We start from the raw sequence: 60,948 nt of genomic DNA on the forward strand, positions 1-60,948 counted from the left end.
TACCTTCAAGCAGTTGGCACACAGTTTGGGCACTCATCGGTACAACACAAGACAACCAGAGGTCTATTCACAGTCCCCAGGTCCAGAACAGAGGCTGGGAAACGCACAGTATTAAATAGAGCCATGACTACATGGTTCTCTCTGCCACCCCAGGTAACCCAAGCTAATAATAAAACCAGTTTTAAAAAACTGATAAAAGAACACCTTACTGCACAAAGGGGACTGAAGAGACACAGCCATTTTATATATATTGTATTGTAATTTGCACTGTACTATGTATTAGACCTAGATATTGTGTGTATGTATGGTATGTGTGACATTTTAAAATGTATGTATTTCAGTCCTTGACTAATAACGTTCGGTATTATGTCATGTTTCATGTGGACCCCAGGAAGAGTAGCTAATGCTTTGGTATTTATTAGGATCCCCGTTAGCCACTGCAAAAGCATCAAGTGTTATCGTGATGGAGAAAGTCTGCATGTTGTTTGATGTTTAAGTTACCATAGTAGGTAGTAAAAATGTGAATAACAGGCTATGAAAAAATGTATTGTTTTTGTAACATAAAAAAATGAAGATGAGTAGTTTATACAAACTTTATTTTTTTTGTGCTGCTCTAGAGTTCCATGGTCCAGCAGACTCACTTAGGGATAGGGGAATGGACACATATTAGTTTGTCTGGGAGACTTTTAGAGGGAGGAAATTAGTTTAAGTGAGTACAGTAAATCAAATCCAACCAGTAGCCCTGTATAATATGCGATATGTCATCACACAGACTGCCATAGTGAAAGAGGTTACATCGTGCATAAAGTATATTACCACCAGTGGAGCTTACTGTACTCCTCTGCTCCGAAAGGTCCTTGGAATATTCTCTCCGTGGCACCTGTAGAGAGATGATAGAGGTACTGAATGCAATTGAAAGAGAGAGCAAGAGAGTTAACATTTACATTGTTGATTATTGAGGACCTTCCAATCACACACAAATGGATGTGTAAAACTCAATGGCTTTCAAAGCTGCAAAGACAATCCTTCAACCAATTAATGTCTGCGACTTCACTCTCACTGAGCTCTCACCCTTGACTTCCCATTGGCCCAGGGCCTCCTTCCAAACCCTCTGAGTCTCATTGACAAGGAGTTACTCAAGGAGTAGACGGCTTCTCCACTCCTCATATGAGTGAAGTATTTTTATATATATACACTGCTCAAAAAAATAAAGGGAACACTTAAACAACTCAATGTAACTCCAAGTCAATCACACTTCTGTGAAATCAAACTGTCCACTTAGGAAGCAACACTGATTGACAATACATTTCACATGCTGTTGTGCAAATGGAATAGACAACAGGTGGAAATTATAGGCAATTAGTAAGACATCCCTAATAAAGGAGTGGTTCTGCAGGTGGTGACCACAGACCACTTCTCAGTTCCTATGCTTCCTGGCTGATGTTTTGGTCACTTTTGAATGTTGGCGGTGCTTTCACTCTAGTGGTAGCATGAGACGGAGTCTACAACCCACACAAGTGGCTCATGTAGTGCAGCTCATCCAGGATGGCACATCAATGCGAGCTGTGGCAAGAAGGTTTGCTGTGTCTGTCAGCGTAGTGTCCAGAGCATGGAGGAGCTACCAGGAGACAGGCCAGTACATCAGGAGATGTGGAGGAGGCTGTAGGAGGGCAACAACCCAGCAGCAGGACCGCTACCTCTGCCTTTGTGGAAGGAGGAGCAGGAGGAGCACTGCCAGAGCCCTGCAAAATGACCTCCAGCAGGCCACAAATGTGCATGTGTCTGCTCAAACGGTCAGAAACAGACTCCATGTGGGTGGTATGAGGGCCCGATGTCCACAGGTGGGGGTTGTGCTTACAGCCCAACACCGTGCAGAACGTTTGGCATTTGCCAGAGAACACCAAGATTTGCAAATTCGCCACTGGCGCCCTGTGCTCTTCACAGATGAAAGCAGGTTCACACTGAGCACATGTAACAGACGTGACAGAGTCTGGAGACGCCGTGGAGAACGTTCTGCTGCCTGCAACATCCTCCAGCATGACCGGTTTGGCGGTGGGTCAGTCATGGTGTGGGGTGGCATTTCTTTGGGGGGCCGCACAGCCCTCCATGTGCTCGCCAGAGGTAGCCTGACTGCCATTAGGTACCGAGATGAGATCCTCAGACCCCTTGTGAGACCATATGCTGGTGCGGTTGGCCCTGGGTTCCTCCTAATGCAAGACAATTCTAGACCTCATGTGGCTGGAGTGTGTCAGCAGTTCCTGCAAGAGGAAGGCATTGATGCTATGGACTATGCCCATTCCCCAGACTTGAATCCAATTGAGCACATATGGGACATCATGTCTCGCTCCATCCACCAACGCCATCCAACGTCCACAGACTGTCCAGGAGTTGGCGGATGCTTTAGTCCAGGTCTGGGAGGAGATCCCTCAGGAGACCATCTGCCACCTCATCAGGAGCATGCCCAGACGTTGTAGGGAGGTCATACAGGCACGTGGAGGCCACACACAATACTGAGCCTCATTTTGACTTGTTTTAAGGACATTACATCAGATTTGGATCAGCATGCAGTGTGACTTTCCACTTTAATTTTGAGTGTGACTCCAAATCCAGACCTCCATGGGTTCCATTGATAATTTTTTGTGTGATTTTGTTGTCAGCACATTCAACTATGTAAAGAAAAACGTATTTAATAAGAATATTTCATTAATTCAGATCTAGGATGTGTTATTTTAGTGTTCCCTTTATTTTTTTGAGCAGTGTATATAATGCACACACACTACCATTCAAATGTTTGGGGTCACTTAGAAATGTCCTTGTTTTTGATAGAAAAGCAAAAAATGTTGTCCATTAAAATAACATAAAATTGGTCAGAAATACAGTGTAGACATTGTTAATGTTGTAAATGACTATTGTAGCTGGAAACAGCTGATTAATAATAATAATAATAATAATTACATAGACTTACAGAGGCCCATTACCAGCAACCATCACTCCTATGTTCCAATGGCACCTTGTGCTAGCTCATCCAAATGTATAATTTTAAATGCTAATTGATCATTAGAAAACCCTTTTACAATTATGTTAGCACAGTTGAAATCTGATGTTCTGATTAAAGAAGCAATAAAACTGGCCTTCTTTAGACTAGTTGAGTATCTGGAGCATCAGCATTTGTTGGTTTGATTTCAGGCTCAAAATGGCCAGAAACAAAGAACTTTCTTCTGAAACTTGACAGTCTATTCTTGTTCTGTGAAGTTAAGGCTCTTCCATGTGATAAATTGTCAAGAAACTGAAGATCTCATATAACGCTGTGTACTACCCCTTCACAGAACAGCGCAAACTGTCTCCAACCAGAATAGAAAGATGAGTGGGAGGCCCCAGTGCACAACTGAGCAAGAGGACAAGTGCATTAGAGTGTCTAGTTTGAGAAACAGATGCCTCACAAGTCCTCAACTGGCAGCTTCATTAAATAGTACCTGCAAAACACCAGTCTAAACGTCAACAGTAAAGAGGTGACTCCGGGATGCTGGCCTTCTAGGCAGAGTTGCAAAGAAAAGCCAAATCTCAGACTGGCCAATAAAAGAACACAGACACTGGACAGAGGAATTCTGCCTAGAATGCCAGCATCCCGTAGTCGCCTCTTCACTGTTGACATTGAGACTGGTGTTTTGCGGGTTTGTTTCACTTTAAAATCATTAGTTTGTGTTTGACATACACTTTTTAAAGTGAAAAATCTGTCAGCATCACTCTGTTAATGTGGAATTGCCCTACAGTTCGGCTCCGTCCCACACTCGTGTTATCACTCATTTGGCTAAATTGTCCTTAGTTGCCTCTTTTGATACAACCACAGCAATCTTTAAATGGACTGTTACTTTAAATGCAACATTAAGATATTAAAAGATTTAAACTCCAAGTGAACTCTTGACATTTCTCGCACTGCAGTTGTTCTCAGGAGACTGGTCAGTGTGTGTAGAGAGAACATGTTTGACTAGGTGGAGTCAGGCTTCTACTCCAACGCCATGGACCACTACACCAATGAGACAGAGGGAGACAAATTTGGACCAGTGAGTCACCAACTCATTTTATGACTTACACAACTTCGCACATACATTATGCATTCCTCCACCTTCCACAAACTCTAGTGCCCTACTTTTGTTTACCTTTTTACCAATGTATATGGATTGTACAACAATTTTAAGTTGGGACTTTGACTCTTTTTTTAAAGAAGGTCTTCCCTGGTTCTGAGGAAGTTGACGTGGCCACAAACAGTTCCTGAGAGACCTCTGGAGAACAGCCAGAGGGTGGTCAAGACATCTGATGCAACTTCATCTTTAGTGTGTCAGCTCTGGCGCACCTGGGAGCTAAAGGTATGGCACTGAACTCTTAAGTCATGTGTGCTTAAACATACTTGTATGCTCATTCATGTGTTTCTTAAAGTGGCAATCAGGAGTTTAAAAAACTAAGCACACTCCCCGCCCCTGTTTCGGTAAAAACGTGAGGGATGGGGCTGGAGAAATTGAACCACTCAAATTCATAGACAGAGCTAAGGATGCAGGACTGACCAGAGCACCTACTAAAACTCCATAGGATGAGACAACCCAAGGTTCCTTGCCTCAGACCTAGTCCAATGGGTTTTGAGAAGGATGCAAGTAGAGCGGAAGCGAGGAGCTGAACAGAGATTAATTGGGATAGAGCTCATGTCATTGTTTTTCGGTGGAAACTTAAATTAAGTGATAAATGTATCACTCAATTTATCTTTGCTCTGGCTTGCTGATCATATCTGATCTGATGAGACTTCCTTTGTGATTTATAATGTAGCTTAGTGTATAGTGTATGTGGATCTGTGGAAATTCTGCATACGTTTTTGGTTTGTGCTAATTGTCTGTAAATTCTGTTTGAGACAGCACCATTTTACAGAGTCAAATTCCTGTACATGCAAATGTATTTGGTGAAGAAAGCTGATTTTGGCATGTTAACCTGAGTTTAGCTGGTTTATCATGTTAGTTTACATTATATTATTTTGTACTGGATATGTACTGTATGAACTGTAGCAGGTTCTTTCTTTCATGTCGTCACATAATAAAAATTCTCTGTGTGTGTGCGTGCGTCTGTCCGTCCTTGGGCTTAATACCCTAAATATTGGTTCCTGCCTGCAGTTATTGGACTCTTTTTAGTGTTTGCTAAAGCTGACTGTCTGCTTTTCGTTTTACAGAGAAACGTTCCTGGCTAACAACTAATTACCTAGCTAACTTTAGCAAGTAGATTCCACTCAACTCAAGGTATAGTATACCTATTCAAATTTCCCAAATGATTTGGTTATTAAGCTGCTGGGTTTCCCAAGTCGTTTGGCGCTATCTTACTCAAGCCGGCTAGCTTGCTAAACAGTAACTCTGCAATGCATCACAAACAGAAGGCTCGTAATAGCCAATCACAACACTGGACTGGGCAATGGCATGAATTTATTTAGTTGGTCCATCACTCCAGTGAAAGTGACCAATCTAAGGTTTTGATACAAGCACCCGTCTTTAAGCCCCCCATCCACCTGAAATCCTAACCACAAGGTTCCAAGACTTCCAAGAACAAACTGAGAAATTGAGAGCGAAAACTTGTCATTGACAAGTGACTTGCTGGTGGACAATTGAATGTGTTCAAATAAATGTTTTACACGTTTGTTAGTATAATTTAATTATGACAATGTGCTTTCATCAATTGAAAGCTCTTAATCTATTTTATGAGAATTTGTAAGATTTCTTGTTTGCATAAAATAGACGCAGACCAGTCTTTAAATAATAGGTAATATAATTTTTTCTCGGAGCGCGCTACCACTCAAACACATGCATCAGTTTATATACAGATCATGACTTAATTTCACTGCCTTAACCGAACACCCTCCTCTCGACCGGGACAAAGTAAGGTGAAAAGTTAATTCTAACTTACTAACACACTCCCAGATAAATTTTGACCCCTCAACATTATTGATCACCACTGAACTGACAGTTTTAATTAACAGAAACCCTAGGAATGCACTCACTGCCTTATCTAAAAACCCCAGAGCTAAGTTTCAGTTGGGTCAACCATAGGCTAACGACCTTATGTGTTTACACAGTCCACAACCCATTTGTTCCTACCTAGTTGGAATGGTGTTCAGTAACATTTTATTACTCCTTGTCCTGTCACACAATTTCTTCTTATGAACTCATATTGTCTATTACTTATACAACAGAGAATAAGTTTACCTAGATACAATTATATTTAAAATGGGGATATTGTTTATTCATTTATCCATAATAAATCCATAATAAATTCAACAACGTTTCTTTGCTTACAGTTCTATATGTACTGTTTAAGACTTAAAAAAAAAAAATTGTGACAATTATGTTCTTCTCACTCAAAATTATTCTTGCAAGCTCTCAAGTTCAATTTTCACTCTCGACTGGCCTGTGCGCTCACAGGACCCGTCCAATGCTCGCTCAACCACACTACTTCTGTCTCTACTCACGGTTTGCTCATGCAGAAGAGCCCCACATTGGAGGTGTCATAATACCCACAAAACCTAGGTCAAGCAGGGAAATGGTTCCAATCATTTTCCCACCATATATTTTTTTCACATAGGGAATTTTAGAAACACTTAAAATAAGGGTGTTTTATGTACTGTAGGCTTACCCAGGTGTGACGTTTTGATAACCATGCAAATCTCTCTCACACAATGTGGATTTTATAAATATATTTCCCTCTATTTCATCTCAAATTCGAAAATGTTAATTAGCATCACAGTTTTTTTTTAAACATGCGAGACTAGAAATCCCTGCAGGCTCCTGCACATCATCTCTCGCTGACACATTTGCTAACAGGTATTGTGTCAATTTAAAACTTGCACAAGACAGTTCCCAGAATTTTTTATTAAAAGAAATGTTGCCAATTTATTCATTACTACATTTAGCTAACATTAGATAGTTAATCCAGAGGGATTCTTAACTTTGCCTCTATTTGGCAGTCTTGTCCAGATCATCATGGCATTTGTAGTTCTCTATGATAACTACATTGTCACAGAACGGCCGTTGCCTGGAATGTATTGAATGAAACTCAGGATCATGTTGTATCATGCGAAAAGTAAAGGGAGATTTAATGTATATTCTTACATCCCTCAGGCTGAAAATAACAAACAATTCATAGTACAGATGGCAATTACAGAAGGGCTCTCCCAGGTCCAGAACTGAGTAGACTTGAAGCCCCACCCCATAGCGCCCAAATAAATACACTTCCCCTCTGTCACAGGTGCAAATCTGTGATCAGAGATAGAGGGAACATAAAGAGAACAAAATTACATCACATGCTCTCATTCACACAACTAGTTAAGATTAAGAATGATGATGACAATATCATAACTGTAAATTGATGAAATATGGATTATGATACTGACCAGTATATCAAAAGATAAATACAAACACATACACACTTCCACTCTCTCATACTTCACCCTCCCATCTAGACAGAGATACAGTAGTAGGAACCCTGTGAAGGCCTCCTTTTGAAAAATTTAGCAGCTAATTAGCATTTCATTTTGGGGGGTAAATACAGGTGAATATATTGATAAAAGTTCCCTTTTACACGGTTATCAAAACATCATGCCAGTGTAAGCGTACTCAAAACACAGCCCTTCTTTTAAGTGTTTCTAAAATCCCCCCTGGGATAAATGAATGGTGGAAAAATGATTGGAACCATTTCCCTGCCTGACCACTAGATTATTGGGTACTAAACTCAGCAAAAAAATAAACGTCCCTTTTCAGGACTCTATCTTTGAAAGATAATTCGTAAAAATCCAAATAACTTCACAGATCTTCATTATAAAGGGTTTAAACACTGTTTTCCATGCTTGTTCAATGAACCATAAACAATTAACGAACATGCACCTGTGGAACGGTCGTTAAGACACTAACAGTTTACAGACGTTAGGCACAGTTACGAAAACTTAGGACACTAAATGAGGCCTTTCTACTGACTCTGAAAAACACCAAAAGAAAGATAGATGCCCAGGGTCCCTGCTCATCTGCGTGAACGTGCCGCAAGGAGGCATGAGGACTGCAGATGTGGCCATGGCAATAAATTGCAATGTCCGTACTGTGAGACGCCTAAGATAGCGCTACAGGGAGACAGGGTGGACAGCTGATCGTCCTCGCAGTGGTAGACCACGTGTAACAGGTGTAACAACACCTGCACAGGATCGGTACATCTAAACATCACACCTGCGGGACAAGTACAGGATGGCAACAACAACTGCCCGAGTTACACCAGCAACGCACAATCCCTCCATCAGTGCTCAGACTGTCCGCAATAGGCTGAAAGAGGTTGGATTGAGGGCTTGTAGGCCTGTTGTAAGGCAGGTTCTCACCAGACATCACCGGCAACAACGTCACCTATGGGCACAAACCCACCGTTGCTGGACCAGACAGGACTGGCAAAAAGTGCTCTTCACTGACGAGTCGTGGTTTTGTCTCACCAGGCGTGAGCGTTTATTGTTGAAGGAATGACAGTTACACCGAGGCCTGTACTCTGGAGCGGGATTGATTTGGAGGTGGAGGGTCCATCATGGTCTGGGGAGGTGTGCTACAGCATCATCGGGCTGAGCTTGTTGCCATTGCAGGCAATCCCAACACTGTGCATTACAGGAAAGACATCCTCCTCCCTCATGTGGTACCCTTCCTGCAGGCTCATCCTGACATGACCCTCCAGCATGACAATGCCACCTGCCATACTGCTCGTTCTGTGTGTGATTTCCTGCAAGACAGGAATGTCAGTGTTTTGCCATGGCCAGCAAAGAGCCTGGATCTCAATCCCATTGAGCATGTCCGGGACCTGTTGAATCGGAGGGTGAGGGCTAGGGCCATTTCCCCCAGAAATGTCCGGGAACTTGCAGGTGCCTTGGTGGAAGAGTGTGGTAATGAGTCCATGAGGAGGAGATGCACTGCAGTACTTAATGCAGCTGATGGCCACACCAGATACTGACTGTTACTTTGGATTTTGACCCCCCCTTTGTTCAGGGACACATTATTCAATTTCTGTTAGTCGCATCTGTGGAACTTGTTCAGTTTATGTCTCAGTTGTTGAATCTTGTTATGTTCATACAAATATTTACACATGTTAAGTTTGCTGAAAATAAACGCAGTTGACAGTGAGATGAGTTTATGACTCATACAGTGGTCCTCTGTGATGTTTCATCTTGCTTGCAAGCAACATCATGAGAACAATGTCTGGATCTTCCTCTTCTGCCATGGTGGATGAGTCCAGATCTTCCTCTTCTGCCATGGTGGATGAGCTTCCTTTTCTGGTAAATACAGGGCCATCTCTCTTTCCCAACTGTGCAGACAAGCAGTTTCTTACGTTCTTTAGTGGCCGGGGGGCCTGGAACTTCAGCGTCTGCCATGGTAGATGAGTCTGGATCTTTCCCTTCTGCCATAGTGGATGTGTTTGGATCTTCCTGTTCTGACATGGTGGATGAGCTACCTTTTTTCTAACGGAATTTGGCAGCCGAAGGCCCTTTTTGTCACTGGGTTTCCGGTATGGCCGGCTGAAAGACAAAAACAAGTTACTTTTACTAGTTAGCTAGGTTGATTACTAAAATGTTAACATTGATATTTAAATACCATAACCCACAGACTTGACTATAGTAATGATAAAATAGACTGTGCTTTGGTCTATCTGCACTTCTAAAATCCTACTATGTGGATGGGACATTTCTGCTGGAATGGAGGAATTATCTGGAATGCTCAACTAGATGATCAGGACAGTCTAGGGTACTATTTGCCCGAAGAGGTGAAGTATTGTGATGAGCTATAAGGCTGTACTTGTGATTCTAATTCTCAAGAGGAAAGTTAAAACCCTCAGCTGTGAGGTCAAAGAAAATGAGTGACATGTAGGGATGGAACATAACGATTTTGGGCACTAGCCAGCAGACCACAAATTCTACCAGCCCAGGTAACATTCAGGTCCTAAATCTGTGGCATGCGATGTTTGCAAATGCTAAATTTCACTGCTGTCAGGCTAGTTTGGCATATTTTCTACTAGCCATGTCACTGCTGTGTCAGGCTAGTTGGGCATATTTTCTACTAGTCATTTCAAATCAAATAAAAAATCAAACTTTATTGATCACATACACATGGTTAGCAGATGTTAGTGCGAGTGTAGCGAAATGTTTGTGCTTCTAGTTCCGACCATGCAGTAATATCTAACAAGTAATCTAACAATTTCACAACATCTACCTTTTACACACAAGTGTAAAGGAATGAATAAGAATATGTACATATAAATATATGGATGAGCGATGGCCAAACGGCATAGGCAAGATGCAGTAGATGGTGTGCTGTGTCAGGCTAGTTTGGCACCTTGTCTACTAGCCCATTTTGAAAAGTACTTGCCTCAGGCTAGCTTAATTTCCATCCCAGCTGACATTTCTAACTGACTTCACAGGTCATTTGATTAGTCATGTACAACAGATGCACTCATGGAACAAAACCATTTCTGTGTTTTGTATGGGGATAACATTGAGCCCATAAGTCCTTTGTGGGCTAGCTAGTCAACTTTAGCTAATGTAGTTAACTAGCCAACCAAGGTGGCTAACTAGCTAGCCCACCAGGCAATATTTAGATAGCTAGCTAGTTAACAGTAGCTCACCGTTCGTGTAGTCAGACTTTTCTAAGTGGTGACATGTTACTTAACCAACTATCTTTGCCATGGTGCCGGCCTAATGTTAGCTGGCAAGTCTGACTGCACAAACGGTGAGTTAATGTTAACTAGCTAACGTTAGCTAAATATCCCTTCCCTGATGGGCTAATGCTAGCAAGCATGTCATCACATGAAAAAGTATGACTACACAAACCATGAGCTAACGTTAACTAGCTGGCTAGCTTAAATACGTCAATAAAAAAAGTTCACAACAGTCATTATGCTAGTCTATGCTGGTGTTCTTTTTACATGTAAGGAAGGTAACGTGTGTGGTAAACAGCTACAGTCGGTGGTTATCTAGCTAATTCTTTTTTGAAGATAAGCTTGAAATGGGCATGGTCGAATTGACTCAGCAACCAAAAACACATTGAATCTACTTTGTAGTATACCCCTCTGGCTAGTGGCCACAACCTAGGTCAGGGTTCCCCAATTTACGGCCTGCGAGTGGTTTTATTTGTCCCACTAAGTTTTCTGAGCAAAAAAAAGTATAATTGTCGGACATAAGACTATAAAAACATGAGGAAATCAGCTCCAAGTTATTTTTATTTAAGAAATCTGTTCCCAAGTAAATGGTGATGTTTTAGTCAAATATTGTATCTGTTTGGGCTTCTTGTGGTGAATTTGCAGTCTACAAATGATTTGTAATTGTGTTCTGGTACCTCAACAAAAAAACCAGCCGGTGGCTGAATCTATTTGTTGATCTCTGACCTTTTATTTATTTTACTAGGCAAGTCAGTTGAGAACAAATTCTTATTCTACAAACAATGGGTTAACTGCCTTGTTCAGGAGAAGAACAAGAGATTTTCACTTTGTTCAGCTCAGTGATTTGATCTCACAACCTTTTGGTTATAAGTCCAACACTCTAACCACTAGGCTACCTGCCATCCTAGGTTGAAGATACCAGCATATCATGAATAAACATGGAGTGGGGCCTTCTGAAAGATCTGGTGAAGGAAAAGATGATGGATAAGAAAAAAAGGAGAAACATTGAATATGTTTGAGTGAATATGGAATGGAGGATCACACAGAACTTTTGGAAAAGTTTGAGGAGGAAATGGAACATGACGAGAGTGAGAATTAATTAAATGTGGTGGCAGGTGCAGTGATGACTGCTGAGAAGAAGTTGAGTGTAGAGGGAAGCAGTGAAGTGAGGAAGGTGGGCGTCAAGTGCAAAAACAGGGATACGATCTCCAGTAGTTCAGCGATGGAACTTGTTGAGAGTGAGGATGAAGTACCTACGGCAAGGCCAAGGATGATAAGGATGATTTTGTCCCAGTGGGAGTGAGATTTGTGGAGAGAATGATTCCTTGCCTTTTGATTGATCCATATGTGGTGTAAGGTTAGGTGGAGGAGAGGTTGGGGACTGTTGAGTTGGTGAAGTAACTCAGAGTGGACTTGTGATGATTTATTGTGTTTCCTCCCAGAGGGAGTATTGTGAGATTAGGTACAAGAATTGTGATGTGAATTCTCTCAGGTGCAGGGTGATAATGGGAGTGGCATTAATTGTTGAGGAGGAGCAGTTGAAATTGAAGATTCACAGTGTTTGTAACACCTGCTGTTTGGTGAGACGTCGATCCGGTGGGGAAATGGAGAAGACATTATCTGTCATGCTGAGTCGTCACCAGATAAGGTCAAGGTAGTCAGTTATACCCTGAGAGCTTATGTTCCGAAAGATATTGCAGCAGTATTGTAGAAGGGAGATGCCTAGATGTGAGAAGTGTGCAGGAGGGCATGAGACTACGGAATGTGTGGTATCGGTGGAGAAAGTTGTGTGTGTTCGTTTTGGGGGTGATCATGGGGCTGGAGATTGGAGGTGTCCGGTGAGAGAGGCACATTGAGGTTGCCAGTGTTAGAGTAGTACAGAATTCCTGTGAGTAGGCAGAGATGAAGAGAGACTGATGGGAAGTATACATTATGTGCTTCAGTAAAGTGGGCTTTTTAACATTCATGGACATGGTTGTGAATTGTACTGCAGAAATGGATGGCTCGAACATCACAGAAAATAGAGGTTGTGGTGGCAGCAGCCGATAATTATTTTTTCTTAAACCTTTATTTAACGAGGCAAGTCAGTTTAGAACAAATTATTTTTTACAATGATGGCCTACCAAAAGGCAAAAGGCCTCCTGCGGGGATGGGGACTGGGATTTAAAATAAATAAAATATAGGACAAACAGGAATTAATTGGGATTGGAAGGATTTACTGCAGAACAGTTGTAAGGGGTGGTAGTGATATGCCCTCTCACACCGTTGGTCTGGAGTAGGACTAGTCATAGTTAAATATTGGAATGGGTGGTGTGTTTTTTTTAGAGAGGGCAATTTTAATTTTAATTATTAGTTATTATTGTATCAAATAATATAATGTAGGTAGGCTCTGAATGGCCTCACACACCAGTACAGTACGCACCGAAAAGTTGGATGCGATCCGCCAATCAAATCTCAAAGACGAAGATATCAAGTATTTTTTTCTTCCTTGGCCACAACATATCTGACCCACAGTTTTTGCCTGCCCTCTACCGGACAAAAAAAGTAATAACACCGGTAGTTGCCTTTGATGAGCGGATGCTGCGACGTCATGGTTTTGGTCAGCGCGGCAAGTCTAGTAAGAACTTTCGCTGCTAAAAAAATAAGGTAATTTTTTTCGACATGCTTTATTGTCTCAAGATGCCTCCGTACATTCTTCTCATTGCAATTGTTGGTCTTTCTGTTCACATTTTAAATAGTGAAAAGTAATTCGCTGTTGGTCTCTAAGCTAACGTTAGCTTTCGAAGTTTGCTTGCAAGCTAGCTAGCTACCAGTAACGTTAGCTTGTTAGACATTATCTGCTCATTGCTGTTGATAGTCACACATGCCCGTGTTGTCCAAATCGATACTGTGCTTTTGCAATGTTTCCAAATTAATAGCTAGCTTCTATGTTACGATATACAGTGTACAAAACATTTAAGAACACCTCCCTAGTATTGAGTTTGCCCTCACAGAAAAGCCTCAGTTTGTTGGGGCGTGGACTCTACAAGATGTCGAAAGCGTTCCACAGGGATGCTGGCCCAGGTTGACTCCGATGCTTCCCAAGGTTGTGTCAAGATGTCTGGATGTCCTTTGGGTGGTAGACCATTCTTAATACACACTGAAAACTGTTGAGCGTGAGAAACCCAGCAGCGTTGCATTTCTTGACACAAGCCGGAGTGCATGGCACAGCTACTACCATGATCCATTCTAAGGTACTAAGTAAGATATGTTGTCTTGCCCGTTCAACGTCTGAATGAAACACATACGCAATCCATGTCTCAATTGTATGAAGTTTTAACTTTTTGGCCAACCCGACCAAATTCACATAGGAAGGTGAGTTCTAGATGTGTTTTTTTTTATTGAAGGTAAGTCTACGAAAGGGTAGGTGTGTTCTGTTCGCTATTTGCGTTCTTTTTTCTCACTTTTTTTTTTTTTTACACCAACCTTGAACAGCAGAAAATACAATATTTTTGGTTATGGAAAGTATATTTCACAGCTGTTTGGATTGTACAATGATAATCTACACTATGCAAAACAAATTGTATTTGTCACATGCGCTGAATACAACCTTACAGTGAAATGCTTACTTACAAGACATTAACCAACAATGCAGTTAACACTTATTTTTCTAAAGTGAAAAATAGTGTCTTTGGAAAGTATTCAGACCCCTTGACTTTTTCCACATTGTTAGGTTACAGCCTTATTTTTAAATTGATGAAAAAAAACTATATACACACAAAGCAAAAACAGGTTTTTACAAATGTATTTAAATTATTCAGGCCCTTTACTCAGTAATTTGTCAAAGCACCTTTGGCAGTGATTACAGCCTTGTGTTCTTGGGTCGGACACTACAAGCTTGGCACACTTGTATTTGGGGAGTTTCTTGCATTCTTCTCTGCAGATCCTCTCAAGCTCTGTCAGGTTGGATGGGGAACGTGGCTGCACAGCTATTTTCAGTTCTCTCCAAAGAGATGCTCGATCAGGTTCAAGTCCGGGCTCTGACTGGGTCACTCAAGGACATTCAGAGACTTGTCCTGAAGCCACTCCTGTTGTGTCTTGGGCGTGTGCTTCGTGTCGTTGTCCTGTTGGAAGGTGAACCTTCGCTCCAGTTTGAGGTCCTGAGCAGGTTTTCATCAAGGATCTCTCTGTACTTTGCTCTGTTCATCTTTGCCTCGATACTGACTAGTCTTTCAGTCACTGCCGTGAAAAACATCCCCACAGCATGATGCTGCCACCACCATGTGTCACCATAGGGATGGTGCTTGGTTTCCTCCATACGTGACGGTTGGCATTCAGGCCAAAGATGATCACGTTTCTCATGGTCTGAGTGTCTTCAGGTGCCTTCTGGCAAACTCCAAGTGGGCTGTCATGTCCCTTTTACTGAGGAGTGTCTTCCTTTGGGCCACTACTATAAAGGCTTGATTGGTGGAGCGCTGTAGAGATGGTTGTCATTCTGGAAGGTTCTCATCTCCACAGAGGAACTCTGGAGCTCTGTCAGTGACCATCGGGTTCTTGGTCACCTCTCTGACCAAGGCCCTTCTCCCCCGATTGCTCAGTTTGGCTGGGTGGCCAGCTCTAGGAAGTGTCTTGGGGGTTCCAAACTTCTTCCATTTAAGAATGGAGGCCACTGTGTTCTTGGGGACCTTCAATGCTGCAGACATTTTTTGGTACCCTTTCCCAGATCTGTGCCTCAACACAATCCTGTCTCGAGCACTACGGACAAGTACTTCAACCTCATTGCTTGGATTTTGCTCTGACATGCACTGTAAACTGTGGGACCTTATATAGACGTGTGTGCCTTCCCAAATCATGTCCAATCTTTTGGCTTTACCATAATTGGACCCCAATGAAAGGGTACAAACATTTTCAAGGATGATCAATGGAAACAACATGCACCTGAGCTCAATTTTGTCTCATAGCAAAGTTCTGAATACTTCTGTAAATAAGGTATTTCTGTTTAAAAATAAATACATTTTCGACAATGTTTGAACCTGTTTTTACTTTGTCATTATGGGGAATATATTGTGTGTAGATTCCTGAGCTTCTTTTTTTTTACATTTAAATTTCATAAATTTTTTATATGTTATTCTTTCGTCCATTTTAAAGGAAGGCTGTAACGAAACAAAGTGGAAAAGGGCAAGGGGTCTGAATACTTTCTGAAGGCACTGTACATGCTTGTTTTGTCACATTGAAACTAGACACTAGAATTTTAGGAAATGGCGGAGCGACTTCTGCATGGTGCAGCTTTCACCTGTCTCCTCTCCATCTACACTGATTGAAGTGGACATCAATAAGGGTTTAGCTTTCTCCTGGTCAGTCTGTCATGGAAAGGGCAGGTGTTCTTAATGTTTTGTACACTGGGTGGAGCTAAACACAATACACCGCAGGATAGGTTAGATAGCGAAAGTTCAACAAAGATTTGACCCAAACTGTCAGTGGGGTCACACGAGACTAAGGGGTGTTTTCACGAGCCAATTACATGCATGTTTGCCCATTCGGTAATTAAATTACTTTTGCTATTAGAAGTTGGCATCTGCTGAGAATGCTCATTTAAGCTCTTGTTCCCCAGCTGAACCCAATAAAGGTGCAAATATGTCCAGAATTGAGAAGATGAGCATCCTCGGTGTGAGGAGCTTTGGAGTGGAAGACAAAGACAAACAAGTCATATCATTCTTTAATCCCTTGACTGTGTTAGTGGGACCCAATGGTGCTGGTAAAACGGTAGGTTGCATGAGATTTATACAACTTGTATGCTGCCCTGCAACAACAAAAAAAGTTAGTATCACATAACATTACATTCATTGACATTACCATAGAAAGGGATCATTAGCCGATAAATGCAAAACCTTATCACACTTCTTGATGGGATAGTGGGTGCGAGATGCACAGTATTGCATGATTTTGACCTAGCCTGCTTCCATTGGTTGGTGTGCATTGCAGACAGTTAGCTATGCTGGTAGATTCAAGGACTTATTTTAATCCCTTTTTTTTCCTCCTCTGGCCACAGACTATCATTGAGTGTCTGAAGTATGTAACAGCTGGTGAATTTCCCCCAGGAAGCAAAGGGAATACATTTGTTCATGATCCAAAGGTGAGGACCTCTTGTCTGTCTTGGTTGGCTTTGCAAGTGAGTTTGTTTATACATCAATGCAAAGCAGAGAAATATGAATGTTTTGTCAACATTATTCATAACAAAGGCCTGGAGGTTTTTTTCTCATCAGCGAAAACCCAGGACTCGTATTTATAGCATCCTCCGTGGCATACACAGTTCCTAGGCCCTGGTTGTCATGCATAAGAGGTACCTAATATTGCCTTTGGTGTGTTAGGATGCTCATGAGACTGACGTGCGAGCTCAGATCCGACTGCAGTTCACCGATCTAAATGGAGACAAGGTGGCAGTTCAAAGGTCCATGCAGGCAACACAGAAGGGCAAGAAGACTGAGTTCAGAAGTCTGGAGGGGGTCATCACCAGGATCAAGTGAGTTTAAGTGTTACTCTACCTTAACCACAGAATATGTTCAAGAGAAGTGGTAGGCACTATATTGTACACAGGACCGGCCCACCCATTTGGCAGGTGCCTAGGGTCGAATGTTGACGAGGGGGACATTTTCCGAGCGAAGCTGATCGACACACCAACAACACAACGCATCACATAATTCTCTCCGAAAACATATACACATTATACGGACTAGGGATATACATTTTGGTCAATTTTGCCTCCGACTAATTGAGCCTCATTAACCCGTCATCAAACGGTAAAAAAATACGTCCTTACAGTAAAATGATGTGACCAACAGAACATACTATCAGAGATCTGTATATAATGACGAGATGCTTATATTTCCTCCCAAGGCGACAAGGCAGGCGACAAGCTTAGGCCCAAAATAAGCCCATAGAAACGCATTGGGCTTATTTCGGACTCTTGCTTCCCTGCCACCTCTGATACTATGCATGCATACAAGGACCGGACATTTTTTGTTAAGAGCTTAATGGAAACAATAGCAAGCCTATCATCTTAGTCAAAAGGATATAGCCTATTATTGAACATGCAACTACTGTAATGAAGCAACTAATACAATTGGTGGAAAACACAGTTCTAAACAGCGTACCTAATATAAGCAGTTCCATATGTGACAGAGATGAACATCTGTTAGAAACTTAGTGGGGTAATCCAATAGCAACAACAATGATAGATTTCTAATATGACTAGGATTGTGCTTTTGGCTTCTGGACAACGGAATAAAGTGGATTTGAAAACCAATAGAACAGGAGAGAATTGCTGGTTAATGGCATGAGGAAGGTCTATAACATAATTTCCTCGTTTCTATGGATGGATTTGGCAATGCAAGACGCTCCTCAGTAAAACGTTCAGGTTTCAAACAATTTTACTGCCTCAAGCTCCCATTGCAAAGTGCTGATTGTCAGCGGTAGACAGGCTATTGCCTATGCACCCGATTGGGTGGCACACTTTAATTACGAGTTGAGGTATAGAAATAGCTCCTTTTTAATCGTGGTCAGCAAAGTTTTTAACACGTGATTGCATTTAGAATGATTTGTTGCGCAATATAACTGGGCTTACAAAATCAGGTTTCATTCCAGTACATGCTTTTTGAGGAGCTACTTTCACACTGTCTGACAGGTGATAGGATATTCCGCTCCTCAAACTAGGCTCTGTATGCTGTGTGATAAGATGCATGACAACAAATACACACGCCTCAAATAAATGCCACACAATTATGCCAATTAATCTATAGCCCGATATGCATGACCGGTCAAATTTACATTTACAAAAAAAAAACATTTTAGGAATTTAGTAGATGCTCTTATCCAGAGCGACTTAGAGGAGAAATTAGGGTTAAGTGCCTTTCTCAAGGGTACATCAACATATATATTTCACCTAGTCGGCTTAGGTATTCGAATCGGCAACCCTTAGATTATTGGCCCAACACTCTTAACCGCTAGGGTACCTGCCACACCTAAACTATGCTTGTTTTCTATTTTTACATTTACATTTTTGTCATTTAGCAGATGCTCTTATCCAAAGCGACTTACACTAGTGAGTTCATACATTTTCTTACTTTTTTCGTACTGGTCGCCCATAGGAATCGAGCCCACAACCCTGACATTGCAAGAGCCATGCTTTACCAACTGTGCCACACGGGACTCTATATCTAAAGTAATGTAGCCTACAGGCTACTCTTTATTATGTGTTTTTTCTGTAGCCTATAGACTGGAGACCGTATTTATGACAATGTTATGAGACAGACATTTATTTTTGTATTTTCTTTACATCACGCATATTAGGGATGTAACGATTCACCGCTACGTAACAGTCCCGGTTCAGATGTGTAAGATAGGAGTGCATTGGTCCGCGGGACCCACAAACCAATCCAAATGAGGCAATCCAAATGCAACATGCATTGGTCAGAAAATCTATTCAAATGTTACGAATCGCCCATTCACCAATTTTTAGCGGTGCTCAAATGATTTATTCCTTCCGAAAATACAGCTGTCCTCTCCATCAGTGTTGAACTTATCACATAATTATGTTGACAGTCATTGATCTACAAGTCATTTTTCATGCTGAAAAATCCCAGGCAATATTAGTAGCCTAGTCAAACAGCTGCGAAAAGCTCGCTTCGATTGGTGACCATCGAGAGCGTCACCTTCGGCATTCAAATGTTTATAAAATGGCTTACGCAAAGTTAGGCTTTATTCGTTGAGCGTGACAACCAATATACAGTTGATGTCGGAAGTTTAGATACATGGCCTTCGACTTTCGTCTCTCCCGAGCCCATACGGGAGCTGTAGCAATGAGACGAGATAGTAACTACTAACAATTGGATACCACGAAAAGGGGGTAAAATTGAAGTTTTTTTTTTAAGTGCCCAATAATTATTTCCATGATTCCAACAATTTCCCCCAAGTGTTTTGATCAATTTCGCAAGTCAAATCACAATATTTAGGTTTTTGGTTTTTGTTGCTCATATCATGCAGCCCTACATGTTGATTACATTTACATTACATTTAAGTCATTTAGCAGACGCTCTTATCCAGAGCGACTTACAAATTGGTGCATTCACCTTATGACATCCAGTGGAACAGCCACTTTACAATAGTGCATCTAAATCTTTTAAGGGGGGTGAGAAGGATTACTTTATCCTATCCTAGGTATTCCTTAAAGGGGTGGGGTTTCAGGTGTCTCCGGAAGGTGGTGATTGACTCCGCTGTCCTGGCGTCGTGAGGGAGTGTGTTCCACCATTGGGGAGCCAGAGCAGCGAACAGTTTTGACTGGGCTGAGCGGGAACTGTACTTCCTCAGTGGTAGGGAGGCGAGCAGGCCAGAGGTGGATGAACGCAGTGCCCTTGTTTGGGTGTAGGGCCTGATCAGAGCCTGGAGGTACTGAGGTTCCGTTCCCCTCACAGCTCCGTAGGCAAGCACCATGGTCTTGTAGCGGATGCGAGCTTCAACTGGAAGCCAGTGGAGAGAGCGGAGGAGCGGGGTGACGTGAGAGAACTTGGGAAGGTTGAACACCAGACGGGCTGCGGCGTTCTGGATGAGTTGTAGGGGTTTAATGGCACAGGCAGGAGCCCAGCCAACAGCGAGTTGCAGTAATCCAGACGGGAGATGACAAGTGCCTGGATTAGGACCTGCGCCGCTTCCTGTGTGAGGCAGGGTCGTACTCTGCGGATGTTGTAGAGCATGAACCTACAGGAACGGGCCACCGCCTTGATGTTAGTTGAGAACGACAGGGTGTTGTCCAGGATCACGCCAAGGTTCTTAGCGCTCTGGGAGGAGGACACAATGGAGTTGTCAACCGTGATGGCGAGATCATGGAACGGGCAGTCCTTCCCCGGGAGGAAGAGCAGCTCCGTCTTGCCGAGGTTCAGCTTGAGGTGGTGATCCGTCATCCACACTGATATGTCTGCCAGACATGCAGAGATGCGATTCGCCACCTGGTCATCAGAAGGGGGAAAGGAGAAGATTAATTGTGTGTCGTCTGCATAGCAATGATAGGAGAGACCATGTGAGGTTATGACAGAGCCAAGTGACTTGGTGTATAGCGAGAATAGGAGAGGGCCTAGAACAGAGCCCTGGGGGACACCAGTGGTGAGAGCGCGTGGTGAGGAGACAGATTCTCGCCACGCCACCTGGTAGGAGCGACCTGTCAGGTAGGACGCAGTCCAAGCGTGGGCCGCGCCGGAGATGCCCAACTCGGAGAGGGTGGAGAGGAGGATCTGATGGTTCACAGTATCGAAGGCAGCCGATAGGTCTAGAAGGATGAGAGCAGAGGAGAGAGAGTTAGCTTTAGCAGTGCGGAGCGCCTCCGTGATACAGAGAATAGCAGTCTCAGTTGAATGACTAGTCTTGAAACCTGACTGATTTGGATCAAGAAGGTAATTCTGAGAGAGATAGCGGGAGAGCTGGCCAAGGACGGCACGTTCAAGAGTTTTGGAGAGAAAAGAAAGAAGGGATACTGGTCTGTAGTTGTTGACATCGGAGGGATCGAGTGTAGGTTTTTTCAGAAGGGGTGCAACTCTCGCTCTCTTGAAGACGGAAGGGACGTATCCAGCGGTCAGGGATGAGTTGATGAGCGAGGTGAGGTAAGGGAGAAGGTCTCCGGAAATGGTCTGGAGAAGAGAGGAGGGGATAGGGTCGAGCGTGCAGGTTGTTGGGCGGCCGGCCGTCACAAGACGCAAGATTTCATCTGGAGAGAGAGGGGAGAAAGAGGTCAGAGCACAGGGTAGGGCAGTGTGAGCAGAACCAGCGGTGTCGTTTGACTTAGCAAACGAGGATCGGATGTCGTCGACCTTCTTTTCAAAATGGTTGACAAAGTCATCTGCAGAGAGGGAGGAGGGGGAGAGGGGGAGGAGGATTCAGGAGGGAGGAGAAGGTGGCAAAGAGCTTCCTAGGGTTAGAGGCAGATGCTTGGAATTTAGAGTGGTAGAAAGTGGCTTTAGCAGCAGAGACAGAGGAGGAAAATGTAGAGAGGAGGGAGCGAAAGGATGCCAGGTCCGCAGGGAGGCGAGTTTTCCTCCATTTCCGCTCGGCTGCCCGGAGCCCTGTTCTGTGAGCTCGCAATGAGTCGTCGAGCCACGGAGGCGGGAGGGGAGGACCGAGCCGGCCTGGAAGATAGGGGACATAGAGAGTCAAAGGATGCAGAAAGGGAGGAGAGGAGGGTTGAGGAGGCAGAATCAGGAGATAGGTTGGAGAAGGTTTGAGCATAGGGAAGAGATGATAGGATGGAAGAGGAGAGAGTAGCGGGGGAGAGAGAGCGAAGGTTGGGACGGCGCGATACCATCCGAGTAGGGGCAGTGTGGGAAGTGTTGGATGAGAGCGAGAGGGAAAAGGATACAAGGTAGTGGTCGGAGACTTGGAGGGGAGTTGCAATGAGGTTAGTGGAAGAACAGCATCTAGTAAAGATGAGGTCGAGCGTATTGCCTGCCTTGTGAGTAGGGGGAAGGTGAGAGGGTGAGGTCAAAAGAGGAAAGGAGTGGAAAGAAGGAGGCAGAGAGGAATGAGTCAAAGGTAGACGTGGGGAGGTTAAAGTCGCCCAGAACTGTGAGAGGTGAGCCATCCTCAGGAAAGGAGCTTATCAAGACATCAAGCTCATTGATGAACTCTCCGAGGGGACCTGGAGGGCGATAAATGATAAGGATGTTAAGCTTGAAAGGGCTGGTAACTGTGACAGCATGAAATTCAAAGGAGGCGATAGACAGATGGGTAAGGGGAGAAAGAGAGAATGACCACTTGGGAGAGATGAGGATCCCGGTGCCACCACCCCGCTGACCAGAAGCTCTCGGGGTGTGCGAGAACACGTGGGCGGACGAAGAGAGAGCAGTAGGAGTAGCAGTGTTATCTGTGGTGATCCATGTTTCCGTCAGTGCCAAGAAGTCGAGGGACTGGAGGGAGGCATAGGCTGAGATGAACTCTGCCTTGTTGGCCGCAGATCGGCAGTTCCAGAGGCTACCGGAGACCTGGAACTCCACGTGGGTCGTGCGCGCTGGGACCACCAGATTAGGGTGGCCGCGGCCACGCGGTGTGGAGCGTTTGTATGGTCTGTGCAGAGAGGAGATAACAGGGATAGACAGACACATAGTTGACAGGCTACAGAAGAGGCTACGCTAATGCAAGGAGATTGGAATGACAAGTGGACTACACGTCTCGAATGTTCAGAAAGTTAAGCTTACGTAGCAAGAATCTTATTGACTAAAATGATTAAAATGATACAGTACTGCTGAAGTAGGCTAGCTGGCAGTGGCTGCGTTGTTGACTTTGTAGGCTAGCTGGCAGTGGCTGCGTTGTTGACACTACACTAATCAAGTCGTTCCGTTGAGTGTAATAGTTTCTACAGTGCTGCTATTCGGGGCTAGCTGGCTAGCTGGCAGTGGCTGCGTTGTTGACACTACACTAATCAAGTCGTTCCGTTGAGTGTAATAGTTTCTACAGTGCTGCTATTCGGGGCTAGCTGGCTAGCTAGCAGTGTTGATTACGTTACGTTGCGTTAAAAGAACGACAATAGCTGGCTAGCTAACCTAGAAAATCGCTCTAGACTACACAATTATCTTTGATACACAGACGGCTATGTAGCTAGCTATGTAGCTAGCTACGATCAAGCAAATCAAACCGTTGTGCTGTAATGAAATGAAATGAAAATGTGATACTACCTGTGGAGCGAAGCGGAATGCGACCGGGTTGTTGAGTGCGGAAGTTCTATTCAGTAGACGTTGGCTAGCTGTTGGCTAGCTAGCAGTGTCTCCTACGTTAAGGACGACAAATAGCTGGCTAGCTAACCTCGGTAAATTAAGATAATCACTCTAAGACTACACGCTCTAAACTACACAATTATCTTGGATACGAAGACAGCAAAGACAACTATGTAGCTAGCTAACACTACACTAATCAAGTCGTTCAGTTGAGTGTAATAGTTTCTACAGTGCTGCTATTCGGTAGACGGTGGACGTTTGCTAGCTGGCTAGCTGCTGGGCAGATAGCAGTGTAGACTACGTTAGGACGACGAAATACGAAGTTGCAATAGAAGTGCTGACTGTTTCACTTTGTTGTCCTCTTTCTTTTCCTTTTTCTTCTGTCCTTCTTTTGTCCTTATTTTGTCTTCCTTTCTTCTGTTAACTAGATATTTTTGTTGTTATTCTTTGTAAGCTAGCTAGCTTCTTCCAGGAGAGTCCCTAGCAACTGCTTAGCAACAAGTAAACAATTCTGCTAGCAATTCAGCTAGCTAAGATAACTGTACAATTTTATGAAAAATAGTTAATTTTTCAAAAGCCTGTCTTTTTGGTTTGTTCCTTGTTTTGTCTTCTATTGAGTCTTGCAGTTTTCTCTTGATTTTTTCGATGTACTTCACTCTAAAAAAACATTTAAATCTCAATATATACAGGAGCTCATTGTTGATGTCAGGACTCTGTCCAGTCAAGTTCTTCCACACAGATCTCGAAAACCATTTCTGTATGAACCTCACTTTGTGCACGGGGGCATTGTCATGCTGAAACAGGAAAGGGCCTTTCCCAAACTGTTGCCACAGAGTAGGAAGCACAGAATCCTCTAGAATGTCGTTGTATGCTGTAGTGTTAAGATTTCCGTTCACTGGAACTAAGGGGCCTAGCTCGAACCATGAAAAACAGCCCCAGACCATTATTCCTCCTCCACCAAACTTTACAGTTGGCACTATGCATTCGGGCAAGTAGTGTTCTCCTGGCTTCCGGCAAATCAAGATTTGTCCGTCGGACTGCCAGATGGTGAATTGTTCATCACGCCAGAGAGCGTGTTTCCACTTCTCCAGAGTCCAATGGTGGCGAGCTTTACACCACTCCAGCCAACACTTAGCATTGTGCATGGTGATCTGCATGCTTGTTTGCAGCTGCTCGGCCATGGAAACCCATTTCATGAAGTTTCTGACGAACAGTTCTTGTGCTGACTTTTCTTCCCGAGGCAGTTTGGAACTCGGTAGTGAGTGTTGCAACCGAGGACAGACAATTTTTACACTACATGCTTCAGCATTTGGCAGTCCTGTTCTGTGAGCTTGTGTGGCCTACCACTTTGCGGCTGAGCTGTTGTTTCCATTTCATAACAGCACTTAGAGTTGACCAGGGAAGCTCTAGCAGTGCAGAAATTTGACGAACTGACTTTTTGGAAAGTTGGCATCCTATGACGGTGCATCTTGGAAAGTCAGATCTTCAATAAGGCCATGTTACTGACAAGATTAGTCTATGGAGATTGCATGGCTGTGTACACAATTCTATTCACCTGTCAGCAACAGATGTGGGTGAAATGGCCAAATCCATTCATTTGGCCATGTAGTGTATTTAAAATGTATTCTGACGCTCAACAAAGTTATAGATGGATGATGATGTAATGATGGACAGTTTTTTTTCTCTGCGCTTATTTGAGCTGTTCTTGCCATAATATGGACTTGGTATTTTACCAAATAGGGCTATATTCTGTATACCACCCCTACCTTGTCACAACACAACTGATTGGCTCAAATACATTAAGAAGGAAATAAATTCTTAACATTAACAAGGCACACCTGTCATCTGAAATGCATTCCAGGTGACTACCTCATGAAGCTGGTTGAGATAATACCAAGAGTGTGCCAAAGCTGTAACCAAGGCAAAGGGTGGCTACTTTGAAGAATCTCAAATATAAATATATTTGAGATTACTACAGTCGTGGCCAAAAGTTGAGAATGACATAAATATTCATTTTCAGTCTGCTGCCTCAGTTTGTACGATGGCAATTTGCATATACTCCAGAATGTTATGAAGCGTGATCAGATGAATTGCAATTAATTGCAATTTGCCATGCAAATGAACTGAATCCCTAAAAAAAAACATTTCCACTGCATTTCAGGCCTGCCACAAAAGGACCAGCTGACATCATGTCAGTGATTCTCTCGTTAACACAGGTGTGTGTTGACAAGACTGGAGATCACTCTGTCATACTGAGTTCGAATAACAGACTGGAAGCTTAAAAAGGAGAGTGGTGCTTGGAATCATTGGTCTTCTTCTGTCAACCACGGTTACCTGCAAGGAAACACGTGCCATCATCATTGCTTTGCACAAAAAGGGCTTCACAGGCAAGGATATTGCTGCCAGTAAGATTGCACCTAAATCAACCATTTATCGGATCATCAAGAACTTCAAGGAGAGTGGTTCAATTGTTGTGAACGAGGCTTCAGGGCGCCCAAGAAAGTCCAGCAAGCGCCAGAACTGTCTCCTAAAGTTGATTCAGCTGCGGGATCGGGGCACCACCAGTACAGAGCTTGCTCAGGAATGGCAGGAGGCAGGTGTGAGGCAAAGACTTTTGGAGGATGGCCTGGTGTCAAGAAGGGCAGCAATGAAGCCACATCTCTCCAGGAAAAACATCAGGGACAGACTGATATTCTGCGAAAGGATTGGACTGCTGAGGACTGGGGTAAAGTTATTTTCTCTGATGAATCCCCTTTCCGATTGTTTGGGGCATCCAGAAAAAAGCGTGTCCGGAGAAGACAAGATGAGCGCTTACAATCAGTCCTGCGTCATGCCAACAGTAAAGCATCCTGAGACCATTCATGTGTGGGGTTTCTTCTCAGCCAAGGGAGTGGGCTCACTCACAATTTTTCCTAAGAACACAGCCATGAATAAAGAATGGTACCAACATATCCTCCGAGAGCAACTTCTCCCAACCATCCAGGAACAGTTTGGTGACGAATGCCTTTTCCAGCATGGTGGAGCACCTTGCCATAAGGCAAAAGTGATAACTAAGTGGCTTGGCGAACAAAACATCGATATTTTGGGTCCATGGCCAGGAAACTCCCCAGATCTTATTGAACTTGTGGTCAATCCTCAAGAGGCTGGAGGACAAACAAAAACCCACAAACTCCAAGCATTGATTATGCAAGAAAGGGCTGTCATCAGTCAGGTTGTGGCCCAGAAGTTAATTGACAGCATGCCAGAGCGGATTGCAGAGGTCTTGAAAAAGAAGGGTGAACACTGTAAATATTAACTCTTTGCATCAACTTCATGTAATTGTCAAAAGTATTTGACACTTATGAAATGCTTGTAATTATACTTCAGTATTCCATAGTAACATCTGACAAAAATATCTAAAGATACTGAAGCAGCAAACTTTGGTAATTAATATTTGTCCTCAACTTTTGGCCACAACTGTACATGATTCCATATGTGTTATTTCATAGTTTTGATGTCTTGACTATTATTCTACAATGTGAAAAATAAAGAAACCCTTGAATGAGTGTGTGTCAACTTTTGACTGGTACTGTATAGTGATGCACCAATATGACATTTTTGGTAGATTCCGATATAAATAAATAAAATAAAACCAATACCGATATTTACAATGTTAGTTGCCTTTTTAAGCATTCTGGAAGAGTTAAATAGTTAAAACACACACATGGACGCAGCGGTCTAAGGCACTGCGTCTGTGCAAGAGGCGTCACTACAGTCACTGGTTCGAATCCAGGCTGTATCACATCCGGCCGGGATTGGGAGTCCCATAGTGCGGCGCACAATTGGCCCAGTGTTGTCCGGGCCGTCATTGTAAGTATGAATTTGTTCTTAACTGACTTGCCTAGTTAAATAAAGGTTACACACACCCTGGCCAAAAAGTAATTTTGTTGGCATTGACGTATGTCCCCATTAACGGAAACCTAATCAAAACCTATTTATTTCACTTACTTGCTGTGCTGTTACGTTGTTCATTTGTTCAGTCGTTTCATTCTCAACCAGGATTTCTATGGAATGCCGTTTGGGTCGTGGCGTGTGAGAAAAGATACATGACACTTGTTTCAGTAGCTAGCTAACTAATCGCTAGGTATCATCTAAAACAACCCTAATTTATAAGACAGTTTTGTGATTAATGGTGGTCGGACCATCTATGTAACGCTAGCAACAATAAGGACTAGCCACAATAGTGGAATTTGTGGTTAGCCTTCAAAATAGAGGTATGGCATAATTGTACTATTTGTATTAATTTCAATTACTGTAAATTACACACTTTTATTTTGAAGGCAAACTGCAAATTCCACTTTTGTGCCTAATCCTTATTGTGGCTAGCTTCACAACTCAACCTGGTGCGGTCGAGCCTCACGAGCCAGATGAAACTAGCTGGCTGCTTATAAAGTTAGCTTTGGGCAACAGGGTTAAGTTGCTGACTAGCTATTTATTTTCATGAACAGAAGTTCAATTTCAATAGGCGAACAACAAGTGGCAAACTAGCTAATACTTACTCACAAGGATTTGTGAATCGTTGCTAAGAATAATGAAAATGACTGCAGTTTCTACTGGTCATTGTTTTCAGGCTGTTTGTATTGGTGCTAGCTAGGTTGAACAAATTGTGCTTCATTGCCAACGCTCTATTGTAAACGCATCGTTCATGGCCGGTGTTTGCTTGTTTGCAGACTTTTCTGTACAGCTTTCTTTTTTGACATGCAAAGACCCAAATGGCATTCCCTAGTATGCATGTCGTGGCGCTAATAGCAGTGACGCTATTACTGTGAAAAAATTGCGCACTTGGTAGTGTGTACTGGGGCTCGATCAGCGAAAGCCAACATCACCCACGATAGAGAACAGTTGATTGTCAAGGGCAATGAATTCCATTATCTTGGCTTTAATGGATATCGCTGAAATTATTACTCTTTCAAATGACTGCTCGATCCACACAGCAGACATTGAGCTAGTTTCGGAATGCTATGTTGCAGATATAGCACAACATTTTACATGGCGTCATTACATCATGTACCTACGTTATATAGGTATGCACGTCAGCTTTGAAATCGGTTTTGCACATCGGGGCGTCATACTAGACATTGGCATTTTTATCTAATATCGTCCGATTCCGATATGTTCACCGATATATCGTGCATCCATAGTACTCTATATACACTACCGTTCAAAAGTTTGGGGTCACTTAGAAATGTCCTTTTAAAAAATAAAATAAAAAGCACACTGATATACTTGTCTTTTGCTCAGTTGTGCACCGGGCCTCCCACTCTTTCTATTCTGGTTAGAACCGTTTGCGCTGTTCTGTGAAGGGAGTAGTCCAGTGTTGTATGAGATCTTCAGTTTCTTGGCAATTTCTCGCATTGAATAGCCTTCATTTCTCAGAACAACAATAGACTGGTGGAGTTTCAGAAGAAAGTTCTGTTTCTGGACATTTTGAGCCTATAATCAAACCCACAAATACTGATGCTCCAGATACTCAACTAGTCTAAAGAAATCCAGTTTTATTGCTTTAAATCGCCACAACGGTTTTCAGCTAAGCTAACATAATTGCAAAAGGGTTTTCTAATGACCAATTAGCCTTTTAAAATTATAAACTTTGATTAGCTAACTTGGTTGCTGATAATGGGCCTCTGTACGCGTATGTAGATATCCCATTAAAATCAGCCATTTCCAGCTACAAAAGTAATTTACAACAAAAGCCATTTACAACATTAACAATGTCTAAACTGTATTTCTGATCATTTTGTTATTTTAATGGACAAAAAATGTGCCTTTTTTCTTTTAAAAACAAAGGACATTTCTAAGTTACCCCAAACTTTTGAATGCGTGTGTGTTTTTGAATGCACTGGACCTTTTTTTAAACGTTGATGCTTTCCCAGGCATGGAGAGAAGGTGAGCCTGAGCTCCAAATGTGCAGAGCTGGACAGAGAGATGATCTCAGCCCTGGGTGTGTCTAAAGCTGTCCTCGACCATGTCATCTTTTGTCACCAAGAGGAGTCCAACTGGCCCCTGGGAGAAGGGAAGCCCCTCAAGAACAAATTTGATGCCATCTTCTCAGCCACAAGGTACGCATGTTGTTAACTACTGCTACTCTCTGTTCATTATATATGCATAGTCACTTTAGCCATATCTACATGTACATACTACCTCAATCAACCTGACTATCCGGCGTCTGTATGTAGCCTCACTACATTTTATTGCCTCGCTACTGTATATAGCCTGTCTTTTTACTGTTGTTTTTTCTTTACTTACCACTTGTTGTATTCGGCGCACGTGACAAATAAACTTTGATTTGATTTCACCAGGGAATTTAATTTGACATTCTTATTCAATTCTTGAATTGGAATTAGACAGTTGAATTGATTTGTAAAAATATGAATATTTGGAAATTAATTGAATTGGGATTCAATATTATCAAAAATTTACTCCACGGTTTGTTTCCACTTGTACATCTATATTTCCAGTATAGCAAAGCTGTTTCAAGCGTGACATGATCAGCCTGAAAGCCTAAGGGAATTAAATTGGAATTAGTGGAATTGTTGGGGATCATATTGAATTGGAAATGTAATTTATGGAATTGAGAGGAATTTGAATTAAATGGAATTTATAGCGAGAGGTAATTTAATTACATTAGAATTTGTGGAATTAACTCTAACCCTGATGGATATAAAGGATTTAGCTGTGAACCAACCATTTTCCCTCCCTCCCCTTGTCAGGTACATCAAGGTGCTGGAGACGCTGAGGCAGCTGAGGCTCAAGCAGTCTAACGAGGTGAGAGAGTGCCAGGTGGAGCTGAAGTTCCTGAAGCTGAACAAGGATAAAGCCCTCGAGATCAGGGAGCTGCTTGCCAGCAAGGAGACCCAGCTGGCCTCCTCCAAAGATGCCGTACAGAAGATAGCGGGCCAGATCGAACCCCTGGAGGTGTGAACTCAGTCCATAGATAATTAGTTCTAGACAAGATGAATGGTTTACATCTGCTTATGTTAGTGTTTTATAGAGCGTTATTTAGAAGCCAATTTAGATGCTAAACTAATTGTTTTTGTCCTGTCTAAAAGTAGCCTACTTTGAGTAACTACATTTTAAATGTAGGCATGCAATGGATAAAGTCTAGATTAATACTGCTTTTTAAGTATTTCTACCTGTTTTATTTCAGAACCGACTGGTTGACATTGATGAGAATCTGGGAAAAGTGATGAAACTCGACAATGACATCAAGGCTTTAGACAGCAGGAAAAAGCAGATGGAGGAAGACAACCAGGAACTGGAGGAGAAAATGGAGCAGGTGTGACAGACGCATTTCACCAGAACACTATTCCATTCTCATCAAAGGGGAACACCTTGTGTTTGTGAGCCCAACATCTGCTAACAAAGAACCAATTGTCCATTTTGAGAAGAGCTTAATTAGCGTATAGGAAAAGCACGATAATCTCAGTGCTATTAGATAACGAATTGGACTCTGCAGCTTTAAATTTACAGATGACAAGTCAGTACAGTACAGATCTTTATTCAGACAATATCTTGTAACATTTTGGAACTCTCTCCCTTTCATGCATCTTTCCTTCATCCTTAAGGGTTGTGTCTGTCATGTCCAAGACCTGTTCCAATCCATCTGTGTGGCCTGTGTAACTGAAGCCCTGTTGTGTGGCTGTGTGGCCGAACTCAGGTGTTCCAGGGCTCAGGTGAGCAGCTGCAGGAGATGTACCAAAATCACCAGAGGACAGTGAAGGAGAAGGAGAAGAGGTTTACAGAGTGCCAGAGGGAGATGGAACGAGCCGGGAGAGAGTGCCAGAGACTCAACCGCCTCCAGTCCGACCTTCTAGTTGAACAAGGTGTGACATTGGAGTGACTACACTATATAACCATGAAGAGTTCTATGTTGGGTGCATATAAGTCATGTTATATTTCAGTTTGTCAGTGTTTATTTGCTTTATCGATGCGCTAGACCAGGGGTCTCCAACCTTTTCTAGTATGTGAGCTACTTTTTAAAAAAAATTTAAAATACTTTGTGCCGATTTGAAAGCTCGCAATTTCTTATTTTCTTTACCCTGCAGCTCTTTCCCGGTCCTTGGTGTATAAGACATGTATTTTTTTTCTGTTGTATTCTCAATATTACAATTATTCATAGAGAAACAACAAAAGCGGAAGGTGGAAGAGTCCATTTCATTGCTTAAAGAGAAATTCCACCTTAAAATGCATCATACCAGCTGTATTTTGAAAGTTATACATCTTGAGGACTTGATTTCTGACGTGCAAAACATTTTTAATATGACACGGTTTTTGGGGAAAGTCTGTACCACCCACAAGATGGAAAGGAAGACCCAGAGTTACCTCTGCTGCAGAGGATAAGTTTGTGAGAGTTAATTGCAGCCCAAATAAATGCTTCACAAGAGTTCAAGAAACCGATACATCTCAACATCAACTGTTCAGAGGAGACTGTGTGAATCAGGCCTTCATGGTCGAATTGCTGCAAAGAAATCACTACTAAAGGACACCAATAAGAAGAGACTTGCTTGGGCCAAGAAACCGGAGTAATGGACATTAGACCAGTGGAAATCTATCCTTTGGTCTGGGGTCCAAATTGGAGATTTTTGGTTCCAAGCGCCGTGTCTTTGTGAGATGCAGTGTAGGTGAACAGATGATATCCGCATGTGTAGTTTCCACTGTGAACCATGGAGGATGGAGTGTTATGGTGTGGGGATGGTGACACTAGCAATGATTTATTTAGAATTCAAAGCACACTTAATCAGCATGGCTACCGCAGCATTCTGCAGCGATGCGGCATCCCATCTGGTTTGTGCTTAGTGGGACTATCATTTATTATTCAACAGGACAGTGACCCAAAACACACCTCCAGGCTGTGTAAGGGCTATTTGACCAAGGAGAGTGATGGAGTGCTGCATCAGATGACCTGACCTCCACGATCACCATTGCTGGAAATTAACCCATTTGAGATGGTTTAGGATGAGTTGGACCGCAGGGTGAAGGAAAAGCAGCCTGCATATGTGGGAACTGTTGAAAAGCATTCCTCATGAAGATGGAAGATAACACTTTTGGTTACTACGTGTGTGTTATCTCATAGTTTGTGTGTGAGGCACGAGCACCAAACAGGCAGAGGGATGGGCAATATTGCTGGAAATTAATTGGGAGATATTGATACATGGTGGCTAACCAGGGGTAGAATGATGTCAATGTGGCTTTGATTGGATAGTACATTTTACATTACATTTAGTAATATAGCAGACGCTCTTATCCAGAGCACCTTACAGTAGTGAGAGCATACATTTTCATACTGGTCCCCCTTGGGAGTCGAACCCACAACCCTGGTGTTGCAAGCGCCATGCTCTACCAAGTGAGCCACACGGGACTACACTTGCCAGAAGGTTTATCACAGTTTGCATGCAACATGTGAAAAAAATGCATGTACTTTCAGAATGAATTGGCAAGCAACTCATAGGTGGGCTATGATCTACCTGTTGGAGACCCCTGCACTAAACCAGGTTTTCCCAAACTCTGACCTGGGGCCTCTACTGGGTGCATGTTTTGGTTTTTGCCCTAGCACCACACAGCTGTTTTGATTAACCGACTCCTCAAACTTTGGTTATTTGAATCAGCTGTGCAGTGCTAGGGCAAAAACCAAAAAGTGCAGCGGGGGGGGCAAGACCGAGTTTGGGAAAACCCTGCACGAGACTGATGTGTATTGGTTGGTCTACACACGCAACCAATAAACCTAATAGATCATGTTGAATATCATTAGTGGTGCTCATCTGATATTGATCATGTTGTGTTTCTCTCCTCCGTTAAGGTCGTCTCCAGCTGGAGGCTGATCGCCATGCCCAGAACATGAAGGCCCGTGACTCCCAGGTGAGAGCCCTGGCAGGCTATCTGGAGATGGAGGGCTACGACCGTTCCCCCTTCAATGACAGACAGCTGCAGAGCTTCAACCGCCAGGTCAAAGAAAGACTCGACCAGGAGACTGAGGCCGCCAACCAGGTCATGGTAAGAGAAAGTCCCGTCCACACGAAGGTTGGAAAGATGCAGCTTTGTTCCATTGATCTAGTTTTAACGGTCAGGAAACGGAACCTAAAACTGACTCCTGGCCCTATTCATGTTGTATAACTTTGTTCTTCCAAGCCATTCATCTGTATTCCAAACTGTGTTCCAGAGGGATATACAAGAGAAGGAGGCCATGAAGCAGCAGAGCATCGATGAGATACGAGACAAAAAGACTGGTCTGGAGAGGACCATGGAGCTGAAGAAAGACCTGCAGGTTAAGAAGCAGCATGAGCTGAGGAACGTCAAGTCTGACCTACAGAGACTGGAGGGCTCCTCCTCCCGGCTGCAGGAACTGGAGACAGAGCTCACCAAAGCGGTAGGCGCACAACACATTGCCTGCAATTTTTATCTGTGAATGTGTTGTTTATCCCTTAGATAACGTTCCGGAGTGTTTACTAGATGTGGTATACGCCTGGGTTTAAATTAGTGTCCCCGTAGATTTTCTTAGACAACCGAAGGAACATCCAGAGCTGCAAACGACTACATGTTGAATAGTAGTCCTGCCTCGAAGTAGTAGTTGGGGAAACTGAAGTTCATGATATTCCTGTGTGTATCTGTGGTGTGTCTCTGCAGGAGCGCGAGCTGGAGAGCGCGGTGCAGAGCTCCAATGTGGATGGGCTGAAGGCCGAGGTGCTGGAGCTCCAGAAGGACAAAGCTGAGCTGGACCGCACACAGCGTCGGCTGGACCGTGAAATGGAGACCCTTAACACACACACCACCACACGCACACAGATGGACATGCTCAAGAAGGATAAGGTAGTGTCAGCTCAGAACAAGAATTAAAGATACCGGCATATGCTAAATGACATTATACAGCTTAAAAGATTGTCAATCTACACAATTGAGATGTGAGAAATGTAGTGAGCCCTGTGCAGGTCTGCATTGTTGATTTAAAAAAATATATATATATATATTCAGTAGACACACAACTACCTGAGTATACAAGATGTACGCTTCGTTGTTTAGTTTGTGGCCCAAACCTGACCCATGACGAGGAACAAGAGGTCACTCTCTCAACCTGGCCAGTGGTAACATGAGACTGTGGGCCTTTCTTCTTCCCTCAGACAGATAAAGAAGATCAGGTGAGGAAGATCAAGTCAAGGCACAGTGAGGATCTTGTGTCCCTGCTGGGTCACTTCCCTAAGAAGAGGGAGCTGGAGGACTGGATCCACGCCAAGTCCAAAGAGATCAACTCCACCAGGGAGAAACTAGCCAAGCTCAAGTGAGTGCTTCTGTCAAACGTGGCCACATTTATACAGTATTTGCTCTGTCTTCGTGTTGTTACAGTAAGAAGTTGCTGAGGTCTATGTGATTCTGTGCTTGCAGTAAGGAGCTGGCGTCAGGGGAGCAGAATAAGAGCCACATCACAGCAGAGATCAGGAGGAAGGAGCAGCAGCTGGCCAGCTATGAGGAGAAGATGTTCAACGTGTGTGGCAGTCAGGACTTCCAGCAGGACCTGGGCAAGCTGCAGGATGACCTGGAGAAGACTTCCAAGCAGAGAGGTAACTAACAGGCCCACGAGTTGGATATGAGGTTTAATTTATACCGTTAAGGAAATGAAACCTCATGAAGCTGGTTGAGAGAATGCCAAGAGTGTGCAAAACTGTAATCAAGGCAAAGAGTGGCTACTTTAAAAAATCTCAAATATAAAATATATTTTGATTTAACCATTTTTTTTGTTACTACATGGTTCCATTTGTGTTATTTCCTAGTTTTGATGTCTTCGCTATTATTCTACAATGTAAAAAATGGTTAAATTAAGAAAAAACCTGGAATGAGTAGGTGTGTCAACTTTTGCCTGGTACTGTATATTTTCTGATCTGTTTTAAATCATGTCAGAGCTTATTAACCCTGTGTGTGTGTGTGCGCGCGCTCAGCCATGCTGGCGGGAGCCACAGCCGTGTACACTCAGTTCATCAGTCAGCTGACAGAGGAGGGCGAGCCCTGTTGCCCCGTGTGCCAGCGCATCTTCCCCTCGGAGGCTGAGCTCCAGGACGTCATCAACGACATGCAGTCCAAGCTGCGCCTGGTCCCTGACAAGCTGAAGAACACCGAGCAGGATCTGAAGAGGAAAGAGAGGAGGAAGGACGACATGATGGCTCTCAAACCTGTCAGGTTAGAACGGATCGGGAGTACTTACTGCTTGTTTATTTTCATTGTAGACGATAGGCTTTTGGATTAGGTTGCATTTCTTCCACTAGATGGTAGTGGATGCCTGTACAATGCAGAGGTACACATATTGATCAGGCAGCTGCTGCACATAACCTGTGAGAGAGGATCATGTTCTGGTACTTCATAATAGATGGATGTGAAAGAAAAAACATATGTAATTTTGTATGGCTTGCTGCTGTTTGACTGGGGCAGAAGAATTATCACTCCAAACTGTTGTAAATGTCCTGCTCCACTGCTCATGTCCCATTATCTTAACCCTTTCTCCACCTAAGCCATATGCTACTCTCATCTCAGTTGTTCCACATGAGTTGCTGACCCAGGCCCTGTTCTGTGCTGTGGTAACCACCAGGCAGTCTATTGCTGAGCTGCAGGAGAAGGAGCTTCCTGAGCTGAGGAACCGGCTGCAGAACGTGAACCGGGACATTGAGAGGCTGAAGGGGGATGTGGAGGAGCAGGAGACCCTGCTGTCCACTCTGATGTCAGAGGAGGACACAGCCAAGGCCTGCCTGCAGGACATCTCCCTCATGGACAGATACCAGGTCAGACCACATAACGATTAACATAACACGGCCTGTGTGGTCTTCATTCTTAATGTGAAAGTCACCATATAGAGATGTCAATGATTTCTGTTTCTTTCAGGGATGGTCTAGGTTATTCGAATATCCAAACGGTCGTAGTATTCGATTTCTTGCGAGAGTATTATTATATATTTTTTTTAATGATATGTAGTGCATTCGGAAAGTATTCAGAAGCCTTTTCTCACATTTTGTTACGTTACGTCCTTATGCAATAATGGATTAAATACCAAAACGTTCTGTCAAAGCGGAAAAAAATACATTACATTTACATTTAAGTCATTTAGCGGACGCTCTTATCCAGAGCGACTTACAAATTGGTGCATTCACCTTATGACATCCAGTGGAACAGCCACTTTACAATAGTGCATCTAAATCTTTTAAGGGAGGGGGGTGAGAAGGATTACTTTATCCTATCCTAGGTATTCCTTAAAGAGGTGGGGTTTCAGGTGTCTCCGGAAGGTGGTGATTGACTCCGCTGTCCTGGCGTCGTGGGGAGTTTGTTCCACCATTGGGGGCCAGAGCAGCGAACAGTTTTGACTGGGCTGAGCGGGAACTGTACTTCCTCAGTGGTAGGGAGGCGAGCAGGCCAGAGGTGGATGAACGCAGTGCCCTTGTTTGGGTGTAGGGCCTGATCAGAGCCTGGAGGTACTGAGGTGCCGTTACCCTCACAGCTCCGTAGGCAAGCACCATGGTCTTGTAGCGGATGCGAGCTTCAACTGGAAGCCAGTGGAGAGAGCGGAGGAGCGGGGTGACGTGAGAGAACTTGGGAAGGTTGAACACCAGACGGGCTGCGGCGTTCTGGATGAGTTGCAGGGTTTAATGGCACAGGCAGGGAGCCCAGCCAACAGCGAGTTGCAGTAATCCAGACGGGAGATGACAAGTGCCTGGATTAGGACCTGCGCCGCTTCATGTGTGAGGCAGGGTCGTACTCTGCGGATGTTGTAGAGCATGAACCTACAGGAACGGGCCACCGCCTTGATGTTAGTTGAGAACGACAGGGTGTTGTCCAGGATCACGCCAGGGTTCTTAGCGCTCTGGGAGGAGGACACAATGGAGTTGTCAACCGTGATGGCGAGATCATGGAACGGGCAGTCCTTCCCAGGGAGGAAGAGCAGCTCCGTCTTACCGAGGTTCAGCTTGAGGTGGTGATCCGTCATCCACACTGATATGTCTGCCAGACATGCAGAGATGCGATTCACCACCTGGTCATCAGAAGGGGGAAAGGAGAAGATTAATTGTGTGTCGTCTGCATAGCAATGATAGGAGAGACCATGTGAGGTTATGACAGAGCCAAGTGACTTGGTGTATAGCGAGAATAGGAGAGGGCCTAGAACAGAGCCCTGGGGGACACCAGTGGTGAGAGCGCGTGGTGATGAGACAGATTCTCGCCACGCCACCTGGTAGGAGCGACCTGTCAGGTAGGACGCAATCCAAGCGTGGGCCGCGCCGGAGATGCCCAACTCGGAGAGGGTGGAGAGGAGGATCTGATGGTTCACAGTATCGAAGGCAGATACAGATACCGTATTTTTGTTTTTCAGACCCTTTGCTATGAGACTCGAAATTGAGCTCGGGTGCATCCTGTTTCTATTGATCATCCTTGAGATGTTTCTGCAACTTGATTGGAGTCCACTGGTGGTAAATTCAATTGATTTGGAAAGGCACACACATGTCTATATACGGTCACACAGTTGACAGTACATGTCAGAGCAAAAAACCAAGCCATGAGGTTGAAGGAATTGTCCGAAGAGCTCCGAGACAGGATTGTGTTGAGGCACAGATCTGGGGAAGGGTACCAAAACATTTCTGCTGCATTGAAAGTCCCCAAGAACACAGTGGCCTCCATCATTCTTAAATGGAAGAGGTTTGGAACCACCAAGACTCTTCCTAGAGCTGTCCGCCTGGCCAAACTGAGCAATCGGGAGAAGGGCCTTGGTCAGGGAGGTGACCAAGTACCTGATGGTCACTCTGACAGAGCTCCAGAGTTCCTCTGTGGAGATGGGAGAACCTTCCAGAAGGAAAACCATCTCTGCCGCACTCCATCGATCAGGCCTTTATGGTAGAATGGCCAGACAGAAGCCACTCCTCAGTAAAAGACACATGACAGGCCGCTTGGAGTTTGCGAAAAGGCACCTAAAGGACTCTAACCATGAGAAACAAGATTCTCTCGTCAGATGAAACCAAGATTGAACTCTTTGGCCTGAAAGCCAAGTGTCATGTCTGTAAGAAACCTGGCACCATCCCTACAGTGAAGCGTGGTGGCAGCATCATGCTGTGTGGATGGATCGAGGGAAAGATGAACGGAGGAAAGTACAGAAAGCTATTGATGAAAACCTGGTCAGGACCTCAGACTGGGGCGACGGTTCACCTTCCAACAGGACAACAACCCTAAGCACACAGCCAAGACAACAAAGGTGAGTGGCTTTGAGACAATTCTCTGAATCTCCTTGAGTGGCCCAGCCAGAGTCTGGACTTGAACCCAATTTAACATCTCTGGAGAGACCTGAAAATAGCTGTGCAGCGAGGCTCCTCATACATCCTGACTGAGCTTGAGAGGATCTGCAGAGAAGAATGGGAACAACTCCCCAAATACAGGTGTGCCAAGATTGTAGCGTCATACCAAAGAAGACTCAAGGCTGTAATTGCTGTCAAAGGTGCTTCAACAAAGTACTGAGTAAAGTACTGAGGGTCTGGTGTGTACCAGTTTGTACCATGTGTACCAGTTTAAGTGTGTCAAGAACTGCAACGCTGCTGGGGTTTTCCACACAATTGTCCCGTGTGTATCAATAATGGTCCACCACCCAAAGGACATCCAGTCATCTTGACACAACTGTGGGCCGCCAACCCTGTGGAAGGCTTTCGACACATAATCTATGCCCCGACAAATTGAGGCTGTTCAGAGGTTCATAGGGGGTGCAACTCAATATTAGGATATATTATTTTTGTACACTTAGTGTATACATTGCCTCATTTCAGTTTGACAACAAAGCAAATATAAGAATTTTAGTAAATATTTTCTTGTGCTTATAAAATCCACTAATTGACCAATGTTGGTTAAATTACTTGGAATTCCATTTATGCTCTGATTTTTGGGGGGCTGAAAGGAGTTGTAGTTTTCATTAAGCAAATATTCAACCTAGTTCAGAACAGAAATGTGGTAATTGACTGCAATGACCGGAATCTGTTACGCATGTTTTTTTCCGGCTCAGGCCTAGGTAGTTCATGAAAGTATGCTTTCTATTTGATGAACTAGTAAAATGATTTCTTTAGACAGCTAGTCTAGTGAAATAGGATGACTAAAGACAGAACCATGTGGGAAGTACAGAGACGTTATCTGACTGCTACTGCTTGAGCATAGATGACATGATGACTTTAAGGAATTAAAAAGGATAAGTAATATACAAAATTGAAGAAAAGAGAAATTCATAGTAATTTTTCTATTGATGTCTACCCATGTGGGCCTGACAGAGACGATGGAATATTTTCAATGTTTTGGCAATTGAATGTAGGGCTGGGTGATATGGCCAAAATATAATATCACGGTATTTCAAGGGGTCTCTCTCCATTCTGATTGGTTGACATTTATTTGAACGGTATACAACAAAATTCTGTCTTCATCAATTTCTGCATTTCCTGCACTCATTTGAGATCATTTCCACACTGCCTCGCAGGGCTGAACGATATGGGGAAAGAATCTAGGCCTTATTTTTAACCGATTGTTGCAATTGCCATTTAGATCTGAACACTTGGGTGAACTGTTGGAATTATGGAAAAAATCATTATTTCAAATTCTATAGTTAGAAGATAAGTGGTCCGGCCTCAAATGGCGCAGCGGACTAAGGCACTGCATTGCAGCGGACTAAGGCACTGCATTGCAGCGGACTAAGGCACTGCATTGCAGCGGACTAAGGCACTGCATTGCAGCGGACTAAGGCACTGCATTGCAGCGGACTAAGGCACTGCATTGCAGCGGACTAAGGCACTGCATTGCAGCGGACTAAGGCACTGCATTGCAGCGGACTAAGGCACTGCATTGCAGCGGACTAAGGCACTGCATTGCAGCGGACTAAGGCACTGCATTGCAGCGGACTAAGGCACTGCATTGCAGCGGACTAAGGCACTGCATTGCAGCGGACTAAGGCACTGCATTGCAGCGGACTAAGGCACTGCATTGCAGCGGACTAAGGCACTGCATTGCAGCGCTAGAGGCGTCACTACAGACACAGATTTGATCCCAGGCGGTGTCGCAGCCTGCCACGACCGGGAGACCTATTAGACGGCGCACAATTGGACCAGCGTCGTTAGGGTAGGGTTTGCCCGGCCAGGATGTCCTTGTCGCACTCTAGCGACTCCTTGTGGCGGGCCAGGCGCATGCACGCTGACTTTGGTCGGCAGGTGTACGGTGTTTCCTCCGACATATTGGTGCGGCCGGCTTCCGGGTTAAGCGAGCAGTGTGTCAAGAAGCAGTGCGGTTTGGCAGGGTTGTGTTTCGGAGGACGCATGACTCTCGACCTTCGCCTCTCCCGAATCTGTACAGGAGTTGCAGTGATAGGACAAGACTTTAACTACTAATTGGATACCATGAAATTGAGGAGAAAAAGTGGTAAAAAAAATCTATATCACAGTGGGCACTTTGAATACAGTGTTTGACATTACAACGAATGAAAATGCCAGGGAGGAATTGTTGTGACAGGGTAGGAACCAAAGTGTTGGTCAGGGTTTCCTAGGGGACCCAATAATCTTTGGCTATGTAAAAAAGAATAATAATAATCATCATCTTAGCTACTTCATGTAGCTAACATATTCAGGCTTCCAGGGCTCCTGAGTGGCACAGCGGTCTAAGGCACTGCATCTCAGTGCAAGAGTTATCACTACAGTCCTTGATTGGGAGGCCTGTAGGGCGGCACACAATTGACCCAGTGTTGTAAATAAGAATTAGTTCTTAACTGGCTTGCCTAGTTAAATATTTTTATAATTCCTTTTTGATCTTGATATTGTTGCACAAACATGCTGATTTAGGCCTACACAATCATTGTATCAGGCTGTATAGCTAGCTATGTTTAGTCTGACTCAGTATATTTATTAGCTTGCTAGCTAGTTAGCCAGCTTGCTAGCTACACATGTGGATTTATATTAAGAAGCAAAGTGGAAACCGCATTCTAGTCATCAACATTGTTGCATATGGTGCATTGACCACGCAGACTGAAAGCAAGCGTTTCGTGGTCGAGCAACAACAAATGCGCTCCTTGAGTGCCAGGGGGTGGGGTCTTGGTCTGTGTGGAAAACAGTATGGAGAGTGGAGAGAGATGACTCAAGTAGTGGAGTAAGCTATAAAAATAGACGTTACACAGCGTATCACATTAAACAAACCAAACATTCAAATATCATTATAGAAGGTAAAGCAAAAACCCAAACCTGTAAAATACTGTATACTCCCCAATCCTTATTGGATGTTCACTATTTTTGGCTTTGGAATTTCCATTTAAAAAGCTCAAAGATAATTGTCATTATTTCATAATACATTTCATGTAAAGCAAAAAATATAACTTCAATCGAAAACCATGTATTGTTTTTATAACTAAAACCGAACCGACCTAGAAAAGCACTAATTGCTCAGCACTACTGCATATTGCACCTTTAACAATGAGTGCCTCCCGTTTAAAAATGAAAGACGTACTGCTAACTTAGCTGGCCACATCAATCTGATGTGGTCAAGACAAGGCACTACCAGATGGTATGATACATAACCTATGGCAGCAACAACTTGTTCTAACTAGGGCGATTCGGTTTGGCTACTTCATCTCCCTCTGTCTCCGTCCACGCAACACACACACCTGCTCCTCTCCCGCCGCTCCCCCACCCTTCTGCTGAAACAAGCAGAGCACCGGCTCTCCCGAGTCACGCAAGCAAGTCTCCATTTTAAGTTTCAAAAAGAGTTAATACATCTTTGAAACGCATGCATTTCGACTATCTGGGGGGGGCTATTCAAATAGCGAAATTAATTTCAATTGACCATCCCTAGTTTCTTTCTATGCATCTCTCTTTACCTTCCTTCATTCCATCCTTGACTGTTGTGGTAACCTCCTCTGTCTGTGTGTGTCCTTGGTCTCTAGCTGGACCTGAAGGATGTGGAGAGGAAGATAGCCCAGCAAGCTGCCAAGCTGCAGGGAGTGGACCTGAGCCGCACCATTCAGCAGGTCAACCAGGAGAAACAGGAGACCCAGCATCGCCTGGACACAAGTACGACCTGCCTGGGGATAATGTTACACTGGGGCCTCCTCCGCAAGACCTGTTGAGCAACTGTACAATGCCAGACTGGAAGTCGGATTTCCTTATAGTAAATCTACTGTAGCTGTTAGTGAAGGGAATTGTTGTTCCTTCATGTACATATTACATCTATGATGACATACAGTAGCCTATAGATCAATTCAGTGTAGGTGAAGTGGACATCAGTCGGCCATGGTCACGTGATGAAGTAGCCCCCCGTGCAATCTTCAAAACCAGTGTTTGCCCTCGGCCCAAGAGGGAATTTCTTCTTGGTCTAAGACTTCAGCAATTGTGGAACAAGTACCAAATTGTCATACTTGAGTAAACGTAAAGATACCTTAAGACTCAAGTGAATGTCGCCCAGTAAAATACTATTTTAGTTATAAAAGTATTTGGCTTTAAATATATATCACAAGTAAATATAATTGCTAAAATATACTTAATTTCAAAAGTAAAAATATAAATAATTTCAAATTTCTTATATTAAGCAAACCAGAAGTCACCATTTCCTTCATTTTTAAAAAATTTACCGATAGCCAAGGGCACACTCCAACACTGACATAATTTTCAAATTAAGCATGTGTTTAGTGAGTCCACCAGATCAGAGGCAGTAGGGATGACCAGGGATGTTCTCTTGAAGAAGTGTGAATTTAACCATTTTCCTGTCCGGCTAAGCATTGAAAATGTAAGGACTGCTTTTGGGTGTCCGCGAAAATGTATCGATTTAAAAAGTACATGATTTTCTTTAGGAATGTAGTGAAGTATAAGTTGTAAAAACATATATATATATATAAATAGTAAAGTACAGATACCCCCAAAAAACGACTTAAGTCGTACTTTCAAGTATTTTTACCTAAGTATTTTACACCACTGAAATTTGGTTGTTCCTGCAGGAGACTCGGGTTCATATCCCGTGTGTTACGTTGGCGCCCAATGTGGGGTGGTCTCTCGAGGGGGGGGTTCAAATGGGGGTGAATGTAGCTGTCGTGAGTTGCCTGTTAACTTCAAAGCCTCTTGGTCTAAGACGTTGGTTGCTCACGTGGGAGACCCGGGTTCATATCCTGTGTGTTACATATTATGATATACAGTGTGGGGGGGGAAAGTATTTGATCCCCTGCTGATTTTGTACATTTGCCCACTGACAAAGAAATGATCAGACTATAATTTTAATGGTAGGTTTATTTGAACAGTGAGAGACAGAATAACAACAACAAAAATGTAAAAAAACACATGTCAAAAATGTTAATAAATTGATTTGCATTTTAATGAGGGAAATAAGTATTTGACCTCTCTGCAAAACATGACTTAGTACTTGGTGGCAAACCCATTGTTGGCAATCACGAGGTCAGACGTTTCTTGTAGTTGGCCACCAGGTTTGCACACATCTCAGGAGGGATTTTGTCCCACTCCTCTTTGCAGATCTTCTCCAAGTCATTAAGGTTTCGAGGCTGACGTATGGCAACTCGAACCTTCAGCTCCCTCCACAGATTTTCTATGAGATTAAGGTCTGGAGACTGGCTAGGCCACTCCAGGACCTTAATGTGCTTCTTCTTGAGCCACTCCTTTGTTGCCTTGGCTGTGTGTTTTGGGTCATTGTCATTATGGAATACCCATCCACGACCCATTTTCAATGACCTGACTAAGGGAAGGAGGTTCTCACATAATATTTAACAGTACAAGGCCCCATCCATCATCTCTTTGATGCGGTGAAGTTGTCCTGTCCCCTTAGCAGAAAAACACCCCCAAAGCATAATGTTTCCACCTCCATGTTTGACGGTGCTCTTGGGGTCATAGGCATTATTCCTCCTCCAAACACACGAGTTGAGTTGATGCCAAAGAGCTCAATTTTGGTCTCATCTGACCACAACACTTTTCACCCAGTTGTCCTCTGAATCATTCAGATGTTCATTGGCAAACTTCAGACGGGCATGTATATGTGCTTTTCTTGAGCAGGGGGACCTTGCGGGCGCTGCAGGATTTCAGTCCTTCACGGCATAGTGTGTTACCAATTGAGATCTTGCATGGAGCCCCAGACCGAGGGAGATTGACAGTTAATTTGTGTTTCTTCCATTTGTGAATAATTGCACCAACTGTTGTCACCTTCTCACCCAGCTGCTTGGCGATGGGCTTGGTCCATTTCCAGCCTTGTGTAGGTCTACAATCTTGTCCCTGTCATCCTTGGAGAGCTCTTTGGTCTTGGCCAGGGTGGAGAGTTTGGAATCTGATTGATTGATTGCTTCTGTGGACAGGTGTCTTTTATACAGGTAACAAACTGAGATTAGGAGCACTCCCTTTAAGAGTGTGCTCCTCATCTCATCTCGTTACCTGTATAAAAGACACCTTGGAGCCAGAAATCTTTCTGATTGACAGGGGTACAAATACTTATTTCCCCCATTAAAATGCAAATCAATATATAACATTTTTGACATGCGTTTTTCTGGATTTTGTTATTCTGTCTCTCGCTGTTCAAATAAACCTACCAAAAAAAATTATAGACTGATAATTTCTTTGTCAGTGTGCAAACGTACAAAATCAGCAGGGGATCAAATACTTTTTCCCCCTCACTGTACCTATCTATTCCACCCTTATACTGTATTACTATAAATTCCAATGTTATTTGATTCATTGCAGCATCCAGCAAGATGGAGCTGAAGCGTAAACTGATCCAGGACCAGCAGGAGCAGATCCAGAGCCTGAAGAGCAGCATGAACGAGACCCGGGCGGAGAAGCTGCAGATCTCCAGTAACATGCAGAAGCAGCAGCAGCTGGAGGAGCAGTGTGTGGAGTTCACCACTGACATTCAGGCTCTGCACAGAGAGATCAAGGTAAAACTCCACTCAGAGCAGTGACCTGTCTGAGGAAACTATCTGGAATCATACTAAAACCTCAGTGTTGTTAGAAATGTCTAGCAGCAGGTGGTTTGACGGTTATAACATGTTTTCTTCTGTGTTGGCTGTGATGTTTTGTAGTCTTAGTAATAAGAGAAGGTCATGGTGTATCGCTTTATCAGTGTATCAAGGTTATCTCCTCCCTGTGTTCAGGAAGCTAAAGAGCAGGTGTCCCCTCTGGCCGCCACCCTGGAGAAGCTGCAGCAGGAGAGGCTGGATTTGATGGAGCGCAGGAAGCAGAGGCAGGAGGAGGGACAAGAGAAGGTACCACCACCTCTTTCTCGTTTGTATTATTTAACTGTCCAACATTTCTTGCTAATACTTTCAAAGTGCTAATGGAGGACTGCATATTAAGTCTGATAAGTGTTTCTCCAGTCACTTCATGTCTCTCGCCAACTAACCTCGTCCCCAGGCTATTGCGCATATAAGCTTGGTACATCATGATTCAAAGTTGGCCATAATGAGTGTGAACAAAGTATGTTATTTAATTTGAGTGACATCGCACAAATGCGAGGCATGTCGCTGTACTTGTGGTGTGCTCGCGTATGGGGAGGGTTAAGGGGGAGCAGTTGTGGGAGATGATTGGTTGGTAGATTAAACTAATGCCTATGCGGCAGGAATTTTTCCCGGTATTTCTCTATTGGCTAACAAAGGCCAAGTTTGACGTGTTGGTCCACCAGACTTCACACTCTTCACGGAAGTGTCTGGGAACAGGTTTAATTGCATACCATGTCTCAAATAATAACGATCTTGGCATGATTATTTCAAAGTAGCACTTCTAACCACCTGTTCATTCCCTCCATCCCAGATAAATAGCATCAAAGACAAAGTTAAAAGCATTGCCGCCTTTGAAAGAGAGATTACCGGATACACAGAAGAGGGCAAGGATGATTACAGAGAGGTAAACATTGGTTCGGTTCTGTTCCTCATCCTGTCATAAGCATTGTCTCAATTTCTTTTGACACATTTTGTCATGCATTTCTTTGAAAGCAAAAAGAGGGGGAGCTCCGAGAGACCAACACTCAGGTCCATGAGGCAGAGAAGCAACGGGAAAAGATTAACAAAGACAGTGGAAACATCAGGCAAGACATAGACACTCAGAAGGTGAGCTCAGGTGGCATATCTCTTTTCCCTAATTATGTCTCTCTCCTTTTGCTCCCCCATTCAGTAAGTTACCAGTGTGCTTTTATGAAGGAGCAAAGAAAACAAGTGGTAGTGTTGGGTGAAATCTGTGACCGTGTGATATCATTGAAGGTCCAAGAGCGTTGGCTGCAGGACAACCTGACGTTGAGGAAACGCATCGAGGAGCTGAAGGACGTGACCAAGAAACGAGAGGCTGTGGCGAAGGATATGGGGAACATGCAGGTCCTGCAGCTACGCAAGTAAGAACGCCTCCTTGACCATGCTCACCTGCACCAGGGAGTGGTCCCGAAACGCAACATGTTCAAACCCACGTATGCTTCTGATCCGTGCCTCCCAGGTTCCATAAGATAATATGGAATTGATTGTATTATACCTGCCTGAAATTTGAACTAATAATCAGATGCTGGAATTTGGATTATGTCTTAAAAAGATTAATGTTGGTGGTGTCGGTTCATATGACCTAGTCCTTCTGGGTGGAGATGCAACCCTTGTAGGACTCCTGTTACAAAGTGACCCATCTGAAATACCTCCAGAATATACCCGAGGCCAACACATGAGGCTGTAAGTGTGCCTTCTTTCCTGGTTACTAGTGAGCATAGGGAGTCAGAGAGGTGGTGGTGTCAGCTCATACAACCTTTTTTACACATTATCTCTTTGGGGACACCAGTCCCTTTTAGAGGTCGACCGGTTAATCGGAATGGCCGATTTAATTAAGGCTGATTTCAAGTTTTCATAACAATTTGTAATCAGCATTTTGGGACACAGATTATGGCCGATTACATTGCACTCCACGAGGAGACTGCGTGGCAGGCTTGACTACCTGTTATGCGAGTGCATTTCTTTACTTACCTACACACACTTTTTTCCCCCCTCCACATTATTGGTTAGAGCCTGTAAGTAAGCATTTCACTGTAAGGTCTGCTATACCTGTTGTATTCTGCGCACGTGACAAATAAACTTTTATTTGATTTGAGCCAAGGTAAGCTGCGAGCCAGCATTGATTGATTTTTTTATAAATGGAATCTTAACATAATCACTAGTTAACTACACATGGCTTATGACATTACTAGTTTATCTAGCTTGTCCTGCGTTGCATATAATTGTTGCGGTTCATGTTAATTTATCATCGAATCACAGCCTACTTCGCCAAACGGGTGGTGATTTAACAAGCGCATTCATGAAAAAAGCACTGTCGTTGCACCAATGTGGACCTAACCATAAACATCAATGCCTTTCTTAAAATCAATACACAAGTATATATTTTTAAACCTGTATATTTAGTTAATATTGCCTGCTAACATGAATTTATTTTAACTAGGGAAATTGTCACTTCTCTTGCGTTCTGTGCGAGCAGAGTCGGGGCATATGCAGCAGTTTGAGCCGCCTGGCTCGTTGCGAACTGTGTGAAGACCATTTCTTTCTAACAAAGACCATAATTTATTTGCCAGAATTGCGCAATAATTATGACATAACATTGACGGTTGTGCAATGTAACAGCACTATTTAGACTTAGGGATGCCACCCGTTAGGTAAAATATGGAACGGTTCCGTATTTCACTGAAATAATAAATGTTTTGTTGACGGATTTGACCATATTAATGACCTATTTCTGTGTTTTATTGGATTATAATTAAGTCTATGATTTGATAGAGCGGTCCGACTGAGCAGTGGTAGGCAGCAGCAGGCTCGTAAGCATTCATTCAAACAGCACTTTCCTGCATTTGCCAGCAGCTCTTCACTGTGCTTCAAGCATTGCGCTGTTTATGACTTCAAACCTATCAACTCCCGAGATTAGGCTGGCAATACTGAAGTGCCTATAGGAACATCCAAGTCAAAGGTATATAAAATACAAATGGTATAGAGAGAAATAGTTCTATAATTCCTAGAATAATTACAACCTAAAACTTCTTACCTGCGAATATTGAAAGGAACCAGCAGTTAAAAGGAACCACCAGCTTTCGTATGTTCTGAGCACGGAACCTTAAACGCTTGCTTTTTTTACATGGCAAATATTGCACTTTTACTTTCTTATCCAACACTTTGTTTTTGCATTATTTAATCCAATTATTTGATACTAAATTGATTTTATTGATGTATTACATTAAGTTAAAATAAGTGTTCATTCGGTATTGTTGTAATTGTCATTATTAAAGATATATTTAATCGGTATCGGCTTTTTTTGGGGGGTCCTTCAATAATCGGTATCGTATCGACGTTGAAAATCATCATCGGTCGACCTCTTAGTCCCTTTTATCACTGTAACATGAAATGTGTGCGATATCTCTCTGAGTTCTCTGTCCCTCTCCCCTGGTTCTCAGTGAGCGCAGGGAGTCTGAGCAGCGCGTGGACGACCTGAAGAAGAACCGCAGCGTAGCATTGGGCCGACAGAAAGGCTTCGAGGAGGAGATCATCCGCTTCCGCAAGGAGCTCCGCGAGGACCAGTACGGCAAGGCTGACGAACGCTTTCGGGACAGGATGATCGTCATGAGGACCACAGAGCTGGCCAACAAGGACCTGGACATCTACTACAAGGCCCTGGACCAGTGAGTTGTTGACGGAGGAGGGTGGTTCGGTGGTGGTGATAGGTCCATTTCCATTAAGACTCATGGTTGTAGACGCAGTCATGTGTGTTTGACTTACAGGGTGTGTAACCATACCATTTCTTCTGATCATATACAGTACCGCTCTCCCGGGTGGTGCAGTGGTTAAGGGCGCTGTACTGCAGCGCCAGCTGTGCCACCAGAGACTGGTTTTGCGCCCAGGCTCTGTCGTAACCGGCCGCGACCGGGAGGTCTGTGGGGCGACGCACAATTGGCCTAGCCTCGCCCGGGTTAGAGAGGGGTTGGCCGGTAGAGAGATCCTTGTCTCATCGCTTACCAGCGACTCCTGTGGCGGGCTGGACGCAGTGCGCGCTAACGAAGGTTGCCAGGTGCACAGTGTTTCCTCCGACACATTGGTGCAGCTGGATTACGGGATGGATGCGCGCTGTGTTAAGAAGCAGTGCGGCTTGGTTGGGTTGTGTATCGGAGGACGCATGACTTTCAACCTTCGTCTCTCCCGAGCCCGTACGGGAGTTGTAGCGATGAGACAAGATAGTAGCTACTAAACAATTGGATACCACGAAAACGGGGTAAAATTCAAACAAAAAAAAAAAAAAGTTTGGACACACCTACTACATTGTAGAATAATAGTGAAGACCTCAAAACTATAAAATAACATATATGGAATCATGTTGTAACCAAAAGTCTTAAACAAATCAAAATATACATTTTAGGTTCTTCAAAGTAGCCACCCTTTGCACACTCTTGGCATTCTCTCAACCAACTTCACCTGGAATACTTTTCCAACAATCTTGGAGTTCCCACATATGCTGAGCACTTGTTGGCTGCATTTCCTTCACTCCAACTCATCCCAATCCTTCGCAATTGGGTTGAGGTTGAGGTAGGGTACTTGTGGATGCCAGGTCATCTGATTCAGCACTCCATCACTCTCCTTAGTCAAATAGCCCTTACACAGCCTGGAGGTGTGTCTTTTTATTTTTTATTGTCCTGTTGAGAAACAAATGATAGTCCCACTAAGCGCAAACCAGATGGTATGGCGTATACCTGCAGAATGCTGTGGTAGCCATGCAGGTTAAGTGTGTCTTGAATTCGAAATAAATCAGACTGTGTCACAATCAAAGCACCTCCGCACAGCACACCTCCATTTTTCACAGTGGGAACCACACATACTCTGCGTCTCACAAAGACATGGCGGTTAAAATCTCTAATTTGGACTCATAAGACCAAAAGACAGATTTCCATCAGTCTAATGTCCATTGCTTGTGTTTCTTGGCCCAAGGAAGTCTCTTCTTATTATTGGTGTCCTTTAGTAGTGGTTTCTTTGCAACAATTTGGCCATTCACTCAGTCTGGCCATTCACTTCACCCATTCACTCAATTTTCAGATTGACTGACCTTAATGTCTTGAAGTAATGGACTATCGTTTCTCTTTGCTTATTTGAGCTGTTCTTGCACTAATATGGGCTTGGTCAGTTACCAAATTGGGTTATCTTCTGAATACCACCCTACCTTGTCACACCACAACTGACTGGCTCAAACGTATTAAGAAGGAAAGAAATTCCACAAATTAACAAGGCACACCTGTTAATTGAAATGCATTCCAGGTGACTACCTCATGAAGCTGGTTTAGAGAATGCCAAGAGTGTGCAAAACTGTAGACAAGGGTGGCTACTTTGAAGAATCACAAATATAAAATATAATTTGATTTGTTTAACACTTTTTTTAGGTTACTACATGATTCCATATGTGTACAATGTAGAAAATAGTTTAAAATATATAGATATGGATATAGAAAAACCCTGGAATGAGTAGGTGTGTCCAACACTTGGTAACCACTCTTAAAATCCAATAAAGGAAAAGAAAGGTGAACTGTTGTGCGTAATGCTCCTGTTTTCAATAGTTTAGGTGTGGATGCCAGGATATGTGACACTAATCAGGACTCACTAGTCATGCTTATGTGGGTGAATTATCCTACCACAAAATGTACAGAAGATCTTTTGACATTAAGTGAGTCATTACATGAAACTGTTTCTCTGCCCTTCAAGATAATACTTGAGTTTAGAAGTTTTCACTCTTGGATTGTGCAACGGGTAATTAGCCTAGATCAAAGTCTTTGTCCTCAGGCCTGGAGGGAAGCCAAAGTAATTCCGCTACCCAATGGTGGTAAAGAGGCATTTACTGGTTCTAACAGCAGACCAATAAGCTTGCTGCCAGCTTTAGCAAGCTGTTTGAAAAAATAGTTTCACCAAATACAATATTTCTCTGTAAACAAATTACCAGATTTTCAGCATGCTTACAGACAAGGGCACTCAACATGTACTGACTGCACTGACACAAGTGACTGATGATTGGTTGAAAGAAATTGTTAATAAGATTGTGGGAGCTGTACTGTTAGATTTCAGTGCGGCCTTTGATGTTATTGACCATAAACAACCTCCGCTCTGTATCCACAATATGGCAATCTATCTAATAGAACTCTAAGGGTTTTTTAATGAAGCCCTTAGAGTTGCAGTCTGTTTTGGAATGGGTGGCCAGTAATAAACTGGTCCTGAACATCTCTAAAACTAAGAGCATTGTATTTGGTATAAATCATTCCTTAAGTGCTAGACCTCAGATGAATCTGGTAATGAATGGTGTGGCTGTTGAACAAGTTGAGACTAAATTACTTGGCGTTACCTTAGATTGTAAACTGTCAATGTCAAAACATATAGATTCAATGGTTGCGAAGATGGAAGAGGTCAAGCCGTAATAAAGAGATGCTCTGCTTTTTTTTGACACCACACTTCAAAAAGCAAGTTGTGCAGGCTCTAGTTTTGTCCAGTGCTGCAAGGACAGACCTAGTTAAGCTGCAGCTGGCCCAGAACAGAGCGGCACGTTTTGCTCTTAATTGTAATCAAAGGGCTGATATAAATACTATTCATGCCATTCTCTCTTGGCTTGAGGAGAGACTAACTAAATCACTTATTTTTATAAGAAACACAAATGTGTTGAAAATCCCATTGTTTGCATAGTCAACTTACACACAGCTCTGACAAACACTTATCCCACCAGACTTGTCACCAGGGGTCTTTTCATAGTCCCCAAATCCAGAACAAATTCAAGAAAACGTACAGTATTATTTAGAGCCCTTATTGCATCGAACTTCCATCTCATTGCTCAAATAAACAGCAAACCTGGTTTCAGAAAACAGATAAAGCAACGCCTCTCCCCTATTTGACCTAGATAGTTTGAAAAATGTATGTAGTTTTGTCCTTGAGCTGTTCTTGTCTAATGTTCTGTATTATGTTTTGTGTGACCCCAGGAAGAGTAGCTGCTGCTTTTGCAACAGCTTATGGGGATCTTAATAAAATACCAAATACATATCTGCATAATGACCGTAATACAGTGCATTTGGAAAGTATTCAGACCCCTTGACTTTATCCACATTTTGTTACGTTACAGCCTAATAAAATGGATTTAGTTGTTTTTTTCCCCCCATAATCAATCTACACACAATACCCCAGACTGACGTAGCAAAAATAGGTTTTTAGGAATTGTTGCACATTTATATAAAAAGGATATCACATTTACACAAGTTTTCAGACCCTTTACTCAGTACTTTGAAGCACCAGTTGGTGCTCACGTTTTTTGGGGGGTATGACGCTACAAGCTTGGCAAATCTGTATTTGGGGAGTTTCTACCATTCTCTGCAGATCCGCTCAAGCTCTGTCAGGTTGGATGGGGAGAGTCGCTGCACAGCTATTTTCAGGTCTCTGGAGATCTGGTTTAAGTTCAAGCTCTTGCTGGGTCACTCAAGAACATTCAGAGACTTGTCCCGAAGCCACCACTGTGTTGTCTTGGCTGTGTGCTTAGGGTCCTATTGGAGGTGAACCTTCGCCCCAGTCTGAGGTGCTGAGTGCTCTGGAGCAGGTTTTCATCAAGGATCTCTCTCTACTTTGCTTCGTTCATCTTTCCCTCGATCCTGCCTAGTCTCTCAGTCCCTGCCACTGAAAAACATCCCCAAAGCATGATGCTGCCACCACCATGCTTCATCGTATGAATGGTGCCAGGTTTTCTCTAGACATGACTCTTTGCATTCAGGCCAAAGAGTTCAATCTTGGTTTTATCAGACCAGAGAATCTTGTATTTCATTGTCTGAGAGTCTTTTAGGTGCCTTTTGGTGAACTCCCAAGCGGGCTATCATGTGCTTTTTACTGAGTGGCTTCGAGTCTCATAACAAAAGGTCTGAATACTTATGTAAATAAGGTATTACTGTTTTGTTTTTTTGTAAATTTGCAAAAACCTGTTTTTGCTTTGTCATTATGGGGTATTGTGTGTGTGGATGAGGGGGGGGGTGTATTTAATACATTTTCGAATAAGGTTGTAACGTAACAACATTTGGAAAAGGGGATGGCAACTGAAAACTTTCCCGAATACACAGTGCAAGTACAGTGCATATATTAACATTCTATTGCCCTATCGACGGTAGACTGAATGAGTAGCCTGCATAAATGCAGGTCTTGAGAGGAAATGACAGCTCAACTCTCTCACTGAGATATCATCTTCGTTGGCTTAGTGCCATCAGCAGGCAAGCCAGCAGCCCAGCGGTGGTAGGAAGGATCAGCTCTCTGGTTCTTATCATGTATCCCATGCAGAGCATACAGTAGAGCTCATGAAATCAGTGTGAGTCAACCCTGTGAGTTTGCATTTAGTTGGTAGTGAATGAATGCCACTGTCTTTTGTCCATGATACTATTTAAAAAATAATATATATATGCTACCGTTCAAAGGTTTGGGGTCACTTTGATATTTCATTGTATTTGAAAGAAATCACATTTTTGTCCATTAAAAATAACATCAAATTGATCCGAAATACAAATGACTATTGTAGCTTGAAACGGCTGATTGTTATTTTTATGGAATATCTAGAGGCCCATTATCAGCAACTATCACTCCTGTGTTCCAATGGCACGTTGTGTTAGCTAATCCAAGTTTATCATTTTAAAAGGCTAGAAAACCCTTTTGCAATTATGTTAGCACAGCTGAAAACTGTTGTCCTGATTAGAAGCAATACAACTGGCCTTTATTTAGACTAGTTGAGTATCTGGAGCATCAGCAATTAAGCCTATTCCATGTGAGAAATTGCCAAGAAACTGAAGATCTCGTACAACGCTGTGTACTACTCCCTTCACAGAGCAGCGCAAACTGTCCCTAACCTGAATAGAAGGAGGAATGGGAGGCCCGGTGCACAACCGAGCAAGAGTACAAGTCTAGTTTGAGAAACCGATGCCTCACAAGTACTCAACTGGCAGCTTCATTAAATAGTACCCACAAAACACCAGTCTCAACGTCAACAGTGAAGAGGCGACTCTGGGATGCTGGCCTTTTAGGCAGAGTTCCTCTGTCCAGTATCTGTGTTCTTTTGCCTGTCTTTTCTTTTTATTGGCCAGTCTGACATATGGCTTTTTATTTGCAACTCTGCCTTAGAAGGCCAGTATCCCAGAGGCGCCTCTTCACTGTTGACGTTGAGACTGGAGAAGTCATTGACTAACCTTAGTGAGCCGTTTTCTTGTTTGGCCAATTGAACATGAAAAGTAATAGATTGATACGAAGGAGCTCTTGTCCCATTATGTTACCTAAACCAAGCCCAATGAGCTTCTCATGGTGATGGTAATCACAGCTTTCTAAGAAACTTACAGATATGGTCACATCCTGTAGATTTAATTTAGTAAGCAGAATGATAGTGTCTTTCTGGCCATACCAAATGTCGACGGGATTTCAAGAGAAACCGTAACGCCTGGTAATCTTTTTTTTATTTGCACCCACCTAGAACTGGGTGATACGGACTATAATCCATATCTTGATAAATTGACTGAATTGTCACAAACTATAAATGGAACGATACGTTTAACATTAATATCCACAACAGTTACTATTTTATAATACCCTTAAATCTACTACGACCACTTTGAAATGTGTAGCTTTAAATGTCCTGTTAGCAGTCACCCATATTGGCAGTCTAATTTAATTTCAAACTTCAAATTGTTTCTAGTATAGGCTACTCGTCGTAAATAACTGTCAGTGACATGTCCTTTTTTTAAAGTGGTCGGTGTCTGTTTTACGGTTCATTGGCCCGGCTCTACACCCACCCAGTCTTAAAATGGTCATCTTTATTTGAAGTTGTTCTATCACTTACTGGTAGGCCTATGTCTAATCCTGTTGAAAAGGCATCAATGCCAATGTCCTCTTTATCCAGAGTTTTGCCCATTTTCAGTTGTACCCACTGTCCTCTTCTACAGAACCATAATGAAGTTTCACAGTATGAAGATGGAGGAGATCAACAAAATCATCCGGGACCTCTGGCGCAGCACATACCGAGGACAAGGTCTCTGAGCGAGTGTGGTTTTAGTTTAAGTGCTCGACTGAAATCATGTGCCTGCGTGGAATATATATTTCATAATGTTATAACTTCAATAAAAGTATCCCAACTTAACTCCAACCCCCATCCATCTTGTATCACTTTATCAGGGTGTAGCAGTATGCTGTTTAACAGGACTGCCCAATAGAAATTGTAACTAACCTGATTCAGTTTGTCAACCAACTCGTTTTCATAATCAGGTGTGCTAGATTAGGAGTGAGAACCTAAAGAGCGGTAGCTCTCCGGGAACAGGGTTGGGCAGCCCTGCTGCATAATGACCACGCTTTGCGGCTGTGTTGTCACCCCATACTGTATCAATTCGTGACGTGATTGTCGATTTTTAAGTCTAAATGTTCTTCCTCCCTTGCTCTTCTCCAGACATTGAGTACGTGGAGATCCGCTCTGATGTGGATGAGAATTCTTCCGGGGCGGGAGTGAAGAGGAGGACCTATAACTACCGTGTGGTGATGGTGAAGGGAGACACGGCGCTGGACATGAGGGGTCGCTGCAGTGCCGGCCAGAAGGTGCAGTGCTGGATGCTTTACCTACTTCCTGTAGCTCATCAGATGGCTATAAGAGAGGGCATTATCCCCTTATGGATATAGGGGTGGCAGTGTGTTGGTAAATTTGATGATGACGTGTCAGTGTGCATGTATGTTTAGGTCCTGGCCTCCCTCATCATCCGTCTGGCTCTGGCTGAGACCTTCTGTCTGAACTGTGGCATCCTGGCCCTGGACGAGCCCACAACCAACCTAGACAGGGAGAACATCGAGTCGCTGGCACACGCCCTTGTGGAGTGAGTCCATTTGTCCAATAGCCTGCTGCATCTGAATGGCAACATTTCCCTTGCTTTGAGCAAACTTATGCACTCCAAGGAAAACTCAACGACAGTGAGCTCAAAGTATTGGGACAGTGATACTTGTTTTGATTTGGCTCTGTACTCCAGCACTTTGGATTTGAAATTATATAATGACTGAGGTTACAGTGCGGACTGTCAGCTTTAGTTTGAGGGTACTTTCATTCATATCGGGTGACCGGTTTAGAAATTACAGCAACTTTTTGTACATAGTCCTCTTCCCCCATTTTAGGGAATGAAGGTATTAGGACAAATTCACTTCCATATTCCAAGCACACAATGTGACTCTACAAACTTGTTGGATGCATTTGCTGTTTGTGTTTCAGATTATTTTGCACCCAATAGAAATGAATGGTAAAAAAAAGTCATTTTGGAGTCACTTTTAAAAAAAATATTTTTAAACCTAGGCAAGTCAGTTAATTGGGTTAACTGCCTTGTTCAGGGGCAGAACGACAGATTTTCACCTTGTCAGCTCGGGGATTCGAACTTGCAACCTTTCAGTTACTAGTCTAACGCTCTAACCAACCACTAGGCTACCTGCCGCCCCAGGTAGCCTTATTGTGAATAAGAATAGAATATGTTACGAAACACTTTTTTAATGTGGATGCTACCATGATTATGGATAGTCCAGAATGAGTCATGAATAATAATGATGAATGAGAAAGTTAGATTCACAAATATTATATGCCCAGGACATGCTGACCTCTCACCATTACAATAAGGGGGAGGTTAGCATTTTTTTGGGGGGGGGTTTATGATATTTATGCCTCCAACTTTCTCTCTCCTCATTATTCACTGTTCATTCAGGATTGTAGTAGCATCCACTTGAATGTAGAAGCATTTAGAAACATATTCTCTTATTTACAATTAAAGTTGACTCCAAAATGACACATTATTTACCATTCATTTCTATTGGGCACAAAATAGTCTCAAACACAACCAAAACGAGCAGAAAATGCATCCAAGCATGATGTAGTCATTGTGCGCTATGAATATGGGACCAAATGCTTAACTTTTGACTACTTTAATACACATGTAAGTAAATGTGGCCCAATACTTTTGGTCCCCTAAAATGGTAGGACTATGTACAAAAAGTGCTGTCATTTCTAAATGGTTTACCCGATAAGGATGAAAAAAATCTCAAATGGAAAGCTGACCGTCTGCACTTTACCCTCAGTCATTATATAATTTCAAAACAAAATATTTGTCACTGTCCCAATACTTTTGGAGCTCACTGTATCTTCATGTAGAAACATGGTATTCTTTCACAATTCCAGATTTCAGCTGTATAGTTCAGCATAGGACACGCACATTAATTCTAGTTGTCATCTAATTTTGCTGGGCCAAGTCCTTTGCAATCTGGAAACGTATCACCACAGCAATTTTTTTATCATCTCATCTACCGCTTTCCCAAACCGAACCCAGAGTTTCTGACTGAACTGTCTGTCCCATTCTTAACCCAGGGTTTCTGACTGAACTGTCTGTCCCATTCTTAACCCAGGGTTTCTGACTGAACTGTCTGTCCCAAACTTAATCCAGGGTTTGACTGAGCTGTCTGATTCAAACCTAACACAGGGTTTCTAACTGAACTCATCACCACTCTGTGCTCCTCCTTGGTGCTGTTGGGGGACTTTAACATACATGTTGACTCTGACAATGACAGTTTTGCCACTGAATTCCTTATCCTGTTTGACTCCCTTGGCTTGACCCAGCTTATTGACTTTGCACACATAATCGTGGTCACACGCTAGACCTGTTATAGCCCATCGGTATTACCATAGACAACCCTGACTGGTTCAGACATTGGGCTCTCTGACCACAAAAGTAATATCTATTGATGTATCTAATATCTATTCCCTCCCCCTCTCTGCAGTTAGCGTACTGTCTTTTCATCATCTCAAATCCAGTCTAGTCTTTGGGGCTCTACCAGCCCTTATATCCAGCCCGCTGGAAGATGCAGTATGTCTGTATAATGACTCTTCTACACCTCTCAATGACTTGGCCCTCCTAAAGACCAGAGTAGTTTCATTCTAGCGCTCGGCCCCCTTGTACAGTGGGTGTTGATTCGTGCAGTGGGTGTTGTCATTGAAGAAAAGTACGTTAATAGTATAGGAATACTATATTGTACAAATATTTTGACACTACTTTTCTCTGCTCAGAATCATCAAGAGCCGCTCACGCCAGCGCAACTTCCAGCTGCTCATCATCACCCATGACGAGGACTTTGTGGAGCTCCTGGGGCGCTCCAACTACGTGGAACACTTCTACCGTATCAGGAAGAACATGGACCAGTGCTCTGAGATCACCAAGTGCAGTGTCTCCTCCCTCACCTCCTACCTGCACTGAGTGTCAGACACCATCCAAAGACTTGCTTGATACTAGTCTATCAAGGCTATGATTGTTATAATAGGCACATGGGACTACAAATTGTATTTTAAAAAATATATATATAAAATGCCTTAGTTGACTCGAGAGTGGAAAAAAAGCTGCACTACAGTACTGTATTCCAGTTGGTGTTGGGATCTGTGCCTAAAGAAGACCATAGTAGTTTCTGTTCACTTCCTTTGATTTAGGAGGGATTTCTGTTCTTTGACAGGATGAAGTTAATTGGTAGATAAAGACCTTGAGGCCCCGTCGTTGATTACCACTTTTATCCGGTATTCGGCGAAACGCCTCTGGTCTTGGTGACGCTTGCTAATCAACCACATCTCAATCAAGATATTCATAATGTGTCTCAAACTGTATATTTGAGTCTGTATCAGTTGACACTGCAATAAAATGTGTGGGGGAAAAATATCCTGGGTCCTGTGTATAAATAATCTGTTCACTGAGTAGTCCTCACATTTGGCTTTAAATTATTACCTGCTGCACTTCAACTTCTCTGAAGTACAAGGACTTCTTTAGTACTACTTAGCTTTGGCAAATCAACCCAGCCAAAGATGAAGACGGCGATCCTTCTACTCTCTGTTGCGATGGTGCTATTTGACTCTGGAACTCTGCCTGCCAACGCTGCAGCGCACCGGCAGCATAGAAGTCACGATTCCAATTTGGAGGCAATTATTAGCATGGCAGGACAATACACACTCACTCTGTCAGAGGTAAGAGCTGATCAAACAGCTATAACAAACTTTGGGTTAGCTTGTTGACAAAGAGCCACGCTGTTCTTATATTCTATAGGATTCCTCTGCCTTATTGTTTTGTCATTTTAAAAGTGTGCAACAAACTTCTCACTATTGTCTTTTACTCTAGGAACTTCTGGAAACATTACTCTTAGATGTAACACATTTGACTGCGACCACCACAAAGTGCAAGGTGATGTGATTAAATGTTCTGCCCCCTTAGACATTTTGGTGTTAATAAGATCATATGTATAATTGAAAAATATTTACAGTTGATATAAAAAGATATCTATGGCGCTTGAATATGTGGAAACTTTCGTTAACGAAACAAATGTTATTTTACAGGAGTTCTTCTGCGAAGCTGAGACAATCTTGGCCTCTGTGAAAAATGACGTGTTTGGTGAGGAGGGAAAGATTGTCCGACATCTGAGGGTTTACAACAAACTTGTAAGTTACTAAAGTGTTCTGTTAATAAAGCAGCTCATTGACCCGCAGTGGTTTCTCCCTCTTAAGAAGACCGTGACCAAATGAAGGCACATGCGCCGAGTGTCTTCGGTGTTGATGTCTGATGATGCTCTCTTATTACAGCAGAAGTGCACCGTTGTGAAGAGCCAAGGCAACCAGGTGGAGGGCAACCAGGTGGAGGGCAACCAGGTGGAGCTGAGGAGACTTCTCCTCGACCTAAAAGAATGTGGCCAAAAAATCAACTCCAAACCATGAGATCTACACCATCTCAACACAATGCTAATCTGCTTATTTATTGTTTGTTGACTGTTTTATTTAAGTTAAAGTGGCGTTAAATTACTTTACCAAGGGAAGTATTTTAATTATGTTAATCTTTTCTTTTTTTTTTTTACCTGAGTAGCATATTGATAATCTAATGCACACCTGTTAATAATAAGCATAATTTTATATTACAATATTTGTACTGAAATAAAGGTTTTTCATGACTAAAGTTCAAAGTCTGGTTTTTAACCTACACATTTTCCAGGATTTCCATGAATTTTCAATGGTCAGGTTAGACTGGTCATTAATTTCCACTGAAATGGCAGGGCTGGTGTGAAACAGTAGCTAAACTTACTAACATCTTACTCAACTGTATTCTCATGGCCCTTGAAATCGCCATTACTTTGTGTTTGCTAGCCATGATTTGATGTGAAATGATTTACATCTATCTGGTGGGACATACTGTAAATGCTGGGACTGAAGAGCTTTTGAAGTGAATGCACTTTGCCACTCCCTTCCTTCCCTGGACAATGATCACTGAATTGATGCAAAGTGAGCTCTGAAGGGAGGCCATACAGTAGAGGCAGCAGGAGCTTCACTACTGGCATGCAACCGTTCATGTGTTCTCATTACTACACTGAACACAAATATAAATGCCACATGTAAAGTGTTGGTTTCATGAGCTGAAATAAAATATCTCATACGCTCAAAAGTTCTCGCAAATGTGAACAAAT

At 43.1% G+C, this 60,948-nt stretch overlaps 2 protein-coding genes across 3 annotated transcripts; both read left to right on the top strand.

The window, feature by feature from the left end:
- The first annotated feature begins 13,207 nt into the window (after positions 1-13,207).
- rad50 (RAD50 homolog, double strand break repair protein) lies at positions 13,208-59,165 on the top strand. Of its 2 annotated transcripts, none has more exons than XM_035781554.1 (26): positions 13,208-13,344; positions 16,289-16,440; positions 16,727-16,810; positions 17,046-17,197; positions 29,339-29,524; positions 30,176-30,380; positions 30,613-30,741; positions 31,123-31,288; positions 33,262-33,455; positions 33,622-33,828; positions 34,086-34,268; positions 34,577-34,734; positions 34,839-35,014; positions 35,390-35,627; positions 36,034-36,223; positions 42,373-42,499; positions 45,158-45,351; positions 45,568-45,678; positions 46,223-46,315; positions 46,405-46,518; positions 46,669-46,796; positions 48,876-49,100; positions 55,395-55,480; positions 55,892-56,037; positions 56,176-56,309; positions 58,529-59,165. In XM_035781554.1, exons 2-26 carry the CDS (start codon positions 16,312-16,314, stop codon positions 58,713-58,715), a joined length of 3,942 nt encoding a protein of 1,313 aa, XP_035637447.1. In that variant the 5' UTR covers positions 13,208-13,344; positions 16,289-16,311; the 3' UTR covers positions 58,716-59,165. The 2 variants fall into 2 exon arrangements, with proteins under 2 accessions (XP_035637447.1, XP_035637448.1); XM_035781555.2 differs by lacking the exon at positions 13,208-13,344 and adding an exon at positions 13,782-13,931.
- A 143-nt stretch (positions 59,166-59,308) lies between these two features.
- On the top strand, positions 59,309-60,443 carry LOC118390857 (uncharacterized). The gene is made up of 4 exons (XM_035781556.2): positions 59,309-59,467; positions 59,619-59,681; positions 59,834-59,935; positions 60,077-60,443. The coding sequence occupies exons 1-4, from the start codon at positions 59,309-59,311 to the stop codon at positions 60,206-60,208; spliced, it is 456 nt and encodes a 151-aa protein (XP_035637449.1). The 3' UTR covers positions 60,209-60,443.
- Positions 60,444-60,948: the final 505 nt, after the last annotated feature.

This window comes from Oncorhynchus keta, chromosome 12 (genome assembly GCF_023373465.1).
Source record: "Oncorhynchus keta strain PuntledgeMale-10-30-2019 chromosome 12, Oket_V2, whole genome shotgun sequence".
NCBI classification, from domain to species: domain Eukaryota; kingdom Metazoa; phylum Chordata; class Actinopteri; order Salmoniformes; family Salmonidae; genus Oncorhynchus; species Oncorhynchus keta.

What these genes read in the sequence shown, in the direction of transcription:
- LOC118390857 (XM_035781556.2), top strand. Translation starts at nt 59,309, where the DNA reads ATGAAGACGGCGATCCTTCTACTCTCTGTTGCGATGGTGCTATTTGAC. An exon ending in ACACACTCACTCTGTCAGAG is followed by an intron (nt 59,468 to 59,618) that starts GTAAGAGCTGAT and finishes CTTTTACTCTAG; the next exon opens with GAACTTCTGGAAACATTACT. An exon ending in TGAGGGTTTACAACAAACTT is followed by an intron (nt 59,936 to 60,076) that starts GTAAGTTACTAA and finishes CTCTTATTACAG; the next exon opens with CAGAAGTGCACCGTTGTGAA.
- rad50 (XM_035781554.1), top strand. Translation starts at nt 16,312, where the DNA reads ATGTCCAGAATTGAGAAGATGAGCATCCTCGGTGTGAGGAGCTTTGGA. An exon ending in CGACCTTCTAGTTGAACAAG is followed by an intron (nt 31,289 to 33,261) that starts GTGTGACATTGG and finishes TCCTCCGTTAAG; the next exon opens with GTCGTCTCCAGCTGGAGGCT. An exon ending in GCTGCAGTGCCGGCCAGAAG is followed by an intron (nt 56,038 to 56,175) that starts GTGCAGTGCTGG and finishes ATGTATGTTTAG; the next exon opens with GTCCTGGCCTCCCTCATCAT.